Source organism: Aegilops tauschii, chromosome 1 (assembly GCF_002575655.3).
Source record: "Aegilops tauschii subsp. strangulata cultivar AL8/78 chromosome 1, Aet v6.0, whole genome shotgun sequence".
Lineage (NCBI taxonomy): Eukaryota > Viridiplantae > Streptophyta > Magnoliopsida > Poales > Poaceae > Aegilops > Aegilops tauschii.
Genome location: NC_053035.3, coordinates 291,526,071 through 291,597,537, shown reverse-complemented (window position 1 = coordinate 291,597,537; position 71,467 = coordinate 291,526,071). Strand labels below are relative to the sequence as shown.

The 71,467-nt window shown below is 45.9% G+C and overlaps 5 protein-coding genes across 5 annotated transcripts; 3 read left to right on the top strand and 2 right to left on the bottom strand.

Moving 5' to 3' along the window:
• Positions 1-41,752: 41,752 nt before the first annotated feature.
• Positions 41,753-43,402, top strand: LOC109751093 (inositol-tetrakisphosphate 1-kinase 1). The gene has a single exon (XM_020309999.4). It carries the CDS (start codon positions 41,846-41,848, stop codon positions 42,902-42,904), a length of 1,059 nt encoding a protein of 352 aa, XP_020165588.1. The 5' UTR covers positions 41,753-41,845; the 3' UTR covers positions 42,905-43,402.
• A 1,234-nt stretch (positions 43,403-44,636) lies between these two features.
• On the bottom strand, positions 44,637-47,445 carry LOC109751090 (NADH dehydrogenase [ubiquinone] 1 beta subcomplex subunit 10-B). Its single transcript, XM_020309995.4, has 3 exons — positions 47,034-47,445; positions 46,875-46,942; positions 44,637-44,929 (listed from the first exon to the last, which is right to left on the bottom strand). Exons 1-2 carry the CDS (start codon positions 47,317-47,319, stop codon positions 46,911-46,913), a joined length of 318 nt encoding a protein of 105 aa, XP_020165584.1. The 5' UTR covers positions 47,320-47,445; the 3' UTR covers positions 44,637-44,929; positions 46,875-46,910.
• A 65-nt stretch (positions 47,446-47,510) lies between these two features.
• On the top strand, positions 47,511-48,330 carry LOC109751091 (uncharacterized). Its single transcript, XM_020309996.4, has 3 exons — positions 47,511-47,707; positions 47,814-47,924; positions 48,067-48,330. The coding sequence occupies exons 1-3, from the start codon at positions 47,584-47,586 to the stop codon at positions 48,138-48,140; spliced, it is 309 nt and encodes a 102-aa protein (XP_020165585.1). The 5' UTR covers positions 47,511-47,583; the 3' UTR covers positions 48,141-48,330.
• A 4,154-nt stretch (positions 48,331-52,484) lies between these two features.
• On the bottom strand, positions 52,485-53,505 carry LOC109751092 (uncharacterized). The gene is made up of 3 exons (XM_020309997.4): positions 53,167-53,505; positions 53,039-53,086; positions 52,485-52,933 (listed from the first exon to the last, which is right to left on the bottom strand). Exons 1-3 carry the CDS (start codon positions 53,381-53,383, stop codon positions 52,833-52,835), a joined length of 366 nt encoding a protein of 121 aa, XP_020165586.1. The 5' UTR covers positions 53,384-53,505; the 3' UTR covers positions 52,485-52,832.
• Positions 53,506-55,563: 2,058 nt separating this feature from the next.
• LOC109751087 (uncharacterized) lies at positions 55,564-56,616 on the top strand. The gene has a single exon (XM_020309993.1). The coding sequence runs from the start codon at positions 55,564-55,566 to the stop codon at positions 56,614-56,616; it is 1,053 nt and encodes a 350-aa protein (XP_020165582.1).
• Positions 56,617-71,467: the final 14,851 nt, after the last annotated feature.

The following is a 71,467-nucleotide window of genomic DNA, read 5'->3' as shown; positions in this document are numbered from 1 at the left end:
TCATGTATTTGAAAAAGGTTAAAAGTGAATAAAAAGTTATTCCTGTTGCATTCGGAAAATGTACAACGTGCATGAAAAAGAGTAGACATTAAAGCATATATTAAATAAAATGTTAATCATGTATTTTGGAAATGTTAGCCGTGCACACAAAAAATGTCCCTGATTTATGAAAAATATACATTATTCGTGAAAATAAGTAGAGACGTGTTGAAAAAATAAAAGATGCCCCCACAAAAAAAGAAAAATAAAACAAGTTTATTAGAAAAATGCGAAGGAAACCGGCAAACAAACAAAGAAAACAAGAAATCAATAAAACCAAAGATTGAAAAGGAGAAAATAAAAAAATAAAATAAGTGAAAAGGGGGTTACAAAAACAATGGAAAACGAGAAGAAAAACATGAACCAGACGCTACACTGTTGGGTCGGCCTTCTGTTTCCCGCCTGGGAGCAATTCCTATGAGTGGGAAATAGCTCTCGCGGTAAATAGGCTGTGTGTTGGTGTTTTATCTGCATGATCAATTTACTTTCTTCTCTCGGGCTGGAAGATGCAGAGCTCACAAGAACATATCTACAACGAGTACTTGTGGTCTGTGTGGTGCGGAGGATTCTTGGCGATACTCTTTGCTAGAGTGTTCGATGGCTAGATGCGTGTGAGCTTTGGTTGATGGAGATTTAGCAGAACACCTATGCGAGACAACTGAACCCAGCGCGAGATAGTGGCTGATAGATACATTATCGCATGTTTCGTTTGTAAGATTGGTTGTCACACTCTGGGCCATCTGGTGGGCACGTCGAAAGGCAATTTATGGTGAGATTTTTCAGAGCCCATCGACCACACATGGTTTATATGCAGATTCATTGATGAGTTGAATATGGAGCAGGCAGAAAGTTCCCGAACCACTAGGTGACCGGGCAGAACAAGGGTGAGACGAAGCGATGGAAATATGCCCTAGAGGCAATAATAAAGTTGATATTATTATATTTCCTTATTCATGATAAAGGTTTATTATTCATGCTAGAATTGTATTGACCGAAAACTTAAATACATGTGTGGATACATAAACAAATACCGTGTCCCTAGTGAGCCTCTACTAGACTAGCTCGTCAAAAGATAGTTAAGGTTCCCTACCATAGACATGAGTTGTCATTTGATAACTCGATCGCATCATTAGGAGAATGATGTGATGGACAAGACCCAACCTTTAACATAGCATATGATCATTCAGTTTATTGCTACTGCTTTCTTAATGTCAAATACATGATTCTTCGACCATGAGACATGCAACTCCCGGACTCCAGAGGAATGCCTTGTGTGCCATCAAACGTCACAACGTAACTAGGTGATCATAAAGGTGCTTTACAGGTATCTCTGAAGGTGTTTGTTGGGTTGGCATGGATCGAGACTGGGATTTGTCACTCCGTGTGACGGAGAGGTATCTCTGGGCCCTCTCGGTAATACAACATCACAAGAAGCTTGCAAGCAAAGTGACTAAGGAGTTGGTTACAGGATGATGTATTACGGAACGAGTAAAGAGACTTGCCAGTAACGAGATTGAACTAGGTACGGAGATACCGACGACCGAATCTCGGGCAAGTAACATACCGACGGACAAAAGGAACTACGTATATTGTCATAAAGGTTCGACCGATAAAGATCTTCGTAGAATATGTAGGAACCAATATGGGCATCCAAGTCCCGCTGTTGGCCATTGACCGGAGAAGCGTCTCGGTCATGTCTACACCATTCTCGAACCCGTAGGGTCCGCACGCTTAACGTTCGTTGACGATATAATATTATATGACTTATGTATGTTGGTGACCGAATGTTGTTCGGAGTCCCGGATGAAATCACGGACATGACGAGGAGCTTCGGAATGGTCCGGAGGTAAAGATTGATATATATAATGATATGGTTAGGCCAAGGGGTAAGGCCCATGGGGCTTTAGGTTGGTGCAAAAGGAAGTTTTGCGGAGGTCAGGGACCAGACGTCAGGGTCGGCGTCTGGCCTCGGGCCAGACGCCGAGGACTGTGGCGTCTGGTCCTAGAGTCCGAGAAGGACTCTTGCCTTGCGGGCTAAAACGACTTTGAGGAGGCACTTTCTCCAAGAAACGACCCCTAGGCCCAACATATAAATAGAGGGGAAGGGCTAGCACCCGAAACACATCAAGATTCACCAAGCCGTGTGCCGGCAACCCCGCCCCTCTAGTTTATCCTCCGTCATACTTTCCGTTGTGCTTGGCGAAGCCCTGCGAAGATTGTTCTTCACCACCACCGTCAGCATGCCGTCGTGCTGCTGCAACTCATCTACTACATTGCCCCTCTTGCTGGATCAAGAAGGCGAGGACGTCATCGAGCTGAACGTGTGCTGAAGGCGGAGGTGTGATACGTCTCCAACATATCTATAATTTTTGATTGTTCCATGCTAATATATATTCTGTTTTGGATGTTTAATGGGCTTTATTATACACTTTTATATTATTTTTGGGACTAACAAATTAACCGGAAGCCCAGCCCAAATTGTTGTTTTTTTGCCTATTTCAGTGTTTCGAAGGAAAAGGATATCAAACGGAGTCCAAACGGAATGAAACCTTCGGGAACGTGATTTTCGGAACAAACGTGATCCAGAGGACTTGGAGTGGACGTCAAGCAATCAACGAGGAGGCCACGAGGCAGGGAGGCGCGCCTGCCCCCCTGGGCGCGCCCCCACCCTCGTGGGCCCCTCGTAGCTCTCCTGACCGACCTCTTTCGCCTATATATACTCATATACCCTAGAAACATCATATACGGAGCAAAAACCCTAATTCCACCGCCGCAACCTTCTGTACCCGTGAGATCCCATCTTGGGGCCTTTTCCGGCGCTCCGCGGGAGGGGGCATTGATCACGGAGGGCTTCTACATCAACACCATAGCCTCTCCGATGATGTGTGAGTAGTTTACCTCAGACCTTCAGGTCCATAGTTATTAGCTAGATGGCTTCTTCTCTCTCTTTGGATCTCAATACAAAGTTCTCCTCGATTCTCTTGGAGATCTATTTGATGTAACTCTTTTTGCGGTGTGTTTGTCGAGATCCGATGAATTGTGGGTTTGTGATCAAGATTATCTATGAACAATATTTGAATCTCCTCTGAATTCTTTTATGTATGATTGGTTATCTTTGCAAGTCTCTTCGAATTATCAGTTTGGTTTGGCCTACTAGATTGATCTTTCTTGCAATGGGAGAAGTGCTTAGCTTTGGGTTCAATCTTGCGGTGCTCGATCCCAGTGACAGTAGGGGAAACGACACGTATTGTATTGTTGCCATCGAGGATAAAAAGATGGGGTTTATATCATATTGCATGAGTTTATCCCTCTACATCATGTCATCTTGCTTAAAGTGTTACTCTGTTCTTATGAACTTAATACTCTATATGCATGCTGGATAGCGGTCGATGTGTGGAGTAATACTAGTAGATGCAGGCAGGAGTCGGTCTACTTGTCACGGACGTGATGCCTATATACATGATCATACCTAGATATTCTCATAATTATGCACTTTTCTATCAATTGCTCGACAGTAATTTGTTCACCCACCGTAATACTTATGCTATATTGAGAGAAGCCACTAGTGAAACCTATGGCCCCCGAGTCTATTTTCCATCATATTAATCTTCCGTCAATAAGTTATTTCTATCTTTGTTTATTTTGCAATCTTTACTTTAATCTTTATCATAAAAATACCAAAAATATTAGCTTATCATCTCTATCAGATCTCATTTTTGCAAGTGGCCGTGAAGGGATTGACAACCCCTTTATCGCGTTGGTTGCAAGGTTCTTATTTGTTTGTGTAGGTACGAGGGACTTGCGTGTGGCCTCCTACTGGATTGATACCTTGGTTCTCAAAAACTGAGGGAAATTACGCTACTTTGCTGCATCACCCTTTCCTCTTCAAGGGAAAACCAACGCAGTTCTCAAGAGGTAGCAAGAAGGATTTCTGGCGCCGTTGCCGGGGAGTCTACACACAAGTCAAGACATACCAAGTACCCATCACAAACTCTTATCCCTCGCATTACATTATTTGCCATTTGCCTCTCGTTTTCCTCTCCCCCACTTCACCCTTGCCGTTTTATTTGCCCTCTTTTTCCGTTCGCCTCTTTTTCGCTTGCCTCGTCGTTATGGCTAGTCCTTTATTTACTCCTTTGTCTCCTGAGAATGAAGTTCTTAATTTTAAACAAAGGGAGGGAGAAATTCTAAAAGATGCTTGGTACAGAATTTGCAATGCGCAAAATAGATCTACTAGGAAGCAATCTACTTCCGTTCTTCTTCGCAATTTTTATGTAGGCATCACTCCCTGGAATAGATATATTCTTGATACCATTACCGAAGGGAATTTTTGGGTAGCCATACTTTTGATTCTTATATTGCTATGATAGATTTGTTTGGGCCACCACCTCTCTTGGTTAATGGAACTATTTTAGCTTTGGAACATGTGATGCAAAGGCTTGAAATTATTGAAAATAAAGTCGCTACAGTAGAGTTGATTGAAAATTTGGATAAAAAGATCCACAACCAAATTACCCAATATGGATCTAAGGTAGGAGTTGCTCTTAAAAATTTCAAAGAAAAGGAACCCATGCTTGATTAAAAGATAGATCAAGATTCCACTAGAATTGATAAAATTGAGGATATTATTACCAACTTTGGGTCAGCCTTTTCTTCCACGAAAAATACTCCAAAACCTCCTACTAAAATTGCCAAATTGATGTATGTTCCTAAAAATAAGGGTGAAACTTCTAGTAAGGAAAACGCGGATCTCAAATCCATAAGAGTTCACCCCAACTTTCTTGCTATCATTAAGGAACCTTTTGCTACAAATGATTTTCTTGATTTCTTGCCTAGGGGTTTAATCATTAATAAAAATAAGGAAACTCCTAAGGGTTATAAGTGTTCTATTGAAGAGTTGCCTCCCAAAGATGGCAATACCTAGATCTATCCTTGCTTTTATGCCTAGCTAGGGGCGTTAAACGATAGCGCTTGTTGGGAGGCAACCCAATTTTATTTTATTTTCTTGCTTTTTGGTCCTTTTTAGGAATAAATCTTTGATCTAGCCTCTGGTTAGATATTTTTTTTGTGTTTTAGTTAGTGTTTGTGTCAAGTTAAACCTATAGGATCTTCTTGGATGATAGTTATTTGATCTTGCTGAAAATTCCAGAAACTTTCTGTTCACGAAAACAATTGTTAAAAATCTCCAGAACGTGATAAAATACTGATTCCAATTGCAGTAGATCAATAAAAAAATTTATCTAGGTCGTCCTATTTTGGTAGAAGTTTTGGAGTTCCATAAGTTTGCGTTAGTTACACATTACTACAGACTGTTCTGTTTTTGACAGATTCTGTTTTTCGTGTGTTGTTTGCTTATTTTGATGAATCTATGGCTAGTAAAAGAGTTTATAAACCATAGAGAAGTTGGAATACAGTAGGTTTAACACCAATATAAATAAAGAATGAGTTCATTACAGTACCTTGAAGTGGTGTTTTGTTTTCTTTCGCCAACGGAGCTCACGAGATTTTCTGTTAAATTTTGTGTTGTGAAGTTTTCAAGTTTTGGGTAAAGATTTGATGGATTATGGAACAATGATTGGCAAGAGCCTAAGCTTGGGGATGCCCATGGCACCCCAAGGTAAAATTCAAGGACAACCAAAAGCTTAAGCTTGGGGATGCCCCGGAAGGCATCCCCTCTTCCGTCTTCATCTATCGGTAACTTTACATGGGGCTATATTTTTATTCACCACATGATATGTGTTTTGCTTGGAGCGTCTTGTATGACTTGAGTCTTTGCTTTTTAGTTTACCACAATCATCCTCGCTGAATACACTTTTGAGAGAGACACACATGATTCGGAATTTATTAGAATACTCTATGTGCTTCACTTATACCTTTTGAGCTATATAGTTTTTGCTCTAGTGCTTCACTTATATCTTTTAGAGCACGGTGGTGGTTTTGTTTTATACAAATTATTGTTCTATCATGCTTCACTTATATCATTTTGAGAGTCCTACCAAACAGCATGGTAATTTGCCTAAATTATGAAATTAGTCCTAATATGATAAGCGTCCAAGATAAGTAAAAACTTTCTTATAAGTGCATTGAATACTAAGAAAAGTTTGATACTTGATGACTGTTTTGAGATATGGAGGTAGTGATATTAAAGTTGTGCTAGTTGAGTATTTGTGAATTTGAGAAATACTTGTGTTGAAGTTTGCAAGTCCTGTAGCATGCACGTATGGTAAACGTTGTGTAACAAATTTGAAACATGAGGTGTTCTTTGATTGTCCTCCTTATGAGTGGCGGTCGGGGATGAGCGATGGTCTTTTCCTACCAATCTATCCCCCTAGGAGCATGCGCGTAGTGCTTGGTTTTTGATGACTTGTAGATTTTTGCAATAAGTATGTGAGTTCTTTATGACTAATGTTGAGTCCATGGATTATACGCACTCTCATCCTTCCATCATTGCTAGCCTCCTCGGTATCGTGCATTGCCCTTTCTCACCTTCAGAGTTGGTGCAAACTTCGCCGGTGCATCCAAACCCCGTGATACGATACGCTCTATCACACATAAACCTACTTACATCTTCCTCAAAACAGCCACCATACCTACCTATTATGGCATTTCCATAGCCATTCCGAGATATATTGCCATGCAACTTTCCACCGTTCCGTTTATCATGACACGCTTTATCATTGTCATATTGCCTTGCATGATCATGTAGTTGACATCGTATTTGTGGCAAAGCCACCATGCATATTATTTCATACATGTCACTCTTGATTCATTGCCCATCCCGGTACACCACCGGAGGCATTCATATAGAGTCATACTTTGTTCTAGTATCAAGTTGTAATCATTAAGTTGTAAATAAATAGAAGTGTGATGATCATCATTCAGAGCATTGTCCCAAATAAAAAAAAGAAAAAGGCCAAATAAAAAATAAAAGAAAGGCCCAAAAAAGGGGACAATACTACTATCCTTTTTCCACACTTGTGCTTCAAAGTAACACCATGATCTTTATGATAGAGAGTCTCTTGTTTTGTCACTTTCATATACTAGTGGGAATTTTTCATTATAGAACTTGGCTTGTATATTCCAACAATGGGCTTCCTCAAATGCCCTAGGTCTTCGTGAGCAAGCAAGTTGGATGCACACCCACTTAGTTTCTTTTGTTGAGCTTTCATACATTTATAGCTCTAGTGCATCCGTTGCATGGCAATCCCTACTCCTTGCATTGACATCAATCGATGGGCATCTCCCTAGCTCGTTGATTAGCCGAGTCAATGTGAGACTTTCTCCCTTTTTGTCTTCTCCACATAACCCCCATCATCATATTCTATTCCACCCATAGTGCTATATCCATGGCTCACGCTCATATATTGTGTGAAAGTTGAATTTTTTTTTAGATTAATAAAGTATGAAACAATTGCTTGGCTTGTCATCGGGGTTGTGCATGATGAGAGCATTCTTGTTTGACGAAAATGGAGCATGACCAAACTATATGATTTTGTAGGGATGAACTTTCTTTGGCCATGTTATTTTGAGAAGACATAATTTCTTAGTTAGTATGCTTGAATTATTATTACTTTTATGTCAACATTAAACTTTTATCTTGAATCTTTTGGATATGAATATTCATGCCACAAATAAGAGAATTACATTGAAAATTATGCCAATTAGTATTCCACATCAAAAATTCTGTTTTTTATCATTTACCTACACGAGGACGAGCAGGAATTAAGCTTGGGGATGCTTGATACGTGTCCAACGTATCTATAATTTTTTATTGTTCCATGCTAATATATATTCTGTTTTGGATGTTTAATGGGCTTTATTATACACTTTTATATTATTTTTGGGACTAACCTATTAACCGGAGGCCAGCCCAAATTGCTGTTTTTTTGCCTATTTGAGTGTTTCCAAGGAAAAGGATATCAAACGGAGTCCAAATGGAATGAAACCTTCGGGAACGTGATTTTCGGAACAAACGTGATCCAGAGGACTTGGAGTGGACGTCAAGAAATCAACGAGGAGGCCACGAGGCAGGGAGGCGCGCCTGCCCCCCCCCCCCCCCGAGCGCGCCCCCCACCCTCGTGGGCCCCTCGTAGCTCTCCTGACCGACATCTTTCGCCTATATATACTCATGTACCCTGGAAACATCATATACGGAGCAAAAACCCTAATTCCACCGCCGCAACCTTCTGTACCCGTGAGATCCCATGTTGGGGCCTTTTCCGGTGCTCCACCGGAGGGGGCATTGATCACGGAGGGCTTCTACATCAACATCATAGCCTCTCCAATGATGTGTGAGTAGTTTACCTCAGACCTTCGGGTCCATAGTTATTAGCTATATGGCTTCTTCTCTCTCTTTGGATCTCAATACAAAGTTCTCCTCGATTCTCTTGGAGATCTATTTGATGTAACTCTTTTTGCGGTGTGTTTGTCGAGATCCGATGAATAGTGGGTTTATGATCAAGATTATCTATGAACAATATTTAAATCTCCTATGAATTCTTTTATGTATGATTGGTTATCTTTGCAAGTCTCTTCGAATTATCAGTTTGGTTTGGCCCTACTAGATTGATCTTTCTTGCAATGGGAGAAGTGCTTAGCTTTGGGTTCAATCTTGCGGTGCTCGATCCCAGTGACAGTAGGGGAAACGACACGTATTGTATTGTTGCCATCGAGGATAAAAAGATGGGGTTTATATCATATTGCATGAGTTTATCCCTCTACATCATGTCATCTTGCTTAAAGCGTTACTCCGTTCTTATGAACTTAATACTCTAGATGCATGCTAGATAGCGGTCGATGTGTGGAGTAATAGTAGTAGATGTAGGCAGGAGTCGGTCTACTTGTCATGGACGTGATGCCTGTATACATGATCATACCTAGATATTGTCATAATTATGCACTTTTCTATCAATTGCTCGACAGTAATTTGTTCACCCACCGTAATACTTATGCTATATTGAGAGAAGCCACTAGTGAAACCTATGGCCCCCGGGTCTATTTTCCATCATATTAATCTTCCGTCAACAAGCTATTTCAATCTTTGTTTATTTTGCAATCTTTACTTTTAATATTTATCATAAAAATACAAAAAATATTATCTTATGATCTCTATCAGATTTTACTTTTGCAAGTGGCCGTGAAGGGATTGACAACCCCTTTATCGCGTTGGTTGCAAGGTTCTTATTTGTTTGTGTAGGTACGAGGGACTTGTGTGTGGCCTCCTACTGGATTGATAGCTTAGTTCTCAAAAACTGAGGGAAATACTTACGCTACTTTGCTGCATCACCCTTTCCTTTTTAAGGGAAAACCAACACAGTGCTCAAGAGGTAGCAAGGTGCCGTAAATTTGGTACTTGATCGGGATGGATCGTGAAGGTGTACGACTACATCAACCGCGTTGATAAACGATTCCGCTTAGCGATCGTCAAGGGTATGAAGATGCTCTCCTCCTCTCGTAACTATGCATCTCCATGGATAGATCTTGCATGTGCGTAGAAAATTTTTGTTTTCCATGCAACGTTCCCTAACACGAAGGCACCCCCACCAGGTTATATGAAAATACATGTGGATGCGGCCACTGCAAGAAATCGAGTGAAGCGTACGGCGACGGCTGTATGTCGCGATGGAGAGGGAAATTAGATGGGAAGCTCCTCCTTGGTAATTTGTGGCATAAATGACGCAATGACACCGGGAGTTAATGCATGTCGAGAGTTTTTATCTCTAGGAGAAGATCTCACAGGAACATTGAGCAAGGAGTGAGGGAGTACATGGGAACATTCAGGGAGATTAATAGTAGGTTTCAATGTTTAATAGTGATTTCGCCTATATGGCAGATAGGTCGCGCGAGGGACGTCGCGGCGCCATATCAATTGTTTGGGCTAGTCCAATATAGCGTTTTATCCCAACGGTTCTGGGAAGTAGGTAGAACTTTCCTGGAACCAGTTTTCCGTTTTATTTTCATTTTTTCTCTTTATGTTTCTTTTCTATTTTTTATGTTAAAAAATTTTGCGATCTTCTTCCAGGTTTATAAATGTTTTTAAAAACCATGAAATTATTTCCCAATTACATGAACATTTTTTGAAATCATGAGTATTTAAAAATTTAAGAACATCGTTTTACAAATTTCTGAACATTTTCTGAATACATAAAATATATAATTTTTGTATGTTTGTGACTGTTTCAGTGATATTTTTTAACACTTTTTAAAACTTGTGAAATTGTTTTGAAAATTGGGAACAAATTTTTAAATTCACTAGTTTTTTTGTTTTGATGAAGAATTTTTTAAACAGATGAACATTTTCCAATCATGAACATTGTTTAAATCAGTGAACATTTTGTGAATCAATAAGCTTTTTTGTAAATTATGGACGTTAATTTGATTTTTGTGAACATTTTTAGAAAATCGTGAAAAAAGTTGAATATGAATATTAGAATGCGCAAACATTTTTCAAAATTATGAACAATTTTTTTAATTTCCCAAACATTTTAACATTTTACCAAAATACTCATAACAATATTTGACGGAGCATTTCGTGGTTATTTAACAATTTTTTTTAAAATTTAGTGACATATTTGGATGTTTTTTAAACCTTGAGTTATTTTAAAGAAGAAAAAATTGAAACAGGAAAATAATGAAAGGAAGAAAGTAGAAATAATTTATTATTTTGAAAAACACTTGTAATTTTATTCATACTCATACAAATTGCATGTACATTAGTTTGGATGTAAGATCCAAGTAAATACAAAGTAACTCCTAAAACTAATGATTACAAAGAAATCTCTTGGAAACATGTTCTTCGTGGTATCAATCTCTGCTAGAAGAAATACTCCAAAGACTTTGATAAATAGGCTACAATCGGACTGGAGCAACCATGTTGTCCCTCTTTCACCCACATGAACTTTACCAATAATGCTTTTTGAAAGCGCTTTGAGTCGGCCATCCAAAAAGATGGAAAGTCTGTATCGATGAACGTACTTGGGTTGGGATGACCCCCTAGAAGTGCGGGCTGTCGAATCATGATATCTTCATCATGGTGTGGATGAAAGATTTCACCTCCACAAAGAATCAAACCAACGGAAAAAAACTTGACACGTCAACATAAACTGCGAGGACAAAAAACTCTCTAACCTCATGACGCCATAAAAAAGATAATTTTATTCTCATAAAATACGAAGAAGATCGCTAGACATTGACGAAGAATATATCAATCTTGAAGATGTGAGGTCCCTCCACCTTGCATCGACAAGATGACAGCCGAAGGCAAAGAGGACGAAAAATCCATGGCGGCGGGGCGTCCAGCCCAGTTCATGGGCCGGTCCAATAGGGCGTGCGGGAGGCGAGCGGCTGAGCGTCGGCTTGTTCTTCAGCGCGTCACACGCTGTATAGGAGCTCCCCTGCGTGCTGGCGTTTTATCTGCAGTGATCAATTTCTTTTCTTCTCCCAGGCAGGAATCTACAGCCGAGCTGCTTGATTTTCGGGACTATCATGCATTGTTTTTTTTTTAGACAAGACCATCATGCATTGTTGATGACAGTAGCTCTGTATCCGATACAATCAATCGTACGTGCATGCAGTTCTGCAGCCCATTCCGGTACACGTGATGTCGTATTCGGAACTGGAACAAACAAACAACTCAAAACTCTTGGACCCTTGAAAAAAAAGACACTTGCAACAGAAACCAACGATTATCTGTCAGTCATCGACGCGATCCACTAGCCACCAAAAGCGACGGCTCCAATGATCCAATAATCATCCACTACTGAAGCAAAGCACGTCGAGTTTCAAAAAGAGATGTAAAATGAATATATTCTAAGGCACAGTGGGCTTCAATGGAATTTCAGAAAGAAATGGATGGCGGGTTCCCAAGAACCTGGTTGTAATTTCTTTTTAGCTCGGGTGCTCTGTACCATTGTCAGGCTTTAGTATAATTCTACGGTCCTTTCTGGCAGCAGTTCTTTTCAAATTTTCGTAGAGTAGGTGCACGTTGCTACTACGAGCGCTGAACGAAAGTGCCGAGCATTTTGATTTTGATTGGAGTGTCGAATCTCTCGCCGAGAAAAGGGAAAGGGTTACCTCAAGATTCCCTACTCAACTTGACGAGATACTTAGGGTCTGTTTGGTTTCAATAAGTCACTTGACTTATAAGTCAGGTGACTTATAAGTCACGCCTGTTTGGTTGTCACCTGACTTATAAGTCACCTGACCACATCTTTTCATCTTGTTTTTTAGTAAGATGGGGGGACCCACGTAAAAGAAGGTGACTTATAAGTTTTAAGTTGGGGTGGAGCAACTTACGACTTATAAGTTGGGGTGACTTATAAGTCGGGTCTGTTTGGCAAAATAAATCATTTTTTACACTTTTCGACTTATAAGTTGGTGATTTATTTGAAACCAAACAGAACAGGCCCTTAGCATTACTTCTTTATTTCTCTCTCTCAAAACGATGCTGCTATGCTTGCTGTCTTGGATAGATGATTGATGGTTGAAGCACAATCGATTTGACACACATGCGAGAAGATTCCGAGTGAGCATGCATGCACAGCCGCCTTGCCCCTTGCAACGATCCAGTATCGAATGACCGGACAAAATCCCGAAACGAATAAGTATACCATTCTTTAATTAGTACTCACGCTTTACCGCAACTAAATCGCAGATCGCTTTCATTCACGGGAATAAACAAGGCAGGGGAATGTGATATATTCTCTCTCTCTCCTCTCGGTAATTTTGCTTGCAGCTGCAGATCTCCTCGTCATCTTCGCGGAATCTGCACTGCGGATTCCTGTGGGCCACTCCAGGCAGGAAGCCCACGTGATCTCGCTGATCTGGCGCGTGGGGCTGGTGCCGAACGCGTGGCCTGGTTCACGTCCCTCCGTGGCCATCTGGACGGCTGCGCCAGCGCGACCCACGAGGGAGGAAAAGGTCAACACTGACGTGGACCCACAGGCCCGCGCCGGGAAACGTCCGTCCAGGACACGTGTCACCCGACGCGTCCCACGTCCCCCAACGGCCTCAAGCTGTCGCGCACCCCTACGAGAGGACGAGGGGTTCAGGTAGACCAGGACCACGCGCACCGGCTCCATCTTTAATTGTCCTCGTGCATCGCAGGACCAGTCCCCGCTCCATGTGGTTAGTGCTAGTTTTTTTAATGGTAAAAGAGTTTTATTCGATATTCATAGGGTTACAATTAAGTGGCAAAAGCTCCTCAATATAAGGAGGGCACTGCCCAAGCCATACAGCTGTAATACTCTCTATACGACTATACGTAGCTAAACGATCTGCTACCCTATTCTATTCTCGCTTAATTTTTGAAGGAATAAACTCTCTTTCACTCATAAGATGACGAATCTCAGCAACTAAATGACCATATGCCGAATGGGAGAGACTTTCACCCTCAAGGCCAAAAGAGCCTGTGAAGAGTCGGATTGAACGATGATAGGAAGATTACAGTGCTGAATTGCTAATGCCATTCCTTGCATTATTGCATGTAGTTCCGCCTCCAACGCATCATTACAGTTGAAAATACACCGGTAAGCTGCAAAGATGACACTACCATCATGTTACCATACCTGTTGCCGCTGATCCATCCATAGACGAAAACGCCCCATCGACCGATAACGCAGCTTGGCCAGCCGCCGGTCGTGGCCGTGGCATCAGCACCGCCTCACCGCGAGGCCTGACTGGATCTTCACACTACACTGGCATCTTCCCCTTGATGATCTCCTCTGTAAAGTATCTTCTAGCCAAGTGTAGCGAGTGCATATAACTTTGAAGGTAGTCGGCCGTCACCGCCGGATTCGGTATAGCTTTACCATGCGACATGTCCGACCGTAGCGTCCAAATCCTCCAGATTAACATTATGGTGCAGTCCCGCATTTCATCATTGCAATTCATCAGAATATTCAAAAGCCACTCATTACCTGTATCCCGCAGCAATTGATGATCAGGGAGGTTCCACATTGAACGCATATGCGTCCACAGTGCTCGAGCATAAACACAAGTGACCAGCGCATGGAAGCTGGTCTCCCTTTCTGTACCACAGAGAGGACATGTATCTCGAGTGGATATGTGCCTATATTTCTTGCAAGAATTAGTTGCAAGCGCTCCTGACATAGCCTTCCACGCCATAATTCTCATCTTGAGCGGAACCTGAGCTTCCCAAACTCGCCTCCAGATGGGCATGTGTCCGCTCGGGCTGGTATTTGATGCGCCCAATGCATGTGCCACTTGGTTCTCTGTTGCTAGATGATAAGCACTCTTAACTGTGAACAGTCCACTCTTCTCCAGAAACCAAGCTAGGAAATCTTGGCCCCCTCTTGGTGACGTCCGGATCTTCAAAATTTCGCGGACGTCCATATCTCAGAAATATTGCCGCAACCTCTTCATATTCCATGCACCAGAGTCATCCAGAAAGTCCGCGACCCAACTGTATCTGCAATTTCTTTTTGGGATGATCGGTCTGAAATCGTGCCTCCTCGGGATCCAGGGATCCCTCCAAGTTTTGATTAAAGAACAATCTCCCACTCGCCATATAAGCCCCTTCTTCAATAGCTCTAATCCATACATGATTCCCTTCCACACAGCACACGAACTCGATGGAAAAATTGTATCAAGAAGATTCCCATTGGGATAATATTTAGCCCGAAGTAAACGAGCACATCAACTCTCCGGACTGTCAAGCAATCTCCAAGCTTGCTTTGCAAGTAGTGCTACCTATTGAGCACTGCGTTGGTTTTCTCTTGAAGAGGAAAGAGTGATGCAGCAAAGTAGCGCAAGTATTTCCCTCAGTTTTTGTAACACCCTGAGAATCATGCTACAGTAACTCCCTGTGATTAAACTAATCATGTTGCTAAACAGGGCTTGATCACATTTGAATCACCTTCCTTTTCAAACTCCTAGTTCAAACTTCAAATATAATTAAAGTGAAAAATAAAAGTTTTCAAAACTCAAACAAAAATGTTCAGTGGGTGCCAAATATTACACTGGTAATTATGGCGGAGAAAACACATTTTTATAAAATGCCTAAATACTTTAAATGAAATATAACAGAAAAGGAAATAAACAAATAAAAGGAAAACAGAAAACAGAAACAGAACAGAAAAAGGAAAAAAAAGGAGCAGGCCTCCCCCCCACTGGACCCGTGGCCCATCTGCACCGAACCCCCCCCCCCCCCCGGCCCAAACTGGGCCGCACCCCCGCACCCCCGACCCCGGCCCAGCCCACCTCTCCTCCCTCGCCCCCTTCCCTGTTCCCCCGACCGGGTCGGAACAGGGGCGCGCTCCCGCCCGACCCCCTCGCCGGCACCGACGCCGGAGACGATAAGGGCGCCAGCGGCCCCCGCCCCCTCGGGCCTCTCTCCCACTCACCCCGCTCACTCCCTCGGCCTCTGCGCCTCTCCCCCCGCCAGATCCACCTCTCTCTCCCCTTCGATCTCCTCTGCCCGCGCGTGCTCGCCGCCGTTCACCGTCGAACTCGCGGCCACCGTGCCCCGATCGCCCCGACGACGTGCCCGAACGACTTCCCGCCGTCGACTACGCCCTCGGGAACGAGTCGAGCGCCTCTGCACCGGCCTCCCCGAGCTCGTCTTCAACCTGCGGCCGCCGTCGTTCGTCGCCGATTCCGGCTACCCCGCGCCCTCCCCGAGCACGCTGCCACTCCCTACAGCTCCGCTGTGAGCTCCCGCATCTCCTCCCCCTCTCCGTTAGCTCGCTCGCGCTCCGTAGCTGCTCCCCCCACGCGCGCCCGAACGCCACGCCGCGGAGCTCGCCGCCGGCGTGTCTCCGGTGACCAAATGGTCACGGCCATAGGCCCGCTAGCCCGACCGCACCATGCCGCCCCCGCCTAGCTACTTAGTTCGGCCGTTCGCGCGCTCTAACGCAGCTTCCGTCGGGCACCCGTAGCACCTCGCCGCCGGCGAGCTCGTAGCGGTCGTCTCCGGCCGTTCCAGCCCCTCCGACCACCGCCGTTGGACGCGCGACGTCGAGCCGCGTCGAACGCGCCAAGCCCCGCCCCCGCAAACCCACTGTGGGTGAAACCCGTACCCCTCCCGAGCCGCGCCGCCGTGCGTTTGGTCGCCGGCGTTGCTCCGGCGCCGGCCGCCGACGTGGCAGGCCTGGGGCCACCCCAGTGCCCCTGCCAGTGGCCCCCACGGGCCCCAGTTGACTGGGTTGACCCAGTCAACTGCTGACTGGGCAGGCCCAGTCACTGACATGCGGGCCCTGCCGCAAAAATAAAAGAAAAAGAAAATGTTTTATAAATAAAAATAATTATTTTAACTAATCACACACTGACATGTGGGGCCCACCCCTCTAATTATACTGTTAGATTAGTTTAAATAGATATTAGAATAACAGAGACTGACATGTGGGTCCCACTGGACCCACCTGTCTGGTTTGACTGGTCAGCCGACCTGTTGACTTGCTGACGTCAGCATGGCCTCATGCTGACGTCATAATTCATTTTTCTTAATATAAATAATTCCAGAAATTCAAATAAACTTTGAAAATTCATATCTTTTAAACCGTAACTCGGATGAAAATGTTTTCTATATGAAAGTTGCTCAGAACGACGAGACGAATCCGGATACGCAGTCCGTTCGTCCACCACACCTCCCTAACCTATCGAACTAGCAACTTTCCCCCTCCGGTCCGTCTGTCCAAAAACGCGTAACATCGGGAATACCTCCCGGATGTTCCCCCCCCTTCACCGATACCACATGCTGTCGCGTTAGGACACCCCTAGCACCGCTCATTGTCATGTCACGCATCGTCATGCTTATGTTTGCATTGTATTTACTGTTTCTTCCCCCTCTTCTCTCCGGTAGACTACGAGACCGACACTGCTGCTGCCCAGTTCGACTACGGAGTCGACGACCCCTCCTACTTGCCAGAGCAACCAGGCAAGCCCCCCCTTGATCACCAGATATCGCCTACTCTTCTCTATACTGCTTGCATTAGAGCAGTGTAGCATGTTACTGCTTTCCGATAATCCTATCCTGATGCATAGCCTGTCATTGTTTCTACAATTGTTACCCTTACCTGCTATCCTACTGCTTAGTATAGGATGCTAGTGTTTCATCAGTGGCCCTACACTCTTGTCCGTCTGCCATGCTATACTACTGGGCCGTGATCACTTCGGGAGGTGATCACGGGTATATACTATATACATTATATACATGACACATGTGGTGACTAAAGTCGGGTCGGCTCGTTGAGTACCCGCAAGTGATTCTGATGAGGGGGCTGAAAGGACAGGTGGCTCCACCCCGGTAGAGGTGGGCCTGGGTTCCTGACAGCCCCCGACTGTTACTTTATGGCGGAGCGACAGGGAAGGTTGAGACCGCCTAGGTGAGAGGTGGGCCTGGCCCTGGTCGGCGTTCGCAGATAAACAACACGCTTAACGAGTTCTAGGTATTTGATCTGAGTCTGGCCATTTGGTCTATACGCACTAACCATCTACGTGGGAGTAGTTATGGGTATCCCGACGTCGTGGTATCAGCCGAAGCTCTTTTGACGTCAGCGACTGAGTGGCGCGCGCCGCATTGGACCGTAAGCTCGCGCTTGTATTAAGGGGGCTAGGTCTGCTTCCGGCCGCGTACGCAACGTGCAGGTGTGCATAGGGCGATGGGCCCAGACCCCTGCGCGCATAGGTTTAGACCGGCGTGCTGACCTCTCTGTTGAGCCTAGGTGGGGCTGCGACGTGTTGATCTTACGAGGCCGGGCATGACCCAGAAAAGTGTGTCCGGCCAAATGGGATCGAGCGTGTTGGGTTATGTGGTGCACCCCTGCAGGGAAGTTTATCTATTCGAATAGCCGTGTCCCTCGGTAAAAGGACGACCCGGAGTTGTACCTTGAGCTTATGACAACTAGAACTGGATACTGAATAAAATACACCCTTCCAAGTGCCAGATACAACCCGGTGATCGCTCTCTAACAGGGCGACGAGGAGGGGATCACCGGGTAGGATTATGCTATGCGATGCTACTTGGAGGACTTCACTCTATTCTCTTCTATATGCTGCAAGATGGAGATGTCCAGAAGCGTAGTCTTCGACAGGACTAGCTATCCCCCTTTTAATTCTGGCATTCTGCAGTTCAGTCCACTGATATGCCCCTTTACACATATACCCATGCATTTGTAGTGTAGCTCCTTGCTTGCGAGTACTTTGGATGAGTACTCACGGTTGCTTCTCTCCCTCTTTCCCCCCCCCTTCCTATCTATCTGATTGTCGCAACCAGATATTGGAGTCCAGGAGCCAGACGCCACCGTCGACGACGACACCTACGACACTGGAGGTGCCTACTACTACGTGCAGGCCGCTGACGACGACCAGGAGTAGTTAGGAGGTCCCAGGCAGGAGGCCTACGCCTCGTTCGATCTGTATCCCTGTTTGTGCTAGCCTTCTTAAGGCAAACTTGTTTAACTTATGTCTGTACTCAGATATTGTTGCTTCCGCTAACTCGTCTATGATCGAGCACTTGTATTCGAGCCCTCGAGGCCCCTGGCTTGTATTATAATGCTTGTATGACTTATTTATGTTGTAGAGTTGTGTTGTGATATCTTCCCGTGAGTCCCTGATCGTGATCGTACACATTTACGTGCATGATTAGTGTACGGTCAAAACGGGGGCGTCACAAGTTGGTATCAGAGCCGACTGCCTGTAGGAATCCCCCTATCCACACTCCTTGGCCGAAGTCGAGTCTAGACATTACAAAACTTTTACTAACATGGCTGTGTGTCTTACGGTCCCACGTCGCCATTGGGTGGTACTAGTATCTTTTACTCCTCGACCTTTACTCTGGGACTCTGAACTCTCTTCTACTCGGGTTAAACGAATTTACTAACTTTAACACTAGGATCCCGTGACCGTGTTCACCCCAAAGTTGGATAAGCCATAGTTGTTTCCTAGAATAGTATATTGAACAATTGACACACTGTCATTTGACTCCTTTGAAACGTCTTTGCTTTCAGATGGAACCCACGAGGCAGGCGTTCGTCACACGACGGCCATTGGTGCCTCGGGATCACCTGCGGTGCTAGCTGAGATGATGACCTATCTGGGTTATCGCTGGCACCCTGAGTACACCGTCTACGAGGAGTACCAGGACTTTAACCAGGAGCAGTACCGTGCCATCGTCCACCTCTACTCTCGGGAGTACGACTCCACTACTGTGCTGCACACCGCACATGGTGTTGGTGTGACCATCGATATGGCTGTCCACGATGCTGCCTATGCTGCTCTGACACGTCTTCGTGGAGAGTATCAGGAGTTAGACACCTCCCCTTTCAGGCACATTGCTATCGCATCTGATGTTGGTGCGGAGGGATACTATACTGCTGCCTACTCCACTATCACCTGAGAGCCCTTCTACCATCAGCACCTGGTTCTGCATGCTGATGGGCTGGATCGAGCTAACCGAGCTCTTCGCCACGAGATGTACACCACCCGGCAGCACCTTTTCCGTGCTCTGACGCTGCTGCACCCCTTTGTCCGGTCTGGACAGGTACCGCGTACTGCGATCTACCCAGCCAGGACCGTGATGCCCCATGGTGTCGGTTGGCCAGAGGTGGGAGGCTACTCTCCCGCACTTGGTCCTCTTCTGCCACCTGAGCGTCGGGCTCTACACCTGAGTATCCGCGGCCCCCAGTCTGCTGACGTGGAGGGCTATCCGTTGCCTCACTACCAGCTGTCGGGCTACGATTACCTCCACAGTACCTCTTGGGACTGATGTAGTCTTGCTTAGTTAGTATTAGTTGCAGTCGCCGCGAGCCTGTGTGCCGCCTATGGTGTTTTAGCCTATGTACTGAACTCGATGTACTGAACTCTATGCATGACCCCTTTTGTAAAGTTATGCCGACTACTATGTAGTAGCTATCGTGCTCCTTTCATTATGCATGTTTCATCATGAATGATTCTTGTCATTGCAAATTTTCTCAATGCTGAACTACCCCTGTTATATATTAGCAGGATGGTTAGACCAGGTGGTCGTGGTCGTGGTGGCGATGCCCCACCACCACCTGAGTACATGGCTGGTATGATCCAACAGTTTGAACTGAACCGCCAATTCATGGAAAATATGATGGCTCAGTTTCCTCGCCCCAATATGAACCAGCAGCCAGCCCAAGCGACTCTTCAAGATTTCATACGCCTCAACCCAACCATCTACCGCAGCTCAACTCAGCCTCTGGATGCTGATGACTGGCTCCGTGACATCACCTATGAGATGGAGTCTGCTGATGTAGCCCCTGCCAGCTATGTCAACTTTGCTTCCTTCTTTCTGAAGGGACTCACAGCTCAGTGGTGGGACAGCCACAGGCGTACTCTGCCAGCTGGAACAATCATCACCTGGCCAGACTTCCAAGCTGCTTTCCGTGCCCGCTTCATTCCTCAGGGAGTCATGGACCGGAAGAAGCGTGAGTTTCGCAACCTCACCCAAGGCAACAAAACTGTCGAAGCTTATCAGCGGGAGTTTCTGGACTTGTCCCGCTATGCTGAAGAAGACATTGCAACTGATGCACGCAGACAGGAGAAGTTCCGAGATGGACTACAAGCTGACATCAAGCTCGCACTTCTAGTGCATGACTTTGCTGATTTCGCCACCTTGGTGAACAAGGCCATCAATGTCGAAACTGGTCTGCAGGAATACCAGAGCTCTCACAGGCGCAACCGTGACACGGGCTCATCTTCGGGTTCGCCCGCACAGAAGCGTAAGATATGGATCCCGAACAGCATGTACCGTCCAAATGCATCTGCCCCAAGGCAGACCTATGCTGCACCTCGTCTGCCTCCACCACCATCTAGGCAGACAAGACTTCCAGCTCCACCATCCCAAGCTCCGGTTCCCACTCCCAATAATGGTCTGTGCTACAAGTGTGGACAACCCGGTCACCGTGCCAGGGACTGCCATCAGAATCAGAATCAACTTGCCCTTCCAGCAACGGGCCGTGGTAACAACCAGCCCCGCAGCAACAATGCTAAGCCTTATGGTCGTGCTCATGCCAACCACGTTGATCTCAACGAAGCTCAAGACCAGCCTGCTACTGTGATGGGTACACTCCTCGTAAATTCAGTACCAGCATCCGTTTTATTTGATACAGGTGCATCGCATTCATTCATGTCAGAAGATTTTGCATACAAGCACGACGTTAAATGTGAGGAGATGAACACCTCTGTATTGGTCAAAACCCCCGTGGGACAGTGTCAAACCTCCTTGGTTGGCATCGATGTCCCCGTGGAAATCGAAGGGCTGGAATTCTATGCCTCTCCCATTATCCTGAAGTCGTCTAACATCGACCTCATTTTGGGTATGGATTGGTTGAAAGCGCATACTGTTTCTATAGTTTGCGCCACTAAGACCGTCCATCTGCTACACCCTTCTGATGAAATAGTTGCTTACCAAGCTCATCTGGTGCAAAATGCCGAGGCAAGGCTTTACGCATTGAATGCCTTGAACGCTACACCACTCGAGGGCATTGAAAACATTCCCGTCGTGCGTCAATTCCTCGACGTCTTCCCTGAAGAACTTCCGGGGATTCCCCTTGCTAGAGCTGTCGAATTCATCATCAACTTGAAACCAGGCACCACTCCTATAGCCAAGCGACCCTACAAAATGCCGCCGCATGAACTCCTTGAGCTTAAGGAGGAAATCGACAAATCTCTTCGCAAAGGATTCATTCGCCCAAGTTGTTCTCCTTGGGGAGCACCTTCTCTCTTTGTCAAGAAGAAGGATGGGACAAACCAGTTAGTTCAAGACTACCGTCCTATAAACCAAGCTACCATTCAGAATAAATACCCTCTTCCTCGGATCAATGATCTGTATGATCAACTGGCGGGTTCGTCAGTGTTCTCTAAGCTCGACTTGAGGTTGGGCTACCACCAGATCCGTGTTCGCGAAGAGGATATCCCAAAGACCGCCTTCGTGACTCGCTATGGTTCATACGAGTACACCGTCATGTCTTTCGGTTTAACCAATGCTCCAGCCACCTTCTCTCGTCTGATGAACTACATATTCATGGATTACCTCGACAAGTTCGTCGTGGTTTATCTGGATGATATCCTGATATTCTCCAAGAACGAAGAAGAACATGCTGAACATCTTCGACTTGTGCTGGAAAAGCTACGAGAACATCAACTATATGCCAAGTTCTCCAAATGTGAATTCTGGCTACCGGAGGTAACCTATCTTGGGCATGTCATCTCTAAGGATGGTATTGCCGTCAACCCCGAGCGAGTTCAGGCTATTCTTGATTGGACTCCTCCCAAGAACGTTAAGCAAGTCAGAAGTTTTCTCGGTCTCGCCAGCTATTGCCGTCGATTTGTCGAGAACTTCTCCAAGATCGCCAGGCCTCTGACTAACCTGTTGCATAAGGGTGTCAAGTTCCAATGGACAGACAAATGTCAGGAAAGTTTCCAGGCACTCAAAGACAAGTTGACCTCTGCTCCAGTTCTAGCTCCACCTGATACTAAGAAGGACTTCGTCATCTACTGCGACGCTTCCCGTCAAGGATTAGGCTGTGTCCTAATGCAAGACCGCAAAGTGATTGCTTATGCGTCTCGACAATTGCGCCCTCACGAAGAGAACTACCCAGTTCATGACCTCGAACTTGCTGCAGTCATTCATGCGCTGAAGCAGTGGCGACATTACCTTCTCGGTAATCGTTGCGAGATCTTCACTGACCACCAAAGTCTGAAGTATCTGTTTACTCAGCCAGATCTGAACCTCCGCCAGCAGAGATGGATGGATCTTGTTGCAGACTTTGACTTGGGTATTTCCTATACGCCAGGCAAGGCTAATGTAATGGCTAATGCCTTGAGCCGCAAGTCTTACTGCAACCACCTTCAGGTTCACAAAGTTCAGCCCTCGCTTGTTGAGGAATTCAGGAAGCTGAACCTCCATATTGTTCCTCCGGGTGCACTCATTCCCCCTCCTAAGGAGTTTGGCAAGGTGAACCTCCACGTTGTTACCCAAGGTTCCCTCAATACCCTAGTTGCTAAACCAGATCTCGAGGACAGCATCAAAAGGCTACAGAAGTTTGACTCTGAAGCCTACAAGATTAAGCGCTACCTCGCAGAAGGAAAGCCCTCATTCTTCACCATTGCTGAAGATGGCACCCTATATTTCAAGGGCCGCCTAGTGGTGCCATGTGCAGAGAAAAATCTGGATATGACACAGGAAGTTATGAAAGAAGCTCATGATACGCCTCTGTGTATCCATCCTGGTAGTACAAAGATGTATCAAGACATCCGACAGAGATTCTGGTGGTCTGATATGAAGCAAGACATTGCTCGTTATGTTGCTGAGTGTGACGTTTGCCGTCGTATCAAAGCAGAACATCAAAGGCCTGCTGGAACTCTGCAACCTATCTCTATTCCTGAATGGAAATGGGACCATGTTGAAATGGACTTCGTCACTGGATTTCCCAAATCACAGAAAGGTAATGATGCTATTCTTGTCGTCATTGACCGGCTTTCCAAAGTTGCACATTTCCTGGCAGTCAAAGAAACGATCACTGCTAGCCAGTTGGCAACGCTCTATATGTCCAGGATTGTTTCACTCCATGGTATTCCATTGGTTATCAGTTCAGACCGTGGTAGCTTATTCACTTCAAGATTCTGGGCAAGTTTCCAAGAAGCTATGGGAACTCATCTGTCATTCAGTACTGCGTTTCATCCTCAATCGCAAGGACAAGTTGAACGCGTCAACCAAGTTCTCGAACACATGCTTCGAGCTTGCGTTATTTCCTTCGGCAAGAAATGGGAGGAATCTCTCCCGTATGCTGAGTTCTCTTATAATAATAGCTATCAAGCTAGTCTGAAGATGGCCCCCTTCGAAGTGTTATATGGACGAAAGTGCCGAACCCCTCTGAACTGGTCAGAAACTGGGGAACGTCCACTCTTCGGTCCGGATATTATCCAAGATGCCGAAGAACAAGTCCGCATTATTCGCGAGAATCTCAAGACTGCTCAGTCACGTCAGAAGAGTCAGTATGACCGTCATCATAAAGACATGGTCTATCAACCTGGCGAAAAGGCTTATCTTCGAGTCACACCTATGAAGGGTGCTCACCGCTTCGGGATCAAGGGCAAACTAGCTCCTCGCTATATTGGCCCATTCACTATTCTCGAAAGGCGTGGAAAAGTGGCATACCAACTGGAGCTACCGCCGAACCTTTCTCAGGTTCACGATGTGTTCCATGTGTCACAGCTCCGCCGTTGCTTCAAGGATCCAATCCGAGCTGTGGATCATGAAGTGCTCGAATTGCAGCAAGACCTCTCCTATAAGGAGCATCCGGTCCGCATTCTCGACCAAGCTGAACGCCACACACGTCAGAAGACGATCAAGTTTCTCAAAGTCCAGTGGTCGCACCATTCTGAAGATGAGGCCACTTGGGAACGAGAGGATCGTCTGCGCGAAGAATACCCCGCACTGTTTCCTTCTACCTCCTAAATCTCGGGACAAGATTTCTTGTAGTGGAGGAGATTTGTAACACCCTGAGAATCATGCTACAGTAACTCCCTGTGATTAAACTAATCATGTTGCTAAACAGGGCTTGATCACATTTGAATCACCTTCCTTTTCAAACTCCTAGTTCAAACTTCAAATATAATTAAAGTGAAAAATAAAAGTTTTCAAAACTCAAACAAAAATGTTCAGTGGGTGCCAAATATTACACTGGTAATTATGGCGGAGAAAACACATTTTTATAAAATGCCTAAATACTTTAAATGAAATATAACAGAAAAGGAAATAAACAAATAAAAGGAAAACAGAAAACAGAAACAGAACAGAAAAAGAAAAAAAAGGAGCAGGCCTTCCCCCCCCCCCCACTGGACCCGTGGCCCATCTGCACCGAACCCCCCCCCCCCGGCCCAAACTGGGCCGCACCCCCGCACCCCCGACCCCGGCCCAGCCCACCTCTCCTCCCTCGCCCCCTTCCCTGTTCCCCCGACCGGGTCGGAACAGGGGCGCGCTCCCGCCCGACCCCCTCGCCGGCACCGACGCCGGAGAGGATAAGGGCGCCAGCGGCCCCCGCCCCCTCGGGCCTCTCTCCCACTCACCCCGCTCACTCCCTCGGCCTCTGCGCCTCTCCCCCCGCCAGATCCACCTCTCTCTCCCCTTTGATCTCCTCTGCCCGCACGTGCTCGCCGCCGTTCACCGTCGAACTCGCGGCCACCGTGCCCCGATCGCCCCGACGACGTGCCCGAACGACTTCCCGCCGTCGACTACGTCGACTACGCCCTCGGGAACGAGTCGAGCGCCTCTGCACCGGCCTCCCCGAGCTCGTCTTCAACCTTCGGCCGCCGTCGTTCGTCGCCGATTCCGGCTACCCCGCGCCCTCCCCGAGCACGCTGCCACTCCCTACAGCTCCGCTGTGAGCTCCCGCATCTCCTCCCCCTCTCAGTTAGCTCGCTCGCACTCCGTAGCTGCTCCCCCCACGCGCGCCCGAACGCCACGCCGCGGAGCTCGCCGCCGGCGTGTCTCCGGTGACCAAATGGTCACGGCCGTAGGCCGCTAGCCCGACCGCACCATGCCGCCCCCGCCTAGCTACTTAGTTCGGCCGTTCGCGCGCTCTAACGCAGCTTCCGTCGGGCACCCGTAGCACCTCGCCGCCGGCGAGCTCGTAGCGGTCGTCTCCGGCCGTTCCAGCCCCTCCGACCACCGCCGTTGGACGCGCGACGTCGAGCCGCGTCGAACGCGCCAAGCCCCGCCCCCGCAAACCCACTGTGGGTGAAACCCGTACCCCTCCCGAGCCGCGCCGCCGTGCGTTTGGTCGCCGGCGTTGCTCCGGCGCCGGCCGCCGACGTGGCAGGCCTGGGGCCACCCCAGTGCCCCTGCCAGTGGCCCCCACGGGCCCCAGTTGACTGGGTTGACCCAGTCAACTGCTGACTGGGCAGGCCCAGTCACTGACATGCGGGCCCCGCCGCAAAAATAAAAGAAAAAGAAAATGTTTTATAAATAAAAATAATTATTTTAACTAATCACACACTGACATGTGGGGCCCACCCCTCTAATTATACTGTTAGATTAGTTTAAATAGATATTAGAATAACAGAGACTGACATGTGGGTCCCATTGGACCCACCTGTCTGGTTTGACTGGTCAGCCGACCTGTTGACTTGCTGACGTCAGCATGGCCTCATGCTGACGTCAGCATGGCCTCATGCTGACGTCATAATTCATTTTTCTTAATATAAATAATTCCAGAAATTCAAATAAACTTTGAAAATTCATATCTTTTAAACCTTAACTCGGATGAAAATGTTTTCTATATGAAAGTTGCTCAGAACGACGAGACGAATCCGGATACGCAGTCCGTTCGTCCACCACACCTCCCTAACCTATCGAACTAGCAACTTTCCCCCTCCGGTCCGTCTGTCCAAAAACGCGTAACATCGGGAATACCTCCCGGATGTTCCCCCCTTCACCGATACCACCTGCTGTCGCGTTAGGACACCCCTAGCACCGCTCATTGTCATGTCACGCATCGTCATGCTTATGTTTGCATTGTATTTACTGTTTCTTCCCCCTCTTCTCTCCGGTAGACTACGAGACCGACACTGCTGCTGCCCAGTTAGACTACGGAGTCGACGACCCCTCCTACTTGCCAGAGCAACCAGGCAAGCCCCCCCCCCCGATCACCAGATGTCGCCTACTCTTCTCTATACTGCTTGCATTAGAGCAGTGTAGCATGTTACTGCTTTCCGATAATCCTATCCTGATGCATAGCCTGTCATTGTTTCTACAATTCTTACCCTTACCTGGTATCCTACTGCTTAGTATAGGATGCTAGTGTTTCATCAGTGGCCCTACACTCTTGTCCGTCTGCCATGCTATACTACTGGGCTGTGATCACTTCGGGAGGTGATCACGGGTATATACTATATACATTATATACATGACACATGTGGTGACTAAAGTCGGGTCGGCTCGTTGAGTACCCGCAAGTGATTCTGATGAGGGGGCTGAAAGGACAGGTGGCTCCACCCCGGTAGAGGTGGGCCTGGGTTCCTGACAGCCCCCGACTGTTACTTTATGGCGGAGCGACAGGGCAGGTTGAGACCGCCTAGGTGAGAGGTGGGCCTGGCCCTGGTCGGCGTTCGCAGATAAACAACACGCTTAACGAGTTCTAGGTATTTGATCTGAGTCTGGCCATTTGGTCTATACGCACTAACCATCTACGTGGGAGTAGTTATGGGTATCCCGACGTCGTGGTATCAGCCGAAGCTCTTTTGACGTCAGCGACTGAGTGGCGCGCGCCGCATTGGACCGTAAGCTCGCGCTTGTATTAAGGGGGCTAGGTCTGCTTCCGGCCGCGTACGCAACGTGCAGGTGTGCATAGGGCGATGGGCCCAGACCCCTGCGCGCATAGGTTTAGACCGGCGTGCTGACCTCTCTGTTGAGCCTAGGTGGGGCTGCGACGTGTTGATCTTACGAGGCCGGGCATGACCCAGAAAAGTGTGTCCGGCCAAATGGGATCGAGCGTGTTGGGTTATGTGGTGCACCCCTGCAGGGAAGTTTATCTATTCGAATAGCCGTGTCCCTCGGTAAAAGGACGACCCGGAGTTGTACCTTGAGCTTATGACAACTAGAACTGGATACTGAATAAAATACACCCTTCCAAGTGCCAGATACAACCCGGTGATCGCTCTCTAACAGGGCGACGAGGAGGGGATCGACTGGTAGGATTATGCTATGCGATGCTACTTGGAGGACTTCACTCTATTCTCTTCTATATGCTGCAAGATGGAGATGTCCAGAAGCGTAGTCTTCGACAGGACTAGCTATCCCCCTTTTAATTCTGGCATTCTGCAGTTCAGTCCACTGATATGCCCCTTTACACATATACCCATGCATTTGTAGTGTAGCTCCTTGCTTGCGAGTACTTTGGATGAGTACTCACGGTTGCTTCACTCCCTCTTTCCCCCCCTTCCTATCTATCTGATTGTCGCAACCAGATATTGGAGTCCAGGAGCCAGACGCCACCGTCGACGACGACACCTACGACACTGGAGGTGCCTACTACTACGTGCAGGCCGCTGACGACGACCAGGAGTAGTTAGGAGGTCCCAGGCAGGAGGCCTACGCCTCGTTCGGTCTGTATCCCTGTTTGTGCTAGCCTTCTTAAGGCAAACTTGTTTAACTTATGTCTGTACTCAGATATTGTTGCTTCCGCTAACTCGTCTATGATCGAGCACTTGTATTCGAGCCCTCGAGGCCCCTGGCTTGTATTATAATGCTTGTATGACTTATTTATGTTGTAGAGTTGTGTTGTGATATCTTCCCGTGAGTCCCTGATCGTGATCGTACACATTTGCGTGCATGATTAGTGTACGGTCAAATCGGGGGCGTCACAGTTTTTGAGAACCAAGGTATCAATCCAGTAGGAGGCCACACGCAAGTCCCTCGTACCTACACAAATAAATAAGAACCTTGCAACCAACGCGATAAAGGGGTTGTCAATCTCGGCCTTCGCGGCCACTTGCAAAAATGAGATCTGGTAGAGATGATGAGATAATATTTTTGGTATTTTCATGATAAAGATTAAAAGTAAAGATTGCAAAATAAACAAAGATAGAAATAGCTTGTTGACGGAAAATTAATATGATGGAAAATAGACCCGGGGGCCATAGGTTTCACTAGCGGCTTCTCTCAATATAGCATAAGTATTACGGTGGGTGAACAAAATACTGTCGAGCAATTGATAGAAAAGTGCATAATTATGATAATATCTAGGTATGATCATGTATATAGGCATCACGTCCATGACAAGTAGACCGACTCCTGCCTACATCTACTACTATTACTCCACACATCGACCGCTATCCTGCATACATCTAGAGTATTAAGTTCATAAGAACGGAGTAACGCTTTAAGAAAGATGACATGATGTAGAGGGATAAACTCATGCAATATGATATAAACCCCATCTTTTTACCCTCGGTGGCAACAATACAATATGTGTCGTTTCCCCTACTATCACTGGGATCGAGCATCGCAAGATTGAACCCAAAGCTAAGCACTTCTCCCATTGCAAGAAAGATCAATCTAGTAGGCCAAACCAAACTGATAATTCGAAGAGACTTGCAAAGATAACCAATCATACATAAAAGAATTCAAAGGAGATTCAAATATTGTTCATAGATAATCTTGATCATAAACCCACAATTCATCGGATCTCGACAAACACACCGCAAAAAGAGTTACATCAAATAGATCTCCAAGAGAATCGAGGAGAACTTTGTATTGAGATCCAAAGAGAGAGAAGAAGCTATCTAGCTAATAACTATGGACCCGAAGGTCTGAGGTAAACTACTCACACATCATCGGAGAGGCTATGGTGTTGATGTAGAAGCCCTCCGTGATCAATGCCCCCTCCGGCGGAGCGCCGGAAAAGGCCCCAAGATGGGATCTCACGGGTACAGAAGGTTGCGGCGGTGCAATTAGAGTTTTTGCTCCATATATGATGTTTCCTGGGTATATGAGTATATATAGGCGAAAGAGGTCTGTCAGGAGAGCTACAAGGGGCCCACGAGGGTTGGGGGCGCGCCCAGGGGGGCAGGCGCGCCTCCCTGCCTCGTGGCCTCCTCGTTGATTGCTTGACGTCCACTCCAATTCCTCTGGATCACGTTTGTTTCGAAAATCATGTTCCCGAAGGTTTCATTCCGTTTGGACTCCGTTTGATATCATTTTCCTTCGAAACACTGAAATAGGCAAAAAACAGCAATTTGGGCTGGGCCTCCGGTTAATAGGTTAGTCCCAAAAATAATATAAAAGTGTGTAATAAAGCCCATTAAACATCCAAAACAGAATATATATTAGCATGGTACAATCAAAAATTATAGATACGTTGGAGATGTATCAAGCATCCCAAGCTTAATTCCTGCTCATCCTCGAGTAGGTAAATGATAAAAAAATAGAATTTTTGATGTGGAATGCTACCTGGCATAATTTTCAATGTAATTCTCTTATTTGTGGCATGAATATTCAGATTCGAAAGATTCAAGATAAAAGTCTAATATTGACATAAAAATAATAATACTTCAAGCATACTAACTAAGCAATTATGTCTTCTCAAAATAACATGGCCAAAGAAAGTTCATCCCTACAAAATCATATAGTTTGGTCATGCTCCATTTTGTCACACAAGAATGCTCTCATCATGCACACCCCCGATGACAGCCAAGCAATTGTTTCATACTTTAGTAATCCCAAACTTTTTTCAACTTTCACGCAATATATGAGCGTGAGCCATGGATATAGCACTATGGGTGGAATAGAATATGATGATGGGGGTTATGTGGAGAAGACAAAAAGGGAGAAAGTCTCACATTGACGCGGCTAATCAACGAGCTAGGGAGATGCCCATCGATTGATGTCAATGCAAGGAGTAGGGATTGCCATGCAACGGATGCACTAGAGCTATAAATGTATGAAAGCTCAACAAAAGAAACTAAGTGGGTGTGCATCCAACTTGCTTGCTCACGAAGACCTAGGGCATTTGAGGAAGCCCGTTGTTGGAATATACAAGCCAAGTTCTATAATGAAATATTCCCACTAGTATATGAAAGTGACAAAACAAGAGACTCTCTATCATAAAGATCATGGTGCTACTTTGAAGCACAAGTGTGGAAAAAGGATAGTAGCATTTTCCCATTTTTTGGGGCGTTTCATTTATTTTTTATTTGGCCTTTTTTTATTTGGGACAATGCTCTATGAATGATGATCATCACACTTCTATTTATTTACAACTCGATACTAGAACAAAGTATGACTCTATATGAATGCCTCCGATGGTGTACCGGGATGAGCAATGAATCAAGAGTGACATATATGAAATAATATGCATGGTGGCTTTGCCACAAATACGATGTCAACTACATGATCATGCAAGGAAATATGACAATGATAAAGCGTGTCATGATAAACGGAATGGTGGAAAGTTGCATGGCAATATATCTCGGAATGGCTATGGAAATGCCATAATAGGTAGGTATGGTGGCTGTTTTGAGGAAGATGTAAGGAGGTTTATGAAGGAAATATGCCCTAGAGGCAATAATAAAGTATTATATATTTCCTTATATCATGATAAATGTTTATTATTCATGCTAGAATTGTATTAACCGGAAACATAATACATGTGTGAATACATAGACAAACAGAGTGTCACTAGTATGCCTCTACTTGACTAGCTCGTTAATCAAAGATGGTTATGTTTCCTAGCCATAGACATGAGTTGTCATTTGATTAACGAGATCACCTCATTAGGAGAATGACGTGATTGACTTGACCCATTCCGTTAGCTTAGCACCCGATCGTTTAGTATGTTGCTATTGCTTTCTTCATGACTTATACATGTTCCTATGACTATGAGATTATGCAACTCCCGTTTACCGGAGGAACACTTTGTGTGCTACCAAACGTCACAACGTAACTGGGTGATTATAAAGGTGCTCTACAGGTGTCTCCAAAGGTACTTGTTGGGTTGGCGTATTTCGAGACTAGGATTTGTCACTCCGATTGTCGGAGAGGTATCTCTGGGCCCACTCGGTAATGCACATCACTATAAGCCTTGCAAGCATTGTGACTAATGAGTTAGTTGTGGGATGATGTATTACAGAACGAGTAAAGAGACTTGCCGGTAACGAGATTGAACTAGGTATCGAGATACCGACGATCGAATCTCGGGCAAGTAACATACCAATGACAAAGGGAACAACGTATGTTGTTATGCGGTCTGACCGATAAAGATCTTCGTAGAATACGTGGGAGCCAATATGGGCATCCAGGTCCCGCTATTGGTTATTGACCGGAGACATGTCTCGGTCATGTCTACATAGTTCTCGAACCCGTAGGGTCCGCACGCTTAAAGTTACGATGACAGTTTCATTATGAGTTTATGTATGTTGATGTACCGAAGGAGTTCGGAGTCCCGGATGAGATCGGGGACATGACGAGGAGTCTCGAAATGGTCGAGACGTAAAGATCGATATATTGGACGACTATATTCGGACTTCGGAAAGGTTCCGAGTGATTCGGGTATTTTTCGGAGTACCGGAGAGTTACGGGAATACGTATTGGGCCTTATTGGGCCATACGGGAAAGAAGAAAAAGGGCCTCAAGGGTGGCCGCACCCCTCCCCTTGGTCTGGTCCGAATTGGACTAGGGAAGGGGGGCGCCCCCTTCCTTCCTTCTCTTTTTCCCTTCCTCTTTTCCTATTCCATATGGGAGGTGGAATCCTACTAGGACTAGGAAGTCCTAGTAGGACTCCACACTTGGTGCACCCCCTCCTAGGGCCGGCCTCCTCCTCCCTTGCTCCTTTATATACGGGGGCAGGGGGGCACCCCAGAGACACAACAATTGATCCTTGAGATCTCTTAGTCGTGTGCGGTGCCCCCCTCCACCATATTACACCTCGATAATACCGTTGCGGAGCTTAGGCGAAGCCCTGCGCCGGTGGAACATCATCATCGTCACCACACCGTCGTGCTGACGAAACTCTCCCTCAACACTCGGCTGGATCGGAGTTCGAGGGACGTCATCGAGCTGAACGTGTGTAGAACTCGGAGGTGTCGTACGTTCGGTACTTGATCGGTCGGATCGTGAAGACGTACAACTACATCAACCGCGTTGTGATAACGCTTCCGCTGTCGGTCTACGAGGGTACGTGGACAACACTCTCCCCTCTCGTTGCTATGCATCACCATGATCTTGCGTGTGCGTAGGATTTTTTTTGAAATTACTACGTTACCCAACAGTTTATGTGTGATAGAGCGTATCGTATCACGGGGTTTGGATGCACCGGTGAAGTTTGCACCAACTCTCAAGGTGAGAAAGGGCAATGCACGGTATCGAAGAGGCTAGCAATGATGGAAGGATGAGAGTGCGTATAATCCATGGACTCAACATTAGTCATAAAGAACTCACATACTTATTGCAAAAATCTACAAGTCATCAAAAACCAAGCACTACGCGCATGCTCCTAGGGGGATAGATTGCTAGGAAAAGACCATCGCGCGTCCCTGACCGCCACTCATAAGGAGGACAATCAAAGAACACCTCATGTTTCAAATTTGTTACACAACGTTTACCATAAGTGCATGCTACGGGACTTGCAAACTTCAACACAAGTATTTCTCAAATTCACAAATACTCAACTAGCACAAGTTTAATATCACTACCTCCATATCTCAAAACAGTCATCAAGTATCAAACTTTTCTTAGTATTCAACGCACTTATAAGAAAGTTTTTACTTATCTTGGACACCTACCATATTAGGACTAATTTCATAATTTAGGCAAATTACCATGCTGTTTTGTAGGACTCTCAAAATGATATAAGTGAAGCATGATAGAACAATAATTTGTATAAAACAAAACCACCACCGTGCTCTAAAAGATATAAGTGAAGCACTAGAGCAAAAACTATATAGCTCAAAAGGTATAAGTGAAGCACATAGAGTATTCTAATAAATTCCGAATCATGTGTGTCTCTCTCAAAAGTGTATTCAGCGAGGATGATTGTGGTAAACTAAAAAGCAAAGACTCAAAATCATACAACACGCTCCAAGCAAAACACATATCATGTGGTGAATAAAAATATAGCTTCAAGTAAAGTTATCGATAGATGAAGACGAAAAAGGGGATGCCTTCCGGGGCATCCCCAAGCTTAAGCTTTTGGTTGTCTTTGAATTTTACCTTGGGGTGCCATGGGTATCCCCAAGCTTAGGCTCTTGCCAATCCTTGTTCCATAATCCATCAAATCTTTACAAAAAACTTGAAAACTTCACAACACAAAACTTAACAAAAAATCTCGTGAGCTCTGTTAGCGAAAGAAAACAAAACACCACTTCAAGGTACTGTAATGAACTCATTCTTTATTTATATTGGTGTTAAACCTACTGTATTCCAACTTCTCTATGGTTTATAAACTCTTTTACTAGCCATAGATTCATCAAAATAAGCAAACAACACACGAAAAAACAGAATCCGTCAAAAACAGAACAGTCTGTAGTAATCTGTAACTAACGCAAACTTCTGGAACTCCAAAAATTCTACCAAAATAGGAAGACCTAGATAATTTGTTTATTGATCTACTTCAATTGGAATCAGTATTTTATCACGTTCTGGTGATTCTTAACAATTGTTTTCGTGAATAGAAAGTTTCTGGAATTTTCAGCAAGATCAAATAACTATCATCCAAGAAGATCCTATAGGTTCTACTTGGCACAAACACTAATTAAAACACAAAAACAAATCTAAGGAGAGGCTAGATCAAAGATTTATTTCTAAACAGGACCAAAAAGCAAGAAAATAAAATAAAATTGGGTTGCCTCCCAACAAGCGATATCGTTTAACGCCCCTAGCTAGGCATAAAAGCAAGGATAGATCTAGGTATTGCCATCTCTGGTAGGCAATCCATAGGTGGCTCTCATAATAGATTCATATTGCAAAACAAAGATTTAATAGGGGACACATCAATAACTTTTAGATCTTCATCTTTATTCTCATAAAAACTAGAAGAACACGCTTTTACAAAGCAATCTTTCTTAGCACGCATCCGAGCGGTTCTTTCTTTGCACTCATCAATGGAAATTCTCATGGCTTTGAGAGACTCATTGATATCATGCTTAGGTGGAATAGATCTAAGTTTTAAAGAATCAACATCAAAAGAAATTCTATCCACGTTCCTAGCCAATTCATCAATCTTAGGCAATTTTCTTCAAGCAAAGCATTGAAATTCTTTTGAGAAATCATAAATTCTTTAACACTAGTCTCAAAATCAGAGGGTATATTATTAAAATTTCCATAAGAGTTGTTGTAGGAATTACCATAATTATTAGAGGAATTACTAGGATACGACCTAGGATTAAAGTTTCCTCTATAAGCGTTGTTACCAAAATTATTTCTACCAACAAAATTCACATCCATAGATTCATTATTATTCTCAATCAAGGTAGACAAAGGCATATCATTAGGATCATAATAAACACTCTTATTAGCAAACAATTTCATAAGTTCACCATCTTTCCACTCAAAACATTAATTTCTTCAATTGCATGCACCTTTTTACTAGTGGATCTTTCGGTGTGCCATTGAGAATAATTAATCATAATATTATCTAGTAGTTTGGTAGCTTATCCTAAAGTGATTTACATAAAAGTGCCTCCCGCGGCCGAATCTAAAAGATTTCTAGAAGCAAAATTCAATCCGGCATAGAAATTTTGTATAATCATTCATAAATTCAAGCCATGAGTAGGGCAATTACGTATCATTAATTTCATCCTCTCCCAAGCTTGTGCAACATGTTCATGATCAAGTTGCTTAAAATTCATAATATCGTTTCTAAGGGAGATGATTTTAGTGGGAGGAAAATACTTAGAGATAAAAGCATCTTTGCACTTATTCCAAGAATCAATACTATTTTTAGGCAAAGATGAAAACCAAGTTTTAGCACGATCTCTAAGCGAAAAAGGAAATAGCTTCAATTTAACAATATCATTGTCCACATCTTTCTTTTTTTGCATATCACAGAAATCAACAAAGCTATTTAGATGGGTAGCGGCATCTTCACTAGGAAGGCCGGCGAATTGATCTTTCATGACAAGATTCAACAAAGCAACATTAATTTCACAAGATTCAGCATCGGTAAGAGGAGCAATCGGAGTGCTAAGAAAATCATTGTTGTTGGTATTGGTAAAGTCACACAATTTACTATTGTCTTGTGCCATCGTGACAAGCAAGCAATCCAACACACAAGCAAACAAGAGGCAAGCGAAAAAAGAGGCGAACGGAAAAAGAGGGCGAATAAAACGACAAGGGTGAAGTGGGGGAGAGGAAAACGAGAGGCAAATGGCAAATAATGTAATGCGAGGGATAAGAGTTTGTGATAGGTACTTGGTATGTCTTGACTTATGCGTAGAATCCCCGGCAACGGCGCCAGAAATCCTTCTTGCTACCTCTTGAGCACTGCGTTGGTTTTCCCTTGAAGAGGAAAGGGTGATGTAGCAAAATAGCGTAAGTATTTCCCTCAGTTTTTGAGAACCAAGATATCAATCCAGTAGGAGGCCACACGCAAGTCCCTCGTATCTACACAAACAAATAAGAACCTTGCAACCAACGTGATAAAGGGGTTGTCAATCCCTTCACGGCCACTTGCAAAAGTGAGATCTGATAGAGATGATAAGATAATATTTTTGGTATTTTTATGATAAAGATTAAAAGTAAAGATTGCAAAATAAACAAAAATAGAAATAGCTTGTTGACGGAAGATTAATATGATGGAAAATAGACCAAGGGGCCATAGGTTTCACTAGTGGCTTCTCTCAAGATAGCATAAGTATTACGGTGGGTGAACAAATTACTGTCGAGCAATTGATAGAAAAGTGCATAATTATGAGAATATCTAGGTATGATCATGTATATAGGCATCATGTCCGTGACAAGTAGACCGACTCCTGCCCGCATCTACTACTATTACTCCACGCATCGACCGCTATGCAGCATGCATCTGGAGTATTAAGTTCATAAGAACGGGGTAACGCTTTAAGCAAGATGACATGATGTAGAGGGATAAACTCATGCAATATGATATAAACCCCATATTTTTATCCTCGATGGCAACAATACAATACGTGTCGTTTCCCCTACTGTCACTGGGATCGAGCACCGCAAGATTGAACCCAAAGCTAAGCACTTCTCCCATTGCAAGAAAGATCAAACTAGTAGGCCAAACCAAACTGATAATTCGAAGAGACTTGCAAAGATAACCAATCATACATAAAAGAATTCAGAGGAGATTCAAATATTGTTCATAGATAATCTTGATCACAAACCCACAATTCATCGGATCTCGACAAACACACCGCAAAAAGAGTTATATCAAATAGATCTCCAAGAGAATCGAGGAGAACTTTGTATTGAGATCCAAAGAGAGAGAAGAAGCCATCTAGCTAATAATTATGGACCCGAAGGTCTGAGATAAACTACTCACACATCATCGGAGAGGCTATGGTGTTGATGTAGAAGCCCTCTATGATCAATGCCCCCTCCGGCGAAGCGCCGGAAAAGGCCCCAAGATGGGATCTCACGGGTACAGAAGGTTGCGGCGCTGGAATTAGGGTTTTTGCTCCGTATATGATGTTTCCAGGGTATATGAGTATATATAGGCGAAAGAGGTCGGTTAGGAGAGCTACGAGGGACCCATGAGGGTGGGGGGCGCGCCTCCCTGCCCCGTGGCCTCCTCGTTGATTGCTTGACGTCCACTCCAAGTCCTCTGAATCACGTTTGTTCCGAAAATCACGTTCCCGAAGGTTTCATTCCGTTTGGACTCCGTTTGATATCTTTTCCTTCGAAACACTGAAATAGGCAAAAAAACAGCAATTTGGGTTGGGCCTCTGGTTAATAAGTTAGTCCCAAAAATAATATAAAAGTGTATAATAAAGCCGATTAAACATCCAAAACAGAATATATATTAGCATGGTACAATCAAAAATTATAGATACGTTGGAGACGTATCAAGTAGCGGCCTGATTAAAAGCCCTCATGTCTCTGAATCCCATACCACCCATGTCCTTGGGTAAAATCATTTTCTCCCAACTGAGCCTGGCCATTTTCCTCTTACCATTGTCTACTCCCCACCAGTATTGTCTCATCATTCGTGTTAAATCATCACAAACAGAGACCGGTAAGCGAAACACACTCATGACATGCGTAGGTATTGCTTGCGCCACCGCCTTAATCAAAATTTCTTTATTACCAGATGAGACATATTGTTCGCTCCAGTCAATTAATCTCTTTCTCAATCTTTCCTGAAGTGATTCAAAATGACCCTTATGCAATATTCCTTCCGGCACAGGAAGGCCGAGGTACTTTGGCTCAAACACCTGCTGCATAACCTCAAGGGTGCTCTTGACTTCATCGGCCACCACATCAGAGCAATTGTCTGAGAAAAAGGATGGAACACTTCTCTGGGTTAATGAGTTGACCCGTCGCTGAGGTATAAGTGTTCAACAACCCCTTAACAATGCTCGCCTGCTGGCCAGACGCTTCAAACAGCAGCATAGTATCATCCGCAAATAACAGGTGAGAAATAACTGGTGCACCACGGCAAATAGCCACCCCCTTTAGAGAACCTTCATCAACTGATTTTGAGATGAGAGCAGACAGGGCGTCAGCGACAAAAAGAAATGGGTCACCTTTCCTTAGCCCTCCAGAGGGGATGAAATTCTCAAGCAATTGTCCATTGAATTTGACAGAATATTTGACTGATTTCACACACACCATAATCCAAGAAATCCACTGTTGGGCGAAGCCCCATTTACCAAGTGATTTCTCCAAAAAATCCCAGTCGACGCGATCATATGCCTTCGACAAATCAAGCTTGTAAGCACACGCCGCCTGCCTGTTTTGTTTCAGCGACTATATATGATGAAGACATTCAAAAGCAATTATAGAATTGTCAGAGATAAGCCTTCCTGGGATAAAGGCACTCTGATTATCTGAAATTAACTCCGCAAGCATCGGCCTTAGCCTGATGTGGTTAGTGCTAGTGACCTCGCTTGACTAATGAAACCACTCCGCTAGCATTTTTATTTTTGGATTTCCATCTAATGATCGAGCTAATCATGCTAAAAGGTAAGTCCAACGAATCCATACATCTTCTGTATAGCATATTGCCACCACTTGCGAAACATCATTTTCAACTACAGAATTCCAATGTAAGTATCAAGATATTTTTTAGGTATTCTTAAATCTTGACCTCCATTCTTTATACCGGAAAATTTTCGGTTCTATTCAGCATGTGTTATGATAGTTACAAAGAATATCATAAAAAAATAACAAACAGGGGCGGAGCTAGAATTGCGCCAAGCCCCGAAGGCACGCCGGCGTCATTGACCCCTCCCTCACTGAAGTCGGACAAAACTTGTTGTAGAAGATAATAAGGAATTCGTCGTGCTAAGATTTGAAAGGACCGGCAGACAAAAACAACATCCGTCGCCGATGAAGAGAACTGTAGATCGGAAGAATCCAACCTATAGACAGACGAACACAAAATGGATCCAAGCAGATCCACCAAAACCAACACTGACCGAATTCTGCGAGATCCACCGGAGACACATCTCTGCACGCCCTTGGATGGCGCTAGATGCTAAACGCATCACCGAGACGGGGCTAAGCAGTAGAACTTTACATCTTCTGGGAGTCATTGTCGCGTCGCCTTTGTGAGCATGACATGAACCTAAACAAACTAAATAACCACCTAAAAAGGCAGGATTCTTCCCGTCGGCACGGGCTGGGGTCACCACACCTCCATGGCCCTAGGGCCATCGGACACGAGGTAGACCGACAACGACGCCAACGTGAGGAAAAGGAACCTAAACTCTCTTGGGAGAGGATGTGGCGGCTGCGTTGAATAGATACATTTTTTCTCAATTCTTTTATGTGGAGTGTATTGTGTTTCGTTAATAGAAATATTTGTGCAGTATAAATCAACGACAAATAATATGTATCGAAAGAAGTATATTTTTATGATGAAATTGGTTTCTTGTATTCGCTTCCAAAACTACTTCCTTAACATTGTAAACTAGGCGATTTCCCCTTGCGCTGTTGCGGGATTTTAAAGATTAATTTTGGATACATTCTATATGAATGAAATGATCTCAATTGAAAGCTATTATTTTCTAAAGTAATTATATGGGAACAAAGAGTATGCATGTACGTTGGACTATTGGATATGGAACAATTAAACTGGGGTATGCATGTGCTACAAAATAGTTCTAATGGATGATGACATGACGCATTTGATGAAGTGGAGGGCTGCATGTTGAGAGAATTAGACTTAGCGGGGATCAACTATTTATGTATTATAAATTATAGATTTATACATCTTTTTCGGGGTAAATTTATACCATCTAAACCATATATAATTAGTGTAATTCTTTATTAAATCATTTTGTTAATGAAACCCCATATGTCCTATACATAGAATGGAAGGAGTGTTTGTTAAAATAGTTGCTCATATCATTCAAATTTCCCATTCTTAATCGCGCAAAATACAACTATTGTCGTGTCTGCATACATCAATAAATAGACAGGAGGTATTTCCTCCTTTTGAAAGAAAAAAAACAAGTCGATGTCACGTGTTTCAAATTATTTGTGCAGTCATTTTAATTTGAGCCGATTAATGCCAGAGAAGCATGTTGTCTTTTTGGGGAGATGAGGCTAGGGTTTCTTGTAGTGCGTGTGCAACAGCAAGATCTGATGTTAGGCATTTCGGATCGATTCAAGGGTTCAACGACGACGACTGCAACTTCAGGGCGCTAGTCCTTATGGTCATGTGCATGGAGACTTCCCGACTGTCATCAACAAGGTCAGGCCGGCTTCAGTAGGAGAGCGGCGACAACACCATGTTAGTGGCTCGTTCTGACGGCGGTAATGGTTATTTGCTGGTCTAGAAATTTCGATGTAATTTTTATTATATTTAAGATGCTTTGTACTTCTTGTGAGTTTTTTTTATAATATATTAAGAAAAGAAGCTCGGAGAAGCTAGCTGAGATTATTTTTCCGCTCATGCTATTTGGGAAAAGAGCGACAAAAAGTCATGTATCCAAATTGAGGTCTCATTTGGACACCTAAAAATACTGAAATGACCTAGAATGAATATACTTACTAAAACTAGATAAAATGAGTAATTTTTTCGGAGAAACTTTCAGTCTATTCATCGTCAATCATAGCAGTACAAAGAACAACAGAGATAATGCAAATTACAATCATGTCCATGGATCACCTAGCGGCGTCTACAAGCACTAGAGCAAGCCGAAGACGCGCCGCCGTTATCGCCCTTCCCTCATCGGAGCCAGACAAATCTTATAATAGTCAGTCGGGAAATCGTCGTGTTAAGGCCCCTAGGACCAGCGCACCAGAGTAGCAACCATCGCCGATGAAGAAACTCGTAAATCAGAAGAATCAAACATGTAAACACCCGAACGAAGACGAATGAAGACTGGATCCAAACAGATCTACCAAAGACCAGCACCGGTCGAATCCCACGAGATCCGACGGAGACACACCTCCACACGCCCTTTGACGATGCTAGACACACCATCAGGACAGGGATATAACGTGGGAGACATAATTTCTTCTAAGGGACATCGCCGCCGCCACACAGCCCCAACGAAGACGTTGAACCTAACAAGAACGAGAACGGGGTCCCTCCCACCGGCGGAGAGGAGGGGGGGGATCCACCGCGCCTCCATGGCCTAGGGTTTCTTTTTTCTGGATTTATTTCATACTTTTTGGCGATGCTCGTTAAGTGATAGGATATGTTCCCGTCGACTACGAAGACGTTTGTGGTGACTTCATCGATCTCAAAATAATATGCATGCCCAGTCTCTCGGAGATGCTTACAAGGGTAAGAAACGTATGCGTTCATACTAATAAATGTATGTGCGTATGTATGAGTGTCTGCGTGCAGATTGTGTTTAAAAAAAAAACCAACTCGCGTGAAAAGGACTAACAGGTCCCGGAAAGGAAAAACTAGAACAGCAATGGTTAACCAACACCCAAAACAAAGATGAGATGGTCCATGAGGGTTTAGCATCGTACGATGATTTGTTAACAAATGCAGCCAGCCCACGGGCGTAGACCCGGTCCACGGAGACAGGGCGGAGAGGAGACGAAGGGGATTCTTTCGACCTGAGAATTACTCCAGATCGAATCGATCTGTTTATAAAAGAGAGGGCATCGCATCCCTCCCCTTCCTTTATCCACCCCATCCAAATCCCCCGATTCCTCCAACCCTCCCAGACCGCAATGGCCGCCGCCGCCGCCGAGCCCTCCTCCGCCGACAGCCGCCGCTACGTCGTCGGCTACGCGCTCGCGCCCAAGAAGCAGAACAGCTTCATCAAGCCCTCGCTCATCTCCCGCGCGGCGGCGCGCGGCGTCGACCTCGTCCCCGTCGACGACGCGCGGCCCCTCGCCGACCAGGGCCCCTTCGACCTCGTCATCCACAAGCTCTACGGCCACGACTGGCGCGCCCAGCTCCAGGCCTTCTCCGCCCGCTACCCCTCCGTCCCCGTCGTCGACCCGCCCCACGCCATCGACCGCCTCCACAACCGCATCTCCATGCTCCAGGTCGTCTCCGAGCTCGACGTCCCGCTCTCCGACGCCGCCTCCGCCTCCGCTGACGGCGAAGGCCACCGCCACACCTTCGGCATCCCCAGCCAGGTCGTCGTCTACGACGCCGCCGCGCTCGCCGACTCGGGCCTCCTCGCCGCGCTCCGCTTCCCGCTCATCGCCAAGCCCCTCGTCGCCGACGGCAGCGCCAAGTCGCACAAGATGTCCCTCGTCTACCACCGAGAGGGGCTCCGCAAGCTCCGCCCGCCGCTCGTCCTGCAGGAGTTCGTCAACCACGGGGGCGTCATCTTCAAGGTTTACGTCGTCGGCGGCCACGTCACCTGCGTCAAGCGCCGCAGCCTACCGGACGTCTCGAAGGAGATCCTCGAGGACGCCGCCGCCGAGGGCACCATCTCCTTCTCGCAGGTATCCAATCTCCCCAATCAGCGCACGGCCGAGGAGTACTACGAGGACATGCGGCTCGAGGACGCCGTCATGCCGCCCACTGATTTCGTCAACGAGATCGCAGGCGGGCTCCGCCGTGCCCTGGGCCTGCAGCTCTTCAACTTCGACATGATCCGGGATGTTCGTGCCGGGGACCGGTATCTCGTCATTGACATCAACTACTTCCCCGGTTACGCGAAGATGCCCGGCTACGAAATTGTCCTTACTAATTTCTTCTGGGATATGGTTCACAAGGACGACGTGGCCCTCAAGGAGGAGGAGGAGCAGAGCAATCATGCTGTTGTGAAATGAGATGGATTTGCTCGGCATAGCTTGCTCGCAAACCTGCAATTCTTTCATGTCTGGGGGAAATGTGAGGTGGCAGGATGGTTACAAGACTCGAGGGGAATAACGAGCAACCAATTAGGATGGGGAGACGGGGATCAACAGGTTCTGGATTTACTTGGGTTTCAACCAGCCGCAAGCGGAGGACCTGCAATGTAAATCCTCTCTCCTTGCTCCTGTCATACCGGTTGTTTAGGTATCTTTCTGTTCTTCGTAATTTGCTTCACCCAGTTTAGTTAGAACAAAGTGGGGGAACGGAAGCCAAGTTCTGAAGAAGCTATATTTGTTCTGGATGTGCAAATCTTTTGTTCTTGATGAGTACTGGATGAATGGCAACCCAACCTTAGTGGTACTAAATGATGAATATGTTTCCAATGATACTGGAGGTCTGAGTTTTATCACCTCCTCGAAAGAAAGGGGTTATGCAATTCTCTGAACTTTTAGCATTTGAAATGCAAACTTGAGTCAGCTCTGTCTGTGGCACCAGTTCTATCATCCAAAACTGAATTTTACATCTGTGATCAGAGTTAAATATATACATGTACCTGCAATGATGTCATTTACCCTATGCTTGACTATCTGTTTTTGAAATTTGGTTTACTGGAGAAACTCTCATTTGCACGTATGATTATCCTATGTGAACATGGATTCCTGCTTAATACTCCACTTTTTTATGGAGTAACATAATTTGAAGCGTTTGTAAGTTGCATGAGGGCAACCTTTGCACATATTCCTTCATAATTTGAAATTTTTAACCCTGAATGCACTTGCATGTTTTACTGGACTCTGTGCAACTTCAGATTATTTGCTGCATCATGGCATGTTTTCCTTATAGCGATATTGTGATAGTGCCTTACTTTTCTTTAGAGTGTGAAAACAGCAGGGAAGAATTTGGCTGTTATCTTTATCAGTTTCAGTTGAAAGAGTGAACAAGATAGCCGTAAGCATTTTGCATTGCAACCATTCATTGCTTTATTTTATTTTGTTTTCCGGCCGCTCTAACTTCATGTTTTGAATAATGACCTATTTTCCTTTACTAGAAATTTGTTCTGTTATTGGGACCGTGGTTGATGAATATTTACAACTTCATGTGCTGTTGAAATAGTGAAGATTTATTTTGAGGTTGAAAATTAGAGCACGCATGACACATGATGCAGTTTGATGAGTACTGGATGAATGGCAACGTCAAAGCAAGCACCATTGCTCCAGTTTGCAGAAAATTCAACTTCTACTGGGGCAAACAAATCCGGAAGTTGCAACTGGGGCAATCGTGCTTGCTTTGACGTATCGGTTCTGACAAACTTTTTCAGCATTACGCTATGGGCATATTGACCTGAAAACGTTATATCCAGCATCCCGCTAGTTTTTCTAGAGCAGCCCCTTGTTGTGTCAAGGAGAATGTATGTAGCTCTATAGCATCAGGATCAGTACCAGTTAACTAGAAATGTTATACTACTCTGTTTATAATTTTTCTGTTTTGGAAAGTCTAGTTACATGACCCTCTGGTTTGCATTCTCCGAAGGCAAACCAGTTAATTAGAAATGTTATATTCTGTTTATAATTCTTCTGTTTTGGAAGCTCTAGTTAAATGAATCTCTGGTTTGCATTCTCCAAAGGCACCTGAATCTCAGCTGCCTGCACATTTCAGTCAGTACGGCAATGTGCAGCCCATTTCATACAAAAAAGCAGCACAGGGACAAAATAGAAAGAACTCGTACAGCACAGCAAGAGCCGTCTTTCGTACAGTTGTAAACTCAAGATGCAAAGGCAAGGGCAGCTAAACATCATTTGTATAAATGAAACTGGAAACAAGGTAGGTAAGTCCAAGCAACGATTTGCTAACTCCTTCAAGTTAACAAAAAAAAATACAGACACCACACAACAATGTTTGCTTCGCATCATCATTTATTAAATGCCTATCAGCAACTTCAGAGGTAAGAGAGGAGCTGCGGCAGTTCAAGTTACTTCCTTCACTTCGAATGGAAAGATGACCTGCGCGTCAAATAGAAGGGTCAGTGCTATGGTCTACTTTATTCCAATAGATCAGTCACCAGAATTCTTAGACAGTTGAAATGCATTTGCAAGGCAGAAAATAAAAGGACGATTAATTACAGACAGATGAGGCAGAATAATCAGCATAGTAGATACTCCCTCTGTATCAAAATATAAGACGTTTTTTGACACTAACATAGTATCAAAAAGCGTCTTATATTTTGATAAGGAGGGAGTAGCATTCAATACATTTAGAAAATGGTGAGACATGCCAAGTAGATGCTCTAGTAAGTAGCAATAAATAATATGTGCAACTAAATCTCTTTCACCCCGATATTAACAAAATTATAAATTCAATCAAAAGAGACTCCACTATCTTTATTTTTTCCTGAAATGAGAACATGATACAAGGCTTGAGTAGTGGAAGATGATGTTCCCAGTAAGAAAATCAGATAAACCCTCGTACTGTCTTACATGGACTTTAAGAAACTGTTAAAGATGAATTCATGCAGTGGTCCTAAAAAAATGTGTGGGCAACTACAGGAAGAAATTAGCTATCTAGATATTTCAACTGTTCAAAAGTAAAGTGATTTCAGACATTAAGTGTAGCGTTAGCTCAATTGCCCAAGAGGGATGATGAAATGAAAAACCGCTTAGTTAATACTCCCTCCGTTCCAAAATAGATGACCCAACTTTATACTAACTTTGTACTAAAGTTAGTACAAAGTTGAGTCATCTATTTTGGAACAGAGGGAGTAGTAAGATACTCCTTGTATAGCTCGACTCTAAAAGAGCAGACGGCCTGTGTTAGTCCATGGTACTATCTACTCCCTCCATTCCATAATTCTTGTCGTGGTTTTAGTTCAAATAATTCTTGTCATGGTTTTGGTTCAAATTTGAACTAAAACCAACACCACAAGATCTATGGAATGGAGGGACTGGTTGTTTCAACTGTTCAAAAGTAACTTAAAAGTGATTTCAGGCATTAAGGGTAGCTTTAGCTCACTCCCAAAAGGGATGATGCAATGACAAATCGCTTAGCAAAGATACTCCTCGTACTCTGAAAGAGCAGACTGCCTTTGTTAGTCAGTACCCGTTACCTGGGCCTGAGTATCAGAGCACACCTCAGCAATCCAGCTTTACTAACAATTGAGGTGAACTAGGTTATAGCATCGATGTGTGAATCATGATATCCTTTCATTGTTAGGCCAGATAAGGTATGATGATGGCTAACAAATTACGAATCGATCATGATTTGATCCAGGGAAATATGATCGCAAGAACCAAAAACATCCCAAAATATTAGTTGTCTGGATATCACTAAATGTAAACACTATATAAAGTTGACTTCATGTAGATTTTGATTCAAATAACTTAGGTTCAGGAAAAATAAGAAATAGGCCAGCAGCAACAGTGAGTCTTAGCAGCGAGGTAACACATCGGGAAAACGATGCTAGCCCGTTACCATATATCTCCTTTTCACCCAGGTTTGGTCCGGGGATAAGTCATGAGTCAACTTAGTGGGCATTTGAGTGAGGGATATTTCTTTGGGAAGTTTTAGGATTTAATACCCCTCGTCCGCATGACAAGCAGTATTTCTTGTTCGACAAGAGGAAAATCCATTTCAATACAAGCTGGGAAGAACAGTTTGCACACACAGTTAGGTGCCAAGACAAACACCCTTCCAGTTCAAACCCCTTCCTCCCCAACTCCTCGACAAAACCTTTTGTGCTAGTTCAAACCCCCTATAAACCAAAAATGTTCACCAGTGCTAATGTTTGGTGTTGTACTACCACATTCCCAAGCTCCCAACTATCTAAGCATGGCGATGTGACCCCAAACAGAAATCTGAATTGGTTAATGGAATGATAAACATTTGAAACAAATCATGTGCATTTCACCACAAACTGCATCGTGCGTACATAATAACAAGAATCACCCTGACCTCTCCATTCCAGGAATGGCGGCGGAAGCAACCGTGCTAGTCCTCGACCTCGACCACCTTCTTGGGCTCTGCGCGACACCAGTCAACCGAACCATATCAGCCAGTGAAACAAACCGAGACCATAGCCTGAAGGCAGAGTTAGGATTCGGGTGGCGGTACCGTGGAGGTCCGCCGGGCGGTGGTCCTTGCCCCACCCGACGCCGCGGGTGGACTCGAGGTACTGGTCGACGAGGTGGCGGCACTTCTGGTGGTGGTTGACGCCCTCGATCCGGTAGCACCAGCGGAGGCGGTCGCGGATGATCTTGGCGGTCTCGATCTGGATCCACTTCTCCCGCACCAGGTGCTCCCTGTACTCCAGCATCGCCACCGGGTCCCCGTACGGGTTCTTCGGGTCGAAGTCATCCGGCGGCCTCTCGTCGAACTCGACCTTGGCCTTCCGCACCATCTCCGATCGCCTGCTCCGCCGCCGCCGCCGGCCTCTCTCTCTCCTCCCTTCTCTTCTTGGCCTCTGGGGTGGATGGATCTCGTCGTGGGGATTGGAGAATGGGGGAGAGAGACAAACGGATCGCTTCCCAGTTCCCACTTACAGAGTGCAGTAGCAGCCCGGCCCATTTACACGGCCCACTTGGCGGGGTCCTATAATTCCGTTGTCTGACCAGTGACCACCCCTACGGAAAGGGCGCCGCGTTTCAAACGAGGCCGATCTCCGATGAGCTCTCCGGCGAGGTCGACTGTCTCGGCGGCGAGCGCGGGAGGCGCGATCGCGATCTCCGCTGCCGACGACCTCACCGACTCGATCGACGCGCTCTACCGCAAGGACGAGGCCATGGCCGGTAAATCCATCGCCATCGGCACCTCGCAACCCTAGTCCCCTTCCACTTTTCTCCTCCGCCGCTCGGTTAAGCAGTCGAATTGGTCTGGCTGGTCTTCCCCCCGCAGAGCTCAAGTCGGAGGTCATGGAGGCGCTGCAAAAGGAGGTCAGGTCGCTCGACGACAACAGCTGGATGTTCGCCGCCCCGCGCTCCCGCATCAACCTCATCTCCAGGCCAGGTAACAACACCATAAATCTCACTCAAATTCAAAATGAGCATAAGAATTTAGGGTTGATTATGGTTTATTGTTCGAATTGATACTGTTTGCAATACGATCACAAGAGTTTATGTTTGTTTCCGGCTTGGCATGTTCTTCTCAGGTGGTTACGTGCCCAAGCAACAGGGGAAAATTGCGGAGCTGGATCAAGCGTCCAAGAAGACAAGGAACTGCTAGGGATTATAGGCTTTCCATCCAGGCTGTGCTCTTAGGGGCTATCACCTTTAGTTCATTCTGCTAAATCATTTCCAAGTACATGCTAGGATATTTAAGTGACCCAATTGTGATGCTGCTGCTCATAACTTGTTCAAATCAGTTTCAGGTACATGCCATGATTTACATTTAAGTAATCCAAGTGTTATGATGATGTGAGTTGTGCCTTTTGCCACCAAATCCTTGCAAATTGATCCAAAACAAATTCTCAGATAAGTCTTGAGATGCAGTGTGTCAGACATTGTAGGTGCAAATGTAAAATATTGATGACCCCCCCCCCCCCCTCCCCCAGGCGACTAGGGTTCCTCCCCCCACTCCTCCCCGCCGCCGCCGCCCCCCCCCTCCCCTCCCGCCACCTCCGGCCACCGGCCGCGCGGCCGCGCGCGTCGCGCCCCCTCCCCTCCCCCCTCCCCCGCCTTGTCCGCTCGCGCGCCCCCCCGCGGGCGCCGGGCGGACCCCCGCTTCCTCCTCTCCTCCAGCCCCACCTCCCCATCCTTCTCGTCCCGCCGCCGCCGGTGAGGTCCGCCGGGCCCTGCTCGCGCGGCGCCGCCGGCGGCGGGCCGTCCTTTCCCCGCGCGCACTTGGGGAGGCGCGGGGGCCTCCCACTGGCGGCGGTGCAGCTCGACCTGCAGCGGTGCGGCTCGGCGGCGGGCCTCAGGGTCCTTGGTGCGGCGGCGCGGCCGTTGGTCGCGGGGCGGCGTGGCGGTGCTGGTGGCCGGCGGCGCCCGGGCGGCCCAGATCTGGGCCCTTTCGGGCTCCATCTGGGCTAGGGCGGGCCGGCGGCTCGGTGCGCGGCGACACTGCTCCCTGGTTGGTGGCGAGGAGGCGGTGGTCTGCGGGCGGCGGCGGCTTCGTCGGCCGGCGAGCTGCAGCGTGATGACAGGGGCTGTCCGGACCCCTTCTCGGGTCCGGCCGGGCCTTGGCGCCTGGCAGGCCCCTTGTCCGTGCGTCCGGTCGGCTCCGCGGCGGCGGTGGTGGTTGTCCCCTCACGTCGGCGATGTTGCGGATGCCCCCGAGGCCATTATCTCCTCTCCCGTCCTCCAGGCCTCATGTCGGTGACCTCAGGGAGACGGCGAAGTTGATGCGGTGACCATGGTGGCACATGTTGGTGGGCGGCGTGATGGGTGGTGCACTATGATTCGTCTGGGGTGGTGGTGGGGGTTTGGGTTGAGAGAAATCTCTGGCGGCTCATCCGGCCCCGGCGCGATGACGCCTGTGGGTGCCGCCGGACCTTCCTAAAGGGCGTCGGGTACACCCTCCCCTCACTGCCCCCCGCGTACCGGGGGAAACCCTAGGACTAGTCCGGGCAACAGCGGCGTCGTCGTCGCCTCCTTCTTGAAGGTGTTGCTTGGTACGCGGCGCTTCGGAGTGCTGGGAGAGTGGTGGTACTTCTCCGGAGGGTGCAGCGGTCGCCGGTCGTCTTCGTTCCGTTGATCTGCCGTTGTTGGCATTTGTTTCTCTTTCTTTTTTTCTCTGTTTTTTCTTTGGGCTTATCTATGCTGCGGCCCCAGCACCTATCGTTGGATGTATCGGTGTTTGCTTTGTAATACAAAGCGGGGGGAAACCCTTTTTCTCAAATGTAAAATATTGATAAGCACATACACTTTCATTATCTTTGATCTTCAGTCTTCACCAACAATAATACATCGTGGGTGTCAACTATCTATTTTTATCACCTGTGAGTTGAAGTTTAGAAAAGAGAATAACTGTGGCATTTTGTCCTAGAATACAATATAGCCTGGCAGTAGAAAAGATGCAAGGTATATTTTCTTCTTGGTCAACTGGGTCATCCTTTTTGTATGGGATTGTTTCGTAGCCGTTTGTGATCTTACATGCCTGGCTGGCGTCTTCCTCTTATGCATCTAATAAGTGATTCCAGTTGCTTACTCTTTGTTCATTCTTCAAACAAGAGAAGGTCCTAAAAACACATTATTACCTGAACACTTCTAAGTTGATCTTCAGTCTGATAGCCCAACACGGCACACTTTGATGTTGCTGCGGAATAACTATTGACCCAAATGAAGAATATAGGCTGGTTTTCTACTCAAAGCTAGATGATTCAAAACTATCTTTGCACCGATGACACTTCTGTGTTTTTGCTATAACAGCATGGTTTTTCTTCCAAGTACTCCCTCCGTTTCTAAATATAAGTCTTTGTAGATATTCTACTATGGACCACATACGGATGTATATAGATGCATTTTAGAGGGTAGATTCATTCATTTTGCTCCATACGTAGTCCATAGTGGAATTTCTACAAAGACTTATATTTAGGAACAGAGGGAGTATATTAGTAAATGGCCAGTGTTCTTGAGTAATCACTGCTCACCCTGTCCATCTGCCTTTACATGGTCTCTGCGGCTTGTTGAACACAGACTTGCAGTGCTATTCTATACATACTAGTATGAGCTATTCAGTGCCCCACAGCTTAGTAATGTGAGGGGAAGGATACAATTGCATTGATAATATATTGGCAAGCATGATATAAGAATGTACGGCCTAACTATGATTTTTCCAGCGGTAATGATCTGAAAGTTGAAACTTTATAATAATAATGTAGGCCGGTTTTGTACTCAGAGACACACATTAAAGCTATCTTTGCACCCCTGATACTTCTGGGATTGTGCTATAAATTACTATCAGTGTTCTGTGGTAGTCACCATTCTCCCTTGTCCATCGGCCTGTGTTGCCTCTGCAGCTTATTGAACACAGATTTGCAGTATTCTAAATATACTGTACGAGCTATTCCATGGCCCACAGCTTAATAATGCAAGGGAAAGCATACAAGTGCTTTGATAATATATTGGCAAGCATGATATAAGGATGTAGGGTCTGATCAGTGCTTTGTTTCAGAGGCAATGATTTGAAAGTTGACACTTCAGAAGAATAACTTTTCTGCTAGTGCCCACAGAAGGTTTTGCGCCAGTCTTTATTTTCCCAGTGGTGGTGTTCAATGTCAGTGTGAACCTGAAGGTGCCTTTCCGAATGTGGTTGTCATCATGAGCAAACATTAGTTCGAAAGTGCTTGGCAACTGAAGATGGTAGCAGCCCGCACCAAAACACTCCAGTTAGATAAGGCAGTGATTAAGGGTGTAATTAGTTCAAACGATACTTTTAGTTGCTGCCTTCTAATATGAACTTTTCTCTTGAAGAAAATCCAGCGCGTATCTGAAATGATTGGCTACAAATAAAGCACAGAATCATTATGTATTCAGTAAGATACAGTAAATGTTCCTGTTGGTTTTATTGATCTGTGCGAATAAGTTTTCAGTTAGGGCTATGTCTTGCTAGATCCCTTCTGCAGGATTTGTTTAGATTTTGAGGCCGTGCCTTGCCCAATTTCTTTTCACATTTTCACTGGTCATTTGTGCTGGGTTATGCGTGCTCTATGTTGTTTACCCGGGCTAGCGGCAGCCAGCATTCGTGTGTTTAAAGCTCCTTGTCGGTGGATGTGACTTGCCGGAGGAATGGGGTACGCTGCCGCTGCTGCTGATAGCACTTGTGTATGGATCTCGTTCCGTGGCCACTGCTCAGTTGCCTGTGCTCCCCGGCGCCACCGACGATTGCCACTCGCATCTCTTCTTGCTTCTGTTCCTTGCTGTATTCCCTTTTCATTTTCTTGTTTGCTTTTGTTTCAGAGATGAAGCTTTGTAGTGTTCATGGAGATGCAATTTGCCCTGCGTGTAGGGGTGCAAGCGGCATCCCGCTTTGTCCCGCGAAAGTCATCCATTAGTCCAAAATTTGCTCATCACTCCTCTAGAATTAACGCTACATTTGCACTATGCTATTGTCTGCTAGCCTGCCTCACTGCGAGCCTACTACCCTCGATCCGTGATGGTAAATCTGTTTGCAAATGTGATCGGGCATATCGCATACCCACGGTGGCATAGCTTACTTATACAAAGATGCACATACTTATACAAAGATCATTTTCAAGGTTAATTACTTGCATTCTGTAAACGTCTCTATGAATCTTGTAAAAGTGAGAAATGGATGGCATTGGCTCCAGCTTGGACATATATAGTCGTTACACCTGAGGCTTCCAGTGGACCCAGTCCAAGCCAAGCCAAGCCAGCCAGGCCTAGTTGCACTAGCAGCAGCAACGTGAATGTACCAGCGTCCAGTACGTTGTGGCCTGTCTGTCCACTTTACTGCTGCCGAACAATAAATTTTCTCGTGATCCCCTCCGGCAGCTTGGCCCCGAAAGCTGGAACCAGCCCATTCATTCGTTAACCGCCCGTCCCATTCATTCGACCCCAAAGGCAAAAACAAAAACCAGTTCAAAGACGATGGACAATCCGACGCACCTGAACCAGAATTCTATCCATCAATTTCCTCATCAGTACTACCAATTACGGAAAAAGAATCACAGAATCAATGGCAGGTGAACAACCGAAGGGAAAAGAATGACGATGGGGTATGAACACATGGTGATTGACGATTGCGATGGGCGGCTGGTAATCTAATCCCAATTTCATAGAGGCCACAGGAAGACGAACGCTCGCGGCCATTCAAGTTCCACCAACGACGCAGCACGGGGGCGGAGAGAAAGAGACGTGCGCTGAGGACGCGTCGTAGTACGTTCCAACGGCTAGCTGCTTGCGCGGACGTGGGCCAGCCTTAGCCTCCCCGTTCCCCAATTCCGCGCCGTCGCCGTCACCGCCGCGGCGCCCCCAGCCTTCGCCCGCGGCGCGGCGTCGGGTCCGCCTTCAGCCGCTGGTGCGCGCCGCCGCGAGCCACCGACGGCGTCGTGTCCGCTGCAGGAACGAACAAGGGAGAGAGAGAAAATCAAACGAGGTAAGAGATGGGGGAACGGGACGCAGACGGAGACTGCCGTGTTCATCGCGAGTCTTATCGCCTACCTGTGGCCTCGAGGGAGCGGGCGGTGACGGCCAGGACGGGCGGCGAATCTGCAGGGACGCGCGAGCGGCGTTAGGAGCAGGGCCGGCGAGGGGAAGGGAGTGGAGCGAACGTTTGGCTGGCTACTTACCGGCGATGGCGCGGGAAGTGGCCGGGTCGTGGGAGAAGAGGAAGAGGACGAGGAGGCAGAGGAGCGTGAGGAGGGGGACGAGGTGGATGGACTTGTCCGGCGCGGCCGCCCTGGCCGCCTTCCCCGTCGCCTTCTCGTCCGCCTCGTCCGCGGCCGCGGCGGGGGCGGCATCCAGGCTGGGTCTCGAGCCCGGCGATCCGATGGAGAGGCGCTGCATTGCGGCGGCGGCGGCGGAGGAGAAGGAGGAGGAGATTTTTTTTCTTTCTGTTGCTACGGTGCGGGATAGGTGCGGTGCGCTGCGGTGGGGTTTAACAGGGGAACGGGAAGGTGGTTGTTGTACGCGGGCGTATTTATCCGCGGGGACTGAGACGAGATGTTTGCTGCAGAAATGACAGCGTGGCTTAGTCCATCCCCTTTGTAAAAGCTGTTAGAATTAGTTACAATTTGTAATTAAGGGAAAATCTCCCCTTGCCCAAACCGTCGTGCGGTTTGTGACGCCTGCCTTCGATCGCGTCTCTTCAGATGATATAAGTAGCGCCTGTAGCCATCAATCAAGACAGAGATTTCACTTTCGATCTCAAACACGTTATCACGCACGTAGACAACCAGCGAGAGCGAAAGGCAACAGAGAGAGAAAGGAGAAGAGAGGGAGCACTCGCCGCCGGTGAGATGCCTGGCCTTGTTTCCTTCTTTCTCCGCCTGATCCGTGAGGACGGTCGTCGCTACCGTCGCCGCTACCATGGCGTTGGTGGCCTTCGACGTTTCCGTAGCAGGATGCAGGCCGTCCGTCGTTTCGGCCGTTGCGCCGCTGGCCATTATGGTCACCGCGCCACTGGACGTGGCGCCTGTGGTGTTCACCATGCCCCGGGACAGGGTTGCCGCGCCAGAGGACGCGCCTACCGCGGTGCTCCTCGCGCCCATGGCCATGCGCCCATGGGGCTCGACCCTTGGATGGTGGCCGGCCCGAGCGCCCCGATGATGAATGGGGCCGCCGCTGCGCCTGGATTGCCCCTCGGATCTCCGCCTCCACCTCCACCTCCACCGGTCGCGTGGCTCCCGCCCTCGACGCCGACGCCCGTCGGCGAGGCTGTTGGCCTGAGCCGTGGCCCTCCTGGCTACGCGCCCGTCCCGATGCGCGCCATTGTGGATGAGGAGGCCGCGCTTGGCTTCGTGTCAGCGCCCACCGGCTCCTCCGGCGTCATCCGCCTCGGAGTCGGGATGGAAGGTGCCGGCGTCAACTCCCCACCACCATTGGAGGTTTCTGCGGGCCCGAGCATCCGCGCGGAGCGGCGTTTTGGCCGCCTCTTCGGGCGCGCCGTCGCCGCCCTCAACCGCCGTACCGGCCACCGCGCCGGCTCGTGGGCTCCGGCAAGCCTCAGACTCGCCAACACCGCACCAGAAATCGCTCGCCCGGATCACGTCGTCGTCGACTCTTCTTCGGACGAGGAGGGGTCGTCGGTGCTACGCCGGTGACCACCGGAATCGCGAGGACCTGCGGCGGCCACTCCTCCCGCCGGCGCCGCCGTGTGAGAGTGGGGATCGAGCAGAGGTGGTGGTGCGGGGTTCGGATACTCCGACCCTTATCCGATCCACCCGCTCCCCCTGTCTCTTATGCGGTGCGGCGGCGCGTGGGCCGGCCAAAGGCCGGGCGGGCCCAGGCCCAGGCGCCCGTGGTGGCTGCTGTTTCCTCTCTGTGCGGTGCTGCGGCGGGTGGGCCGGCCAGTAGTGTGGATTTTTTTCTCTGTTTTTATTAGTCTAGTACTAATTATTGTATATGGTGCAGTTTTAGACTCTGTTTAGTATTGTTTAGTACCTAGTTTGACTGCTACTTACATTCTAGTCCAGTTCTAGATTACATCTGACTAGGACTTGTGTAATTATTAGTGTGTTTATATTATGTAATGGATTGATAATATAAATAAAGTACCGGATTTCATTTAGGAAGAATGACATGTTCCATGTGTTTACCACATATCAAGTTCTCTTGAACATGTTTTAGCGATCGAGATCATCTTCTCTCGCACACCAAACTTGCAAATTTTTGAATATTTCTCCCTCACTATATTTGGAATCACAAGGTAATGAGTCGGGATCTACTGCTTATTTGCAGATTATCCCCTCTTACCGTGAGGTCTACGCTTTGTCATTCTCGACAAGCGATTACCTCCAACGAGTATTCCTTATATCTGAATTGTAGTATACACAAGGTAGTGGCGATGTAGCCTATTACTGTGAGATCTATGTGATCTTCAAAGTGTTATGTTCACATAATTGAGGTTGAGAATTTTTCAAGTTTACACTTGAGTATCAAATTTTTGCATTCTTATTACACAATCATGATGGTTTTTAATTTACCACCCGTAAATTAATTATCTCTGGTTTCCCATGTAGGCGAAGATGACTGCCAAAGAGTTTGAGGAGCTTGCCCTCAATGGCCACAATTACCCTACATGGGCTATGGACATCAAGATCAGTCTTGCGTCTCGTGGGATAGCACGTGCAATACAACCCCCGGAGACTCCTCTCCCGGCTGGGGCCACGCCGCTGACAGAACAGCAGAACTATGATGACTTATTCATCATAAGGCACCATATTCATTCAGATCTCAAGTCTGAGTATTTACAGGAGGAATCTCCTAGTACTCTGTTTCTGGCCCTCAAAACGAGGTATGAACAGCAGAAGGCAGTAGTCCTGCCCGAAGCACTCCATGATTCGACTCATCTTCGTCTTCAGGATTTCAAGTCCATTGGTGAGTACAATCATGCTGTTCATAAGATATGTTCCAAACTGCGTTTTTGTGAGAAGGAACCTACTGAGGGGGAGAAGATAGACAAAACTTTGTCTACTATGCTCCCTTCAGATAGGATCCTCCAACAGCAATACCATGCTCGTAACTACACTGTCTATTCCGAGCTTATTCACATGTTACTTCAGGATGAAAAGCATGATGAGCTACTCGCTAAGAATGGCTCTCACCGCCTAGTTGGGGCACAACCTTTACCTGAAGTTCATTTGAATGTTGCAAATAGACAAAGGTTTAATGGTACCTCTCGAGGTAAACAATCCAATTCCGAGCATAAGCGAAAGCGCAATGGGAACAGGAGATCTAGACACCCAGGCAAGGGAAAAGGCACTTCAAAGCCCAGGTTTGATAAATCCAAGCTTTGCAGCAAGTGTGGATGCTACACGCATTCTACTGAAAAGTGCACAATGCCCAAGCATCTGGTTATGCTGTACCAGCAATCTCAGGGACGCAAAGCACCTCAAGGGAAAAGGTTTGAAGCCAACTTCAACCTTCATCCGGATAGCGCAAAAGGAGCTGGTGATTCGCACGATGTTCCTCCTGGACCGAGCAACGCCATGGTTCCTTATCTGCCTGAGGATACTGCAGAAATGGAGATCACGTTGATTGAGTACACCGCAAACAATGTGTTTGGCGACTTCGACTAGTCCCTCAATCTCCTAGTGATCTACTTAATTATGTCCATTTGTGATGATTGTAATAAGAACATAAGTTTGTTGTTGTCTTTATATTGTATTGTAACAACACATTTGATATAATAAAGATTGTATTCTATGTATTAACATGAGGTTTTCTTATTGAAAATTCTTTTGTTTTATATAGTTTTCTACGGGGACAATCCGATGGAAGAGGAATTATGCCTTGTGGACAGTGGTACCACAAACTCTATACGAGGGATGAAATATTTCCAAACTCTGAAAAAGATGAATGGAGATATTCTAACTATCGCTGGACGCGATACAGTGATTGTTGGTACTGGACGTGGCATATTCACCCTCCCAAGCGGTACAAAAATGACGATTGAGGATGCTTTATTGTATCCCGACTCATCACGTACCCTGATCAGTTATCGAGATATCCGTAAGAATGGTTTTCACATTGAAACCCATGAAGACAACAAAGAGGAGTATCTACTCTTTACTAAAGATGACGGATATGGCAAAAAGGTACATGAGAAAATTCCTTCTCTATCGTCTGGTTTGTACTATACGTACATCAAACCCGTGTAACATGTTGCGTACAAAGTAATTTTTCAGAATGTTAACGCATTCCAAACCTGGCATGATCGCCTAGGCCATCCTGGAATAGGGATGATGAGAAAAATTACTAGCACTTCCATTGGTCATAATTTGCTTGAGTCAAAATTTCCTCAATCTTCAGATTTTGTGTGCACATCTTGTGCCACGGGAAAGCTAATTTTGAGGCCCTCGCGCCTCAAAATACAAGCTGAACCACTTCAATTCCTTGAACGTATTCAAGGAGACATTTGTGATCCCATTCAGCCATTATCTGAACCTTTCCGATATTTCATGGTTCTGATTGACGCATCTACACGATGGTCACATGTGTGTCTTCTATCCACACGAAACCATGCATTTTCCAGGATAATGAGGCAAGTCATTAAGTTGCAAGCCCATTATCCTGAAAGTCGAATTAAGTCAATTCGAATGGACAATGCTGCAGAATTCTCCTCACATGCTTTCAATGATTATTGCATGGCTTTGGGGATTGAAGTTCAGCACTCTGTTCCATATGTCCATACACAAATTGGTTTGGCTGAAGCATTGATTAAGAGGATCAAACTCATTGCAAGACCTTTGTTGACGAATTGCAACTTGCCAACCTCTTGTTGGGGTCACGCTGTTTTACACGCTGCTGACTTGATACAATTGAGGCCAACTGCATATCACAGTTCTTCCCCTCTGGAATTGGTACATGGAAATCCTCCAAGTATTTCCCATCTGCGTAAGTTCGGATGTGCTGCATACATCCCGATCTCACCACCACAGCGGACATCTATGGGCCCACACAGGAAGTTGGGGATCTATGTGGGGTACAAATCGCCGTCAATTATCAAGTACCTGGAAACCCTGACTGGGGATCTATTCACAACCCGTCACGCTGATTGCATATTTAATGAGGAACATTTTCTGGCATTAGGGGGAGATTTCAAGTACCGGAAAGAATGCCCGAAAATTGATTGGAATGCTCATGCCATTTCATCCTCTGATCCACGTACCCATGAGACCGAACTTCAAGTTCGGAAAATCATTAATTTGCAACATCTTGCAAATAATCTGCCAGATTCATTTACTGATCTGAAAGGTGTTACAAAATCCTTAAATCCGGCCAAAAACGCGCCAGAAAGAGTGGAGGTACCAATAAAAACCACTCAACTCCCTATTCCCAAAAAGAGGGGGAGTAGTACGACCTCTGACCTGGAGCATGCTTCTAGAAAGCAGCAAAGGAAATCGAGGAGAAAAACCTCAGAATCAGTAAATGCAGGTCAACTCAACGTTGACAAACACCTGATGGGTAGTATACACCCAGTGGAAGGGCAACCTCCACAACCCAGTTCTAGTGTGCACAAACTGACTGGGACATCGGAACACCCAGACTCAATCGTATTGGGGAATCACGAAGAGTAACTAGGGGTGTAGGAAATTTCCATCAACTATGTTGATTCTGGAGAATCATTTGACTGTAAGACCACGACTGTCGACATATATTTTGCTGAAAAGATTGCAGATACCCTTCTCACTGATCATGATCCAAGGTCTATTGTTGAGTGCCAAAAGCGCCTCGACTAGCCTAAATGGAAGGATGCAATCCAAGCAGAAATTGCCTCGCTTAACAAAAGAAAGGTATTCACTGAAGCAATACCTACACCTCCCAGTGTTTTCCCTGTGGGATTCAAATGGGTTTTTCTCCGGAAACGGAATGAGAACAATGAGGTGGTGAGATATAAAGCAAGGCTCATAGCACAAGGTTTCACGCAAACCCGGCATTGATTTCACTGAAACATATTCTCCAGTGATGAGTGCAACCACTTTCCGATATCTTATATCTTTGGTAGTGCAAAATCGTCTATCTATGCAGTTGATGGACGTCGTGACCGCATATCTTTACGGGTCACTAGATTCAGACATTTATATGAAGGTTCCTGATGGAATCTCAGTCCCGAATAAAAATGCAAAACGCAACATGTATTGTGTAAAGTTGAATAAGTCATTATATGGCTTAAGGCAGTCGGGACGGATGTGGTACAACCGACTCAGTGAGTTCCTTCTTCAGAAAGGTTACTCCAATAGTGCTGATTGCCCATGTGTTTTCATCAAGAAGTCCTCTACAGGATTTTGCATCATTTCTGTGTATGTTGATGATCTCAACATCATCGACAACACACCAGACATTGATGAAGCACGCAATCACCTAAAGATGGAATTTGAGATGAAGGATTTGGGTAAACCTATCCATCTAAAACTCCCATGGTGGTTCAATCTCTAGACATAGAGAAAGATCTGTTCATACCAAGGGATGATGGAGAAGAGGTGTTGGGACCCGAAGTTCCATACCTTAGTGCCGTTGGAGCGCTTATGTGTCTTGCAAATTGCACAAGACCTGACATTGCATTTGCAGTGAATCTACTTGCTAGACATAGCGCAGCTCCTACCAAACGTCATTGGTCTGGAGTGAAAAATATCTTTCGATATCTCCAAGGCACAAAGGATCTTGGCCTATTTTTCCAGTTCCAGAAAAACCAGGACTCTGATGTGATTGGATATGCAGATGCCGGTTATTTGTCTGATCCCCATAATGCCAGATCTCAGACCGGCTTTGTGTTCCTACATGGTGGCACTGCTATATCATGGAAGTCTTCGAAACAGACTCTGGTGGCAACATCTACCAATCATTCTGAAATAATTTCATTATTTGAAGCAACATGCGAATGTGTATGGCTTCGCAGAATGATAAACCACATACATGCATCTAGAGTATTAAGTTCATAAGAACAGAGTAACGCCTTAAGTAAGATGACATTATGTAGAGGGATAAACTCATGCAATATGATATAAACCCCATCTTGTTATCCTCGATGGCAACAATACAATACGTGCCTTGCTGCCCCTACTGTCACTGGGAAAGGACACGGCAAGATTGAACCCAAAGCTAAGCACTTCTCCCATTGCAAGAAAGATCAATCTAGTAGGCCAAACCAAACTGATAATTCGAAGAGACTTGCAAAGATAACCAATCATACATAAAAGAATTCAGAGGGGATTCAAATATTGTTCATAGATAAACTTGATCATAAACCCACAATTCATCAGTCTCAACAAACACACCGCAAAAGAAGATTACATCGAATAGATCTCCACGAGAGAGGGGGAGAACATTGTATTGAGATCCAAAAAGAGAGAAGAAGCCATCTAGCTAATAACTATGGACCCGAAGGTCTGAGGTAAACTACTCACACATCATCGGAGAGGCTATGGTGTTGATGTAGAAGCCCTCTGTGATCGATGCCCCCTCCGGCGGAGCTCCGGAACAGGCCCCAAGATGGGATCTCACGGGTACAGAAGGTTGCGGCGGTGGAATTAGGTTTTTGGCTCCGTATCTGGTAGTTTGGGGGTACGTAGGTATATATAGGAGGAAGGAGTACGTCGGTGGAGCAACGTAGGGCCCGCGAGGGTGGAGGGCGCGCCTGGGGGGGGGGGGATGTAGGCGCGCCCTCCTACATCGTGCTCTCTTGGTTGATGTCTTGATCACGTTCGTTCCGAAAATCATGTTCCCGAAGGTTTCATTCCGTTTGGACTCCGTTTGATATTCTTTTTCTGCAAAACTCTGAAATAGGCAGAAAACAACAATTCTGGGCTGGGCCTCCGGTTAATAGGTTAGTCCCAAAAATAATATAAAAGTGTATAATAAAGCCCAATAATGTCCAAAATAGAATATAATATAGCATGGAACAATAAAAAATTATAGATACGTTGGAGACGTATCATCTACCACATCGTACGCACCTAAGCATTTGCCTAAGCACCTACAATAATAAGTGCAAAAGTGCTCACTCCAGACCCATGGCGGCAATGCGCGCGAGCGGCCAGCGGCTGTGCCAGATGGTCCACGACGCTGGCCTGCGGCATGGCACCGAGGATCGTCTCCAGACGATGTTGGCGACCGGCTGGTGGATGGCCGCCGTCGACGCCAGCTACGATTCTCAGTACGACCACATGATCATTGCCACCACCAATAAGTTCACCATCGTCAAGAAGCTCGCGGGCGACATCGCCGTACTCCTCCAGCCCGCGCGCCCGGGCTCCTCATTGCCTGCCACCCTAATCGGCCTCCATGGTCGGAACCTCTTTCAAGCACTGGTGGCCCTGCGACTGCCCGCCGACGCCACGAAGAATGTCCACCTGGAGGTCGCGCTTGCCGCGAGGCGCCTCGCCCTGCAAGAATTCGTCGACCTACACATCCACGTGTACAAGCGAATCGTGTACATAGGTATATACAAGGCCAGTGAGGACGCTACGACGTTGGCCTTCTTCAACTGGCTGGAAGCCTTGGATGCCTTTGCTGAGAAGCACCTTAACCTCGCCACAAAACCGCCACTCCTTAGCCGCCGGTCGGTGGCCCGACGCACTGAGTTGAGGAGGAGGAGGTCGTACGTTGATGGATGCATCTTTCTTCTTGCCTCCTGTAACCACCACTGTGATCGCATCATCGTGGCCTTAATTCTTATTGTGCTATTGCATTCTCGTTCCAGTCAATACAGACATGTGCGATTCCTTTGCTTAATTATATGCATCACTATATCTAGTACTCCATCCGTCAATTTATAAGTTGTGCTGCCTGTGTTTGGGGCCGGCGCATGATCACGCACGTTCGTGTGCATGCGGTTGCGCTGGGCGCAGCGCGATGATGCAGTTACCCGCTGCAAAAACTGCCATGCGGGAGACGTGGCATTGACCATTGGGCGGCAATAGTCGGTCATCCGGGTGCCCAATAAAGGATGCAAAGAGGGATCCTACAGCAGCAAGGACCAGCTTCCCTACCAATAGCTCATCTAACAGAACTCCCAAGTTAACTGTGCTGAGGCTTGAGTAGTCATCAGATGGGTGACCGGATAGGAAGTGGCCTCGATGTTAAATTAACTGATGTGATGGGTCATTGTAAACATTTAATTGCGTTGAATGTATATAGTGCTCCATCATATTAGTTGGATTAACCTCGAGGTCCTTTTTTTGTAATTGTTGACATTTTTTGTTTTTTGTACCCATGTTGATTGGCTTGAAGAAGGTCTATCTCATTACTTTTTGATAATTTTTGTTTTTTGAACACATGTTGATTGGCTTGAATGAAGGTCTATCCCGTTACTTTACGACATGTTTCCAAAACTTGGACCTCGAGGTTAATTCAACTAATAGGATGGAGCACTATATACATTCAACGCAATTAAATGTTTTCCAAAAAAAGTGATATGATTTCTGTGAAACTTATAAGTCATGTATGTCAAATTAAGCTCTGTGTACTTGTTCTCGAATTAACCACGGGCCTTTTTGCCGCGTATCACACACATCCTGTTAAGTTGAACCATTTATGTTCTCTTCCCTAATCGAAAACAGTTTATTCGACTGAACCGTATGCTGTATATCACACACACCTTTATATGGCTGACCGTTTCTGCTGCTTTCCCTAATAGCAAACAGTTCATCGGAGCAAACTGTATGCCGTATATCGCACACACATTGAAATGGCTGCCCGTTTCTGTTGTTCTGTCTAATTGCAAACAGTTCATCTGGATCAACCGTATGCCCTGCATCGCACATGCAACTAAAATCTGAACTGTGTTTGATGGCTCCGCCATCGCAAACATTTTGCACCTTTTTTGACGGGTTTTCTAGACCACCGTTTGCGATTATTGCATTGCACACAGTTTCGTAGGAGGGTCTCTGACCGTAGTGTCGCGTTAGCAGCATCCTGCAGTAGTGTGATCATAACACCTCCATTAAAATGCTTAAAAAAGTTATATTCCCAAAGTTTGGAGTCCCTAGATATTTAGTGACTGATGGTGGTTCACATTTTATTCATGGTGCTTTCCGTAAATTGTTTGCTAAATATGATGTCAATCATAGAATTGCATCCCCCTATCACCCTCAATCTAGTAGTCAAGTTGAGTTGAGCAATAGAGAAATAAATTTAATATTTAAAAAGACTATCAACAGATCTCAAAAGAATTGGTCTAAGAAACTTGATGATGCACTATGGGCTTACAGAACAACTTATAAAAATCCTATGGGTATGTCTCCGTATAAAATGGTTTATGGAAAAGCTTGTCATTTGCCTCTTGAGTTAGAACATAAAGTATATTGGGGAATTAAAGAACTCAATTATGATTTCAAACTTGCCAGTGAAAAGAGGTTATTTGATATTAGCTCATTAGATGAATGGAGAACCCAAGCCTATAAAAATGCCAAATTATTCAAATAAAAAGTTAAAAGATGGCATGACAAAAGTATCCAAAAAGTGGCAATTCAAGGTGGGTGAGTATGTTCTATTGTACAATTCTCGTTCTAGTTTTTTTGTAGGAAAACTTCTCTCTAAATGGGAAGGACCATATATCATTGAAGAAGTTTATTGCTCTGGAGCTATTAAGATCAATAATGCCGAAGGCACAAATCCGAGGGTGGTCAACGGACAAAGAATTAAGCACTATATCTCAGGTATGCCTATTAATGTCGAAATTAACATCATTCAAACCATGACGCCGGAGGAATATATATAAAAGAGACCTTCCAGAACACTCCAGAACCCTGAAAAGGAAGAGGTACGTGATACGGTAAGTAAATGTACTCCAAAAATTCCGTAAATATTATTTTTGTCAACTTTGGAATATTGGAAAAATAAAATAAGAAACACCCGAGAAGGCAACCCAGGTGCCCATTAGGCACCAGGGCGCGCCTGCCCCCCTGGCGCGCCCTGGTGGGTAGTGGGCCCCTCGTGAGCCTCCCCGACTCTATTTTCCTCTGGATTACTTGTATTGCAAGATAAAAATTCTTTATATATATTCTTGGACGTTTTGACCACCGCATCGCGGAAATATGTTCTTGTTTCGTGCTATTTTTTGTCAAATCTATTGAGCCAGACATCATGCCTTTTCCCTCCTCCAACAACGTGGAAGGCGATGCTTGGCTGCTGAAGATGGAACTAAGGAGAGAAGAAACAAAGGAGGCCCCTAAGGAGAACAAGGTTGAAGAAGTTGCAGGAGATCAAGACCAAGAAGGAGGGGAAGCCATGCCCATAGAGGAAATTGCAAAAGAGGGAGATATCCTGCAACCTTTGTATGATCTCTCACCCATCTGAAATCGAAGCCCTAAGGGCCTTCGAAACGTTTGTATTCAGAACACTTATCTCACTCGTGAAGTTATCCTATTGGAAGAGCAAAACATCACCCTTCAGAGCATCAACCGTAGGATGGAGTACCTGCTAAGGCTGAAGTGCGGGCCCACCACCCCACCATCACCAAAGAAGGAGACTTGAGTACACGGGTATGGGCACTCCCCCTGGCTTGTGCCAAGCTTGGGGGAGGTCCCCGGTATCGTATCACCATCACTTTTATTATGTCCACCAGTTTTTAGTTTGATCCTTAGTTATTTCGTGATTTAGTTGAATAAAATTTTAGTATGATCTATTTCCGAGTGCTAGTTTCGTGATCTATCTATCTATGTAATCAAGTTGAGAGTTATATAATAAATATTAGTTTGATTTTTTGCTTCTTTACCTTTATGTTTCAATCAAAATAAAGAAAATAATGAAAAAGATCATATGCTAATCTTATGGAAAGTAATGACATTACATAAGGAAAAGTATAGGTGGTAAAATTTATTGGAAGTTGACAAACATAGCATTAGTCAATGATGCAATTCATGAAATAATTAATAAGGGAAGAGAAGATTCACATGCAAATAGACTATCTTGGACATCTTTTATGATTGTGAGCCCCCATTAAGTATTTTATGCTAAATTGTTGACGTTGGACAAGGAAGACAACGTATTGATTTATGTTTGTTCATATTCACATAGAAGTTATATTGTCATAGATCCTCCAACATGTGGTGCTTGCCCAACATCTTTGCCAGCCAAAAATCCGCACCAAGTAGAGATACTACTTGTGCATCCAAAAACCATAAACCCAATTTCATGTTATGAGAGTCCACTATACCTACCTATGGATTGAATAAGATCCTTCAAGCAAGTTGTCATCGGTGCATAAAGCAATATAAATTGCTTCTAAATATGTTTGATCCTTTATTGTAAGGGAAAATAAGCATTGTACAAACTTGTGATGCCAAAGTAATAAAAGTGACATACTACATAATAAAGGTTGCTATCATAAGGGGCAATATAACGTGACGTTCCTTTGCATTAAGAACTTTTGCATTCAAAAACAAAAAGTGCATGACAACCTCTGCTTCCCTCTACGAAGGGCCTATCTTTTACTTTTATGTATTTATTTTTTATGCAAGAGTCAACAATGTTCTCCTCTATTCCTTTTTATTTTTCTCTTTTGCAAGCAACATGTGGTGGGGAAAGATCTAGGCACATATATCCAGTTGGATATGAGTGATCATGAGTTATTATTGTTGACATTATCCCTGAGGTGAATAAGTTGGGAGGCAAAACTATAAGCCCCTATCTTTCTATGTGTCTGGCAGAAACTTTTTGCTCCATATATATGTTGTGAGTGTTATCAATCATAGAAGACTAAATGATGGTTGAGTATGTGAACTTGCTAAAAAGCTCCGGCATGAGACCCTTCCTGAAAATATGATGAATTGCAATTGCATTGTTGACTAAGAACATAGTTTGTGTCGTGGTTTTGTCACGGCAGATGCCCTTACGAAAGGACTTAGGTGTGGAGCCATCACAACGTAGGTTAGCTTGAAGGGGTTGAATGGGATGAAAGACACACAGTTTACCCAGGTTCGACCCCTCACAACGAGGTAAAAGCCTACTCCTGCTTTTGTCGACTATTGCTTGAATATCGATTACAGGGGAGCGGAATCGCTTGACCTAGCTCTCGATCAGTTGTTTCTTAAGTTAACCCGCCGCAGGTTCTCGCCTTTATATACACAGGTCGAGGCTCTGGGCTTACAAGAGTCCAAGTCGGGTCACACAACGTGACCAACTCGGTTTCTAAGTCGCCCTGCCTTGTTAGGCAAGTCACCATCGTGGAGGCTCACACCTTTTGGGTCATGATTCTACCACCAGGTCTTGGGCCTTCAACCGTCCCACCTTGTAAGCCACCACCAGTCTTCATATTTCATCTTCTTGGACCTACTTGGGCTTTCTTCATATTGAGTCGCCAATAGTGTAACCCGGCCCCTCCTGGGCGGGTCAAACCTCGGGGTTACGTCCTCAACATTAGGTCCCAGATTGATTTGAACTTGTTCATGTCAATCTTCACTGCTTTGGGTTGGCAAGCCTTCCTTTCCAATGCTTAACCTTAAATAAATCATTGTAACCCGCCATGACTTCATCCGAAGTAAATCCAGAAAAAACCCATGACATCACAACGGATCTTCTTCACTTTAATTGGTCGTCCGGGAATCGAGGCGCCTCTAGTGTTGAGATAATCATGACGTCTCCTTGATTTCCTTGCCTGCCATTTTACTGTTTTAATTTTTCCCTTATAAATAGGCACGAGGGGTTCCTTTTTCACTTTTACCCCCTTCCATCCACTTCTTCTTCGTCCTTGCGACCTCCACTGCACAAGAGCTCTGCCGCTCTGTTCATTCTTCACCAGCGACTTTGACAAAGGCCGTTGCATCAACCTAACCAAACCAGATAACTGCGGCGCACCTCCGCTCGTCTTTGGCTCTATCAGGTATTCCTCTTTTTTCTGCTTCAGATCTGCATTAGGTCATCGCAGTTCATGTAGTTTGCCACCCTGTTCATCGTGGTTCTTCCCAGTGCATCCACCTTCCGCTTAGAGAACGTAGTTCAATCCAAAAAACTAAGTAGATGTGGGGCAGTAGCAGTTTTAGCCTTTATCTTGCATCTGGATATATCTCCTCCTACTCAGAATTGATATTTAGCTTGTGTAGTTCTTCTCTGCTGTATCTTAGGTTTAGTAATTGTTCTTCATTTTCAAAACTGTAGTAGATCCAAAATTATTGGCATAAATTGTGAAACTTGTTTGCCCTGTACTTAGCAAAAACTTCATCAATCCCAGATCTGTAGATAACTACCTTGCCAATGTTATTTGGGCGGCTTAAATAATAACTTTATAACCCGCCAACCTCTAGCCGGCTTAATCATGAATTTGTAACCCGCCGAGAGTTCCGAACACGCTTCTGCAACTTGACCCGCCAATATGCTGCTCATATCTTGATAATTACTTCATTCCATGGTTAAGGTAGCTCTTAGCTGCAACTGATCCGCCCTTCGTCATACAGGAGGCTTATGATTTACTCACAATAATGATTAATCGTATATCCATAGTTGGCTTGCAGCTACTGAATTGTTATTTGTAACTATTAATCTACTTATCACCGTAGTATTAACTCATCACGCTATATCTCCAGGCCGTAGCTTTTAAACTGCCGAAACTACCGTCAACTGGGAAAGTTCTCTGGTTACCAAAGAAATCCTCAATGATTACGTAGGCCAAGGCTTCTTGGCGAGTCAGCAGGAAATTGGATGCCGAGTTAGCAATGGGGAAGTAATCCCTACTCCGGGCAAGGATGAAATTGTGGCCTTCACTGATCACATACTTAGAGGGTTTACCCCACCAGGATCGAAATTCTTGCGGGACCTCCTCCACTACTTCAACTTGCACCCTCAATATATAGGTCCAAACTCGGTATCCAACATCTGCCACTTTCAAATCTTATGTGGAGTTTATCTACAAATAGCACCCACTGTTCCCCTGTTCAAGGAGTTCTTTTATATAAACCGCCAGACTGAATGTCAAAATGGCCCATGTCAAGAGTTAGGTGGAATCTATTCAGAGACAAAGAGATAACAATTTTCCTTCCACCATCATACCAAGTCACCCCAAGGGATTGGTGACCACCTAGTTTTACTGTAAAAATACTGCTCCAACAACGGAAAATCCTTTGCCCGGGTTTAGAGTTGAACGTTTTCCAACAGATTTTGATCTGCCAAGCAAAATTATCCCAAAAGAGCATGTAGAGGCCTTCCCATTCCTCTCCAAGGCTAAAGCTTTATTAGCTCATGGGTTAATTGGAGTTGACTTGACCCAGTGTTGGGTCTCTTGGAAGATACTCCCCTTAAGCCGCCGTCCTGGCCTAATGTGTGAGTATTCTGGCGAGCCAAATGACCCTCAACGGTACACTGAAGACAACTTTACTGCTGAAGAAGTCTTTCAAACCATAAGGACTCTGCTTGGTGAGTCTCAGGAGAACTGCAATAAAGTTGGTCTGCTGCCCTTCTTTAAACAAAATCCAGCTCCACCGGTAAGTGTTTACCTTTTATCTGGTTCAATATGGGTTAACTCTGCATTATGACTTGTTTAATCTTTTTATACTTGTTCAGGTTGACTCCTCCTTCTGGACCAAGAAACTGCAAGCTGCCACCCTGGTGAAGAAGCCTAAGACTAAGGCCCATGCTCTGGGCCACCGTAAAAAACAAACGACAGAAGATCTTCTCAACCTGGATGACTCGGAGGTAGAACTTGACTCCCTTGGCCGTCTTTTTATGCAACTTATTGATGCCGACTCTTCTTAGGATGACGCAGAGACAAGCCAGGCTGATGCAACAGAGGTAATACATGTCTCCTCTGACTCAAACCCTTTGCCAAGAAAGAAAACTCGGCGGGTCATCCGGAAAGTAAGATTTTCTCATCCTCTTGCTCATTTGGACCCCAATTTTCTTTTGAAGAAGCAGCAGCATGATTTAAGACATATGACCCGGAGTGATGGTGCTCAAGGCCTCAACTCTGGCTTACCCAACACTCCTGCCCCTCACAAGCATTGAAATGAGGTGCCTCATAGCCCAACTCTTTCTCTTCCGAAGGCTGGTCTCTTTCGTCAACCACTTAATCCTTCCGACTCAAATTATCAGGGAACACCTCCATCATCCGGTGACTCTACCGGAACTCAAATGCCTGTATTCAAGGTTGCCCATGGGTAAGTACCTCTACTTGTTCATAAATGATGTGCAATGACATATACTCATGAACTCTTCTATCTTTGTTTATAGAGGTGTAGCAAAGGCGGGTAAAAAACAGAAGGTGGGCGGGTCTTCAAGGGCTCCCAAAGCCGTTGAACCAGAGAAGCAGACGGCGGAAATTTCTAAGGCTGTCATTCAAGACCCTGAAGAACCTATCAATGACTCGCCACCGTCAATTAATGCTACCGTCCTTGATCAAATGAACCCTGAGCTTAACCCGACGGTCAACCATGACCTGCCGAGCCCTAAGTCGCCAACTCCTCCAAAGCCAGCTGAAGAGATCCCCCTTGAGAAGAACTCTGATGATGTGATTGTCACTGGGACGGGTTATACAGCGCCAGGGGGCCTCTACTATGCTAGCCAAGCATAGTACCAAGGAAGATCTCCTTGGAAAAAGGCAAGGCCAAACTGGACCTGGAGAGCTACTCCTCCTTCAGCGCAGGCGACGTGTATGCGGCCTATCTAAGCTGCCTCAACACAAGCCGAGACATGGAAGCTGGGCTAGTTCAACTCATGAAGCAGAAATATGAGGTATAAAACCATCCTTTTCCTCTTTAGCCTTGCCGATATACTTATATACATAATAGCACCCAAGGTCCGGCTTAACTTGTTGGGGAACGTAGCATGCATTTTCAAAATATTTCCTACGATCATGCAAGATCTATCTAGGAGATGCATAGCAACGAGAGGGGGAGAGTGTGTCCACGTACCCTCGTAGACCGAAAGCGGAAGCGTTAGGTTAACACGGTTGATGTAGTCAAACGTCTTCACGATCCAACCGATCTAGTACCAAACATACGACACCTCCAAGTTCAGCACACGTTCAGCTCGATGACGTCCCTCGAACTCTTGATCCAGCAGAGGGTCGAGGGAGAGTTCCGTTAGCACGACGGCGTGGTGACGGTGATGGTGATGTAATCCGTGCAGGGCTTCGCCTAAGCACTACGACGCTATGACCGGAGGAGTAAACTTTGGAGGGGGGCACTGCACATGGCTAAGAGAACAACTGTTGTGCTTTGGGGTGCCCTTCTGCCCCCATATATAAAGGAGGGGAGGAGGAGGTGGCCGGCCAAGAGGGGCACGCCATGGGGGGAGTCCTACTAGGAATCCACTCATAGTAGGATTCGCCCCCCGTTTTTCCTTTCTTCATCGGAGGGAAAAGGAAGGAGTGGGACAGGGAGAGGGAAACAGGGAAAGGGGGGCGCCGCCCCCTTCCCTAGTCCTATTCGGACTCCCATGGGGGGGCACCCCTTGTGGGCTGTCCCCTCTCTCTCCCGTGGCCCATGAGGCCCATGACTTCCCCCGGGGGGTTCCGGTAACCCCTCGGTACTCCGGTAAAATACCCGAACCACTCAAAACCATTCTGATGTCCGAATACCACCTTCCAATTTATCAATCTTTACCTCTCGACTATTTCGAGACTCCTCGTCATGTCCGTGATCTCATTTGAGACTCCGAACAAACTTCGGTCACCAAAACACATAACTCATAGTACAAATCGAAATAGAATGTTAAGTGTGCGGACCCTACGGGTTCGAGAACTATGTAGACATGACCGAGACACATCTCCATTCAATAACCAATAGAGAAACCTGGATGCTCATATTGGTTCCTAGATATTCTACTAAGATCTTTATCGGTCAAACCGCAATAACAACATATGTTATTCCCTTTGTCATCGGTATGTTACTTGCCCGAGATTCGATCGTCGGTATCATCATACCTAGTTCAATCTCGTTACCAGAAAGTCTTTTTACTCGTTCCGTAATGCATCATCCCATAACTAACTCATTAGTCACATTGCTTGCAAGGCTTATAGTGATGTGCATTACCGAGAGGGCCCAGAGATACCTCTCCAATACTCGGAGTGACAAATCCTAATCTCGATCTATGCCAACCCAACAAACACCTTTAGAGACACCTGTAGACCATCTTTATAATCACCCAGTTACGTTGTGACGTTTGATAGCACACAGAGTGTTCCTCCGGTATTCGGGAGTTGCATAATCTCATAGTTAAAGGAATATGTATAAGTCATGAAGAAAGCAATAGCAATAAAACTTAACGATCATTATGCTAAGCTAATGATGGGTCTTGTCCATCACATCATTCTCTAATGATGTGATCCCGTTCATCAAATGACAACACATGTCTATGGTCAGGAAACATAACCATCTTTGATTAACGAGCTAGTCAAGTAGATGCATACTAGGGATACTGTGTTTTGTCTATGTATTCACACATGTACTAAGTTTTCGGTTAATACAATTCTAGCATGAATAATAAACATTTATCATG

What these genes read in the sequence shown, in the direction of transcription:
- LOC109751092 (XM_020309997.4), bottom strand. Translation starts at nt 53,383, where the DNA reads ATGCAGCGCCTCTCCATCGGATCGCCGGGCTCGAGACCCAGCCTGGAT. An exon ending in CACTTCCCGCGCCATCGCCG is followed by an intron (nt 53,087 to 53,166) that starts GTAAGTAGCCAG and finishes GCGTCCCTGCAG; the next exon opens with ATTCGCCGCCCGTCCTGGCC. An exon ending in CCGCTCCCTCGAGGCCACAG is followed by an intron (nt 52,934 to 53,038) that starts GTAGGCGATAAG and finishes TCGTTCCTGCAG; the next exon opens with CGGACACGACGCCGTCGGTG.
- LOC109751090 (XM_020309995.4), bottom strand. Translation starts at nt 47,319, where the DNA reads ATGGTGCGGAAGGCCAAGGTCGAGTTCGACGAGAGGCCGCCGGATGAC. An exon ending in CCGCCCGGCGGACCTCCACG is followed by an intron (nt 46,943 to 47,033) that starts GTACCGCCACCC and finishes GGTGTCGCGCAG; the next exon opens with AGCCCAAGAAGGTGGTCGAG.
- LOC109751093 (XM_020309999.4), top strand. Translation starts at nt 41,846, where the DNA reads ATGGCCGCCGCCGCCGCCGAGCCCTCCTCCGCCGACAGCCGCCGCTAC.
- LOC109751091 (XM_020309996.4), top strand. Translation starts at nt 47,584, where the DNA reads ATGAGCTCTCCGGCGAGGTCGACTGTCTCGGCGGCGAGCGCGGGAGGC. An exon ending in CAAGGACGAGGCCATGGCCG is followed by an intron (nt 47,708 to 47,813) that starts GTAAATCCATCG and finishes TTCCCCCCGCAG; the next exon opens with AGCTCAAGTCGGAGGTCATG. An exon ending in CAACCTCATCTCCAGGCCAG is followed by an intron (nt 47,925 to 48,066) that starts GTAACAACACCA and finishes TGTTCTTCTCAG; the next exon opens with GTGGTTACGTGCCCAAGCAA.
- LOC109751087 (XM_020309993.1), top strand. Translation starts at nt 55,564, where the DNA reads ATGACTGCCAAAGAGTTTGAGGAGCTTGCCCTCAATGGCCACAATTAC.